Raw genomic sequence first — 70,008 nt, 5'->3', positions numbered from 1 at the left:
GGTCTACAAACATGGACTATATATTCAGGTATTTATAAACTTGCCTGCAAAGGAGACTCTCATCTGGAGAGACATTTTAAAATGGCTGCCTTTGACCTGCAGGTAGTAAGAGAGGGAACGTTGGGATATTCAGTTTGTTTTTACTCTTTATTTTCAACCTGGGAAAAAAATCCTCCAGGCACCTTTCCCACAGATGAGGGAGTTGAGTAGGTCACTTGGAGCAAGCAGTGGGCTAGTGGGAGGAGGTCAGGACCGCTAATTTGACAGCAAGCAAAAGGGGAGACTGTTGGCTTCCCCCGTGAAAAGGGCTTTAGATGTTTCCACTCAGCACGGCCTGAGGCATATGCTGACAGACTGGAGAAGGAACACACAGGTGAAATATGTGTGTGTTGATGAATGAGTGCTCCGTGCTCTCTGTAGTTTTTTAAGGCCACCTCCTCAGCTGATGAGTTGGCTAAACCTGCAATCCTGTGTCTGGCAGCGCGCACACTCACACACACACACACACACACACACACACACACACACACACACACACACACACACACACACACACACACACACACACACACACACACACACACACACACACACACACACACACACACCCTCACAGGAGGGATGAGCACACCTTGCCTTCATCTCTGTGCCACAGGAGCTGTTACTATGGCAACAGCCTCCTAGGATCCACCAGAGTTGGCTTCCGTAAGCGTCACTCTTTCTATCTCTCTCTCTCTTCTGTCTTGTTCCCGTTTCCTCTCTTTTGAATCCTTTTGAATCCCTTTGTCTTTGTCTCCCTCCCACTCTCGTCCTCCCATGCCTCTTTGTTAGTGTCTTGACTCCTACAAATATGAAATCAGGATGGGTTTGAGTGACTGGCCCAGAGATCCACGAGGCACATGAAAGGAGTTGGCCGTGACCGAGCTAAGGTCCTGCTCTGACTGCTGCTGCGGCGGCGCCGAGGGAGCCCAGAGAGGATAAAGCCCTGACAGGCACCACAGGTTGGGCTGCTGCGTCTGCTGCCACTGCTGCCCAGAGAGGATCAGCCACAGCTCCCTCTGATTCAGCCGCTTCACAGAGACTCCTGCACCACCCACCACCCACCTCCCATCGTATTTGCATATTTTCAGAGGAGCCATGAAGATATCAAATGTCAGATAAATGTCAAAATGCTATGAAATATTTACACGTTAAATCATTTATTTGACACTGAATAACAGGCTGCAATGTCTCGTGCTGTACTACTGCTATGTAATGGCATCAGACATTATATTTCCATGATTACTTTTAACTGGTAAATATGTAAACAGTGGTTCATATTGACACAGGAGAGCTAAGGGTAAGATTGAGAGAATTGTTGTGGTAATTGGAATCCACAAAAGACAGACATCCCAACCTGGACCTAGACAAATTTAACAATATTTTCACTGTTTACTCTCGTAACTGCTCTTTGCATAAGATTTCTCAGTTAAGAGAGCATATGTGTGTGGCCACATTTCTTGAGTCAAGCTTTCTTTTTTTTCTTCAAAGAATCACTCTTGAAATCTCAAGACTTTAAATACCACTGTGGTTTATTTAACTGTATGCGTGTGAATTAACGTGTGAATTTCTGCAGATCGGTGTTGTGTTATTATGAATGATAGCTATCACTGCAGCAAACCGCAACATCAAATCCTCATGGCTTCGATTTCTCACTTTGCCATTTCACACAAGGACTGACATTGTTCTTCACACATTTCTCGAAAAACCCTACAGTGCTCAGCGGTAGTTAAGATCTCTGTCACTCCTCATAAAACACTGTCTAAAACTGAATAATTAAATGATGAGGGGCTTAAGAAGTAATCAAATATAGCATGGTGTGATGCAAGGTTCATCATTCTTTCTTGCATTGTGCTCTCAAAAGGTTTTACTGAGTTCAGTCACTGAGCTTTTAAAAACAGCATTGATTTGAAGAGAGATACTCTATCTGCATAGAGCTTTAATAAATACTAGCACAAGATAAAATGGAGAGTGTCTCCATGGGATTCTGCATTTTAGTCCTTTTAGTCAACCCAAATCAATGCTAATACAACAACTAAGTCACTTATGAACTTCCAATACACTCCATTCGAAATGTTCACACAGCACAAATGAAGTGATCTATGCTCACAGACCACCTCAGCTGCGCCCCCGTGCCGTTGGTTAACATTGGAAAGCTGTGTTTGGACCATATGCCTGCTGATGTTACAGGATGGAGGCGACAGAGCCCTTGACACCGCGTGTGAGGTCATCTTCTCCCCCCCGCTCTGCCCCTTCCCCAGCGCTCTCATTAGGCCGGCTCCAGAGACACCACACAGCCAGACCTGTCCAGCAGAGCTGCGAGCTGCTCCAGTCCACATGTGTGCACACACACACACACACACACACACACACACACACACACACACACACACACACACACACACACACACACACACACACACACACACACACACACACTAACACATGAGCACGATGCAATTATCTTTTCCTTGGAATTGACACTCATCCAAGGCTGAATGTGGGTTGAGAAGAAACGTGGCTTACATTTTGAGCAACAGGTGTTCATCTTCCATTCTAATTGACAGAGGCTTTTGTATCTGTTTCTCTCCTCTTTGCCTCGTGTTCTAAACATGGACACTCATCATTACCTGCTGTCCTGAGGGGTGGGGTGGGTACCCTGAGGCGGGGTCGTCAGGGGTAGAATCGCCCGAGCCAACAGTGGACATGATGTGAGGATGGTCACCATAAGGCATGGGCACAGAGAGACAGGTGAATGCATGATGCTCCACTGGATGACAGGTGAGGCGACTCTAACAAGCCCTCATTAGAGGGTCCAGCCTGTCTCTCCTCTCCCCTCCTCTCCTCTCCTCTCCTCTCCTCTCCTCTCCTCTCCTCTCCTCTCCTCTCCTCTCCTTTCCTCTCCTCTCCTCTCCTCTCCTCTCCTCTCTTCTCCTGAGCTTCCGTCATGCTGCTCGTCTGCATGAGGAGAAGCTCCGGCGGCTCGATCACGCCTCCCAGGCTGCTCCCTCCCTCCCTGCCTGCCTTCCCTCCAGCCCTCATTCCACTGCCTCAGGCTCACCCACACCCTGAGCTTAGCCCAGGGACCTTGCCTTTGGACTTGTGGGGGATTATGCGGTGGCTTTAGGCAGCTTTACTTTTCAAGATCATAGCACTTGGAAGTCCAGGCCAAATCAGGAAATGAGATCATGCCGGACCACATTTCCCACAATGCCAAGCATCAAAGGTGGTGGGGGGGAAATGGAGTCAGAGTTAAACACGGCCCCACTCTGCTGGTGTGGGATGAAAGTGGGGGCTTCAAAGGAGCCAGAGCACAGCAGGCTGAGCGGACTTCTGGAGGAGGCGGGGACAAAAGAAAAAGATAACACCGTCACCATGGCAACAAGCCAAAGATGATGACATTTTGAAATTGAAACATGAAACTGAGTAGACAAACAGCACTTGTGATTATTTTGATGGTGAACATGGCAAAGGGAGATAGTAAAGCCCAGAAAGGCAATTTAGTGTACTGAGACACGCTATGGTGTTCATGGTATGTAGTATTTGGAGGAGGCTCTTTTTCAGCTGTGCAGCTGATGTTGGCCTCCATCTTTGCCTTTTAGGGGACCTTGAAGAGAAGCTGGCCTCCTGGGGCTTCATTCAATCAAAGGGAAGCGCTCGCTGGCATCCTCTTGGAATGTCAGTGGGAATCACCAACTGCTCTGAGATGGAGTGAAAGCTGGATAAGAAACATCCAATCCCAGCCTTCTCCTCCATCCCCAACAGGCTGCTGCCTCATTCATACATTCATCTTCCTCGTCACGAGCGTACTCAGTGGTGGTTTGCTTCATCAAATAATCACACCATTTTGAGAGCAACAATGGTCCCCCCTCATGACCAACCCACCGTGCATCAGCCAGGATGCACACATACTCAGTGCTTCTGGTCATCTCACTGAAATGTCATCCATTTAGCTTTGGCACAAATACAAAGCATCACATTTTTGGCTCATCATGAATTCATAAGGTATTATAAACCCCACTCTTCTGCAAAAATGTACAGAATATTTAGATAGCTTCATGAATAATCAGAATATAAATATTTTAACATGTATACCATCCAATTCAAAGCCCATTTAATGCATAATAGAAAATCTTACTTTTAAAATAGCAAACATGAATCATTAGAGTTTGGATACATTGGGAGACACAAGGATAAGCAAACTGAAAAACAACAGGGAGCTAGATCTCATAATAGCTACATGAATATGTACCCACCTTAGAAAGATTTACGGAGAAAAGAAGGCATCATTGTGCCCACTTCTCTGGGCAAGGAGAGTGACAGGTGTGGGTGATAGGAAGAGTGGGTGGAGTGGGTGTATACCCCAATGGATCAACACAGAGAGTGAGTACTATCGTCTACTAGAGCAAAATGTGGGGTGTTTCATTGGTTGGGTGGGGAGCAGTGCATGAAGGATGGGTGATTATGCTGTGACATCTAGAGCTTGTGGAATGATTGATGACCTGTCATTCTGAAATGTATGTGTTTGTTTTGTTTGAGAAAGTGAGTTTCTCTAGTGTGTATGTGCGCTTGTGTATGTGGGAGGGAGTGTTCTAAAATGGGATGGCATGACCGACACACTAATCACAAGGCGTCACACCCTTTCATTTTGGGTGAGGAACGTCAGTTCTGTCAATCCTGCGTCAGTGGAACGGATCTTCTGATTTACAAGGACCACACCGCATGCCTCATTGTCAGTCAGGTCAACCTCAGTTCTGCTGGCAGGCCAATCAAAGCACAACAGATGAATCACAATGCTGGTATTGATGGAAGACCTTCAACCAATTATAGTATAGACACCATATAACTTTAATCAATGCCAATATCAATAGAATAGCTTTAATCTATATACATTTCAATAGAGATGTAATGAAATGCATCCGTGACTGAAATGTTGGATCCTGGAGGCATTTGTCGCTGGCATATCGTTGATGTGGAGACCAGTTCACCCTTACAGGTGACTCCAGAATGAATGTAAATGTCAAGCCTTCGCTTCCACACCCACTGAATTTACGAGTGTTATTTGTGGTGGCTTATTTTCGCCACGACTCGAGGAAGGGACATGCATCAGCATGTTCCTTGAGGGGACACATTTCAATTGATGTTTTCTTGTTATCCTGCAGAGAGATGTATGTGAAAGGACGCAGAGTCGAAAACCATGAGGACATTCAGCTGGAGGCTTTCAGGAAGAAAGAAAAAAATCTCTTTTGGAATGCCTGTAAAGGGAAAAAAACTAATACATTTTGTGTGTAGTATTAGAATTTCCATGTAATATATAGAGTGGCATCCCAGCATAACCTAACAACAGGTATCTGCACTTAACACAACCACAACCTGCATGAAATCCTAGGAGAAATAATGCATTTAAGTGAGAAAGGCAGTATTTCCACAATCAGCTTCAACCTTGAAGCCTTCACTTACAACCCTCAGAAACTATAATTGTGTCATGTAAAATGCCAAGGGTAAGTGTGTGCACAAGAGTAAATATCTAGCGCGTAGAAAATGCCATATAGTATTTCATGATTACCTAAGAGCCTTATCTGCTAGTGGGTGGATGAGTGCGGCAAGAAATAGCACGGTGAAACGGAATGCTGCAACTGCTCCTGCAGTTCTATTCCGCCCCTTGTTACTAAGGAAAGGACACAGACTCCCAAAGGAACGTTCCTCTTCAAGATGTTATTTTTGCCCCTTTCTCTGAGACTCGCACTTAAAGTTTATGAGGGATTGAGAATGGATAATTAGCATTTAAACGACCTGACACATTCCTTTTTTTAAACCGGAGCTGCCCCTGCAGTTGCAGTCACCTTCCCCTTCATCAGATCATCAGTGTCAAAGCGATCGCTCTGTTCTGAAGCTTCAAACGTCTTGTGGAGTCCCTCAGAGCGAGGCGCGTCCTGCAGCCATCGTCACGCAGGTGCTCTGATGTCAGACAGAAATGTTGAAAAGCAAAAGGGGCTTCAGATATGGGGTCAGGCTGGGCCCTGTGGTGCCTTATCCCTGATTGTCCTCTGAAGGAACAGCAGGAGAAGACTCCCATACCCGCTCTGTGAGCTCCGAGGCTGTGTGAGTCCTATGGGGGGGCGTCTTCTCTGGGGAGGTGCTCCTCCAGGCGAGAGCTCCTGCAATGGGAGAACGGGAGCAGACAGATTGCCTTGAGGTCCCTCTCGGCTCCTCTGATCCTTTAAGTAAGACCAAATTGAGAAGCAGCACTGATAGTCACAGCATGTTTCTCTGGTACATCACTAAGGCAAACGCACAAAAACCTCACAGAACTTTAGTCAAATTGCCATCTCCTTTTATGCTTCCCCTGTGAATGTGATCGCTCAGCAATTAAGGGAGTTCCTCACATGGCCATTTCACTGGTGCGGGGGGAGCTTCTTTATTACTTTAACTTAGTACTGCTTAATTCCCTATTATACACTGTTGTTGTTTCTCTAGATCAGCGACAGCTGTAATTCTTGCATGGGCCTTGGAGAGGATCAGCCTGTAACAGAACTCATTAGTCAGAGTGGCCTTGCTTTAATAAAAGGTTAATTAGGGATTTTGTTATGGTCTCATGGGAGAGAAGGCGTAACAACACTGGACGAGACTTTCTGTGACTCTCAAACAAATGACACACACACACGCACATCCAAATACGATCCACAACTTCACTGCAATGGCTGTGTATGGCATCATGGAGGAGCAGGAGGCCCCACCCCACACATGCCCCTGTCCCCCCCGCTGCTCTCACCTCCTCACGGCCTCAGCCTGCTGGGTCTTGCTCCATCTCCTCCCTCCCTGATGAACTGTTGTCATTAGCTGGAGGTGAGATTACTGCGCTTAGAGTCAGGTGTGGCTCAGTCTTCTCCACTCAGCAGATTCACCTCACACTCAGCAAGAAGTCTGGAAGTGAAGGCCCAGGGGAGGTGAACCCTTACCACATCCAATTACTACAGATCATCAACTGTGCTTCATGCATTGTGGGGTAAGCATAGGGATAGAGCTTGTTCTAGCCTGGCTAACTAAGCAGAAATACATGAGAAATCTTTCCTGGTTTGCAGAAAGAAGTTGTTCATCATACACCACAGAATCCTGATGCACAAGAAGTCCCTGCTGTCTCTCTCTTTTGGAGGAAACTGTTCATTGGTAAGTCAGCTGTAACCCCCCCTTTTCCAAGTACTCTTACCATCCAATAAAACTCTGACATTCCATTTGTGGTTTCTCTTGGCAGGAGGGTTTGGCTCGACGGATAAGGCAAGCTCTCCACAGCCAAACACCTGGGACAGAACATCCTACGCATCCATGCAGCTGCCCTCAGAGGCATGACTGAAACACAGGAAAGGCAGCTGGGGTCTGGGCTGCCTCCAACCCATCCATCCTCCCATACATCATTTCCCATATTCAAATATTTGGTTCAATTGACTCTTGACTAAAAGACTGCAGGAAACAAAACCATGCTGTACAAATGCCCCCAATGCCATTGCATCTGTATTCTTTGTCAGGAAAGTACAAGTGTAGGTGCCAAAGAAGGAAGGAAAAATGTGGCACAGGCATGGCATGGTTCATGCCAATCAAATGACATGAACAGCTGTAATTAAATCCCCCGGAGTCCATACAAACACAACAGGTTGATCCAGAGTTCTCCTGGGCTACTGCCATTCTAGTCAGGGGGTATAACAACCCACAGCTGCCTGCATTTATAGTTTTATGTGTCAGGGTTACTGTAGAGGCAGAGTGACATATAAACATTCAAGTGTGCTTGCAAAGAAACAGCTTGCACCTTGTAATGGGCGAGGGCCAATCGCATGCTCCTCCAGAGACCCTCAATTGATGTAGCGAGGTAGTCTCCTCTCAAGGCCATGTGGCACTGGATGGGGTTGGCCCCGAGCCCAGTTGAGCCAAGTCACAGGCAGTCTGCACCGAGGTAAGAGAGGCTCGTTCTGCTTCATATTGGGGCCTTATTTGTGGTACTGGTGTGAAGTGAAATGAGCCACTCTACACAGAGCAGGAAATGGGAGGAGCTGTCCGTGGTGCTGATATATCTTTGGACTGCATACTCCACTGGAAAGCACCTCCAGTGTAGCCTGGATACCAGCCCAAACCCCGCCCACAACATTTTTTGTCAGGGAGATTTGGTCTGGCTCTGGGTTAATTGGGAGAGAGTTTCATCGGTAGGATCAAACCGGACCAATCAAATTGGCAGGGCGGGCTTTATACGTTGATGGACAGATACCAACGCTTGAGTTGAATTAACCGGTAGATTCGAACTCCGACCAAGATGGCCGCGTCTCGGGTGCTTAGTGGGGAATATTTTATGTGAATGAAGCTATCTACACGACTTTTTAATGTCTACATTGACTCGGTTAGTTGTGCATGTGCAACACGAATGTTACAGAGTATTGTTTGTCTTAACTCAAGTTCTCTAGACCATTATTGTTATATCATTGCTAACGTGTACACAAAAAACCCATCGAAATAAACTGTAGCTTGTAGCCTTAATGCTAATTAATTAACGTGAGCAGGCATATCTCAACAGACATTGACAGCGCATTCATTTTGAAAGAGGAACAGAGAAACGCGATTAAGGCATTTGTCATTGAAAAGATGTTTTTGCCGTCCTTCCTAGGGATCAGGTAAAAGTTTAATCTATCAGATGGTAATAGGCTACTACGTTGCTCTGATTGGTTCTAGGTATCCAATTCAGCGAATAGGCATTTTCTTTCCTGGTTCGTTGAAACACGCCCCATAATCACAGCCCAAAGGTCCGGTATCAGACTCATATTCTGACTAGAATCATGAGTATGACATCGTCAGGCTACCTCCAGTGCACAACTGAAACACGTTCTGCTCCTGAATAACACGGCTCAAAAGAACCTATGATTCATTCATAATGAAAAATAACATGACTGCACACTGGTTTGTGAATTTTAAATGCGCTCCAACCCATTCCACAATCCAGACACCCCAATGAAAATGAAATGAAATGCAGTAGTTGGAACGGTCGGATCTGTCCTTCGCATGATACCAGTGCAAGTTGCCAATAACATTATGCTTCAAAATGTGGCAAATTGATGCATACGGTCTCTCTAACCTGCATAGATATTATAATCACACAATGTTAGAGTATTACCCAGTTTGTAAGTTGGCAATTCTTATACCGTTTCCTGGCTAATGTGGGCGTGTTGACAGGGTCTAAATCTGGGCTTGTTCTACAGCCCCAGCCATATGAGAGATTATCACTATGGAGAACAAAGTCTCATTTATCTGCTGAGAAGGAACAATTTCCTGGATATATTTTTAGGAATTCCATCCATCACCCCTGACGCTCTCAAGTCCACTTGGCTCCCCCCAACCTCGCTCTTCCCGTTTCCCTTTGACAGAGTGCTACCATCACAGGGTCGCCTGGCAACCACGTTTTAATGATCCAATCCCAAGGAGAGCTTTGAGCAATAACCACAGACAAGCATCAGCGAGTGTGGCACACGCTCCACATGAGAGCAAACCCACTCCGTCACAGTGATGAGGGTTTGACAGTGTGATGAAATCGGCACGCACACGCACGCACACACACACTCACACAGGCACACACACACACACACACACACACACACACACACACACACACATTCACACACACATACATACACACACACAGGCACACACACACACACACACACACACACACTCTTCCACACAAACCCGCACATACATTCACAGTCATGCGGAGCCACTTCTCAGATAGTGAGATGAAAATGGCTCTTTGGAGTCTGCCTCCACACCCTCAGACACCACAAAGAAACACAGGACATTCAGCATACATACTAGCACAGATAAAACACGCCACCTGTGAGTCTTTCCACTGCATATCCACAGTTGGTCAGGTGTGTTCACAGCAATATTACTAAAACATAATCATGAACTGGAAGTAGAACAGCTGAGCCTTCTGAGACGTCTGCCAGGGACTTCTCAATCAGTGGAAAATGCTCTCAAATATGCATTAATATTCAATAATCATGACTGATTCTGCTCTCTCTCATATTGTGCAAGGATCTTCTAGACCATTCTAGACCCTCTGCACCACAACAGATGCCCCCACTTCTTGATACCATTTGCCAGTTCAAAGTCCACAGTTCCCACTAAGCTCACATCGCCTCAGCCAAAGAAAACAGCAGGTTTGCAGCAGCAGCATCGTGTGCGTTTGAAAGCACCTCTCATTATTCAACAAAGGGAAGGTATTTGAGGGAGGATACATCTTGCATTGTGCTGCATTAATGATGTGGTCGCACTCTGTCCTGATTTGGCTCGCCGTGAGATGTATTATAAATGGCCCATCTGCCAGGCAAGGAGCCACGCCATCAAAAGCACCAGGTGAGCTTCAAACACTTCCCATACAGATCAGGGAATCTCCGGAGACATCCCAAAATCACGTTACACAACAGGTGAAACCAAGACAGAAACTCAGACAGAGAACAGACGGCCTTGGTAAATATCTCAGACCAGCTAAGTTCAGAAGATGTTTGAAGATACATGGAGCTTTTCAAAACAACTGGGCCTGACCTGATAAATGATTGAAACACAATGAGGTGAGGAGCTGCATATGGAAGACGGTTGCCTTGTGTTTCTTCAGAGACCACCTCCTTTCCTAACGTGCACTTTGACTAGTTCTTTACCTTGCACTACAGCAGTTACTTTCCTGCACTTCTTTTTTCTATTTCCTATGTAAAGTAGTATTTATTGTTACACTAGGTCTCTAATGCTCGTAGCTCGAGTGTTCTCTCCCTTGAACGTCGCTTTGGATAAAAGCGTCTGCTAAATGACTAAATGTAAATGTTTCAGTGGATCTAAGAAACAGGAAGGACAAAGGACAACTATATGAAGGTGATGAGGGGAAGGCGAGTCTGGAACTGAGGTGGTGGGCGAGAGACAGCTGTGACGACTGGCAGATTCAACCTCTCTGGTGATTCTGAAGCCCTGATTGCCAATCAGAGACATAGCCGAGGGCCTGGGCACACCGGAAACACAAGGGCACCTTAATGCCTGTGATTGCGGTGAGCTCCAGCCCCTTGGGGCCCTACGGGAGGCGGCTGATTGGCTGGAGCTTGGTCCCTTTGGGGCGGTGGGGGAATGACTCAGGGCTCCAGTGTCCACAAACACAGCTCCTTACTCCCCACAGCAGCGGTATGAAATGGCTGCCGTCCTCGCAGCAGCAGCACCAACTCTCTCCTCATTCCTCTCCACTCTCCTGTCAGTGCTTGGGTGCTTTCTCCCCCTGCTGGTGAAAGGTGGATTCGCAGCCAGATCCCCCATTTCATAGAGTCGAACATTTGACTGTCCATAGAATGTTTTAGTATATATATACTGTATATGCAGGAATTTACACTGCTGGTATCATGACTGAAAATAGGTCTTATTTCTATACAGTTCTATACAGTACACTGCCATTAAGGCAGTACACTCCAAAAGAATATGGTGCAAAATGAATCACACTTTTATATATTTTTTATATATAATTAATAATGTTCTGAATGAGTATTACAGTTGCCAATGGCTGATTTTAAATGGAATACTAACACATGACAGGCCCTTTTTCTGCCACCATCTGTGTTTAAATGGAACATTCAGTAAGCCAATCCTACATTGTCATATTAAAAAGGATAATCAATCCTATATCATCATGTAATCAATCCTACATTATCATGTTAAAAAGGATAATTTATCGTTAGAGAACCCTTTTGTGAAGTTTGTGTGGACGGAGATGGTTGTGCAGTTGAAGGAAGCAATAAAACCATCCTTCTAGAGTATCTGGAGCATCAGAACTTCCTTCAGACACACATCAGTCTATTATTGTTCTAAGAAATGAAGGCTATTCAATGCAAGAAATGGGCCAAGAACCTGAAGATATCTTTAATAAGGTTTGCACCACATCCTTTACAGAACAGTGCATACTGGCTTTAACCACAAACAGAAGTTAGAGTGGATAAGAACATCATAATCTCTAGTTTGATCAACAGCTTACAGGTCCTAAGCTGGCAGCTTCATTCAATAGTACCCCTAAAACACCTGTTGTCAGCAGTGAAGTGGTGAAGGCAGAGCTGGTGGAAAAAGCCAGTGATCGGGGTTAGGTGCCTTACCCAAGGGCACTTCAGCCGTGGATGTGGGCATGGGAGAGCAGTGGTCTACCACTTCCCCCACCCACATTTTTCCTACTGGTCGGGGATCGAACTGGCCACCCTACGGTTTCCGGCCTGAAACCCTAACCAGCAGGCCACGGCTGCCTCAAGGAAAACACTAAAATAGGCAAAAGGAAACAGATATGGGGTGGAAGATTGAAAACATGTTATAGACAGACATGCCTAAGTTGAGGTGAGTCTGGACCGCAGAGAAGCACATAACATCTGAATAGCTGCTGGAGAAGTGCTTGACTCCATCTCTTAAGCACTGCAGTGGAACTGTGGTGGTCTGGGGGTGCCATGTATGTTCTAATTATGTGATGTACAGAGTAACAGAATCTTTCACAAGGAAGGCTAGAACTCAGTGGACATGCCACCCCCTGTAGACGGCATCTGATTGGAGCCCATTGAACCCTATAAGAAGACAAAGACCAACAGCAGAGCTACAAATGATGACAGACCTGTTTAGTGAAGGAGCAGTCAAGCTGTAATACTGCAAAGTTTGTAATTGCTGCAAATGGCGGAATCTTTAATGAAAGTAGATTTTCAAGGTTGTTGTTACAGATTATATTTCCAGCTGAAATCATTACTTCTAACTTTGACAAGGTCTTGATTTTTTTCTGATTATTTTTGCAACTTTGATATATACAAATAAGACTATTCCAAACTTGAACTAACTGTGGTGTATCTAGTCATTAAGAGGAGACCCTGAGACTGACGTGAAGGATGAAACCAGAGACTAGGAGCACAACAGCCTGTCATGTCGGTACATCAGTCGATTGACTCCTATTTGCAATTCTAATTCAGGGGTGAGTCAAGTGACTTTATGCCCTTGACACTGGTGGGGAAAGCAGAGGATAACAGACATGGGTGACAGGCAGAGAAAGACAAGGAAATAGAAACAACAAAGAGACAGAGACAAAAGCTAACGCTGGAAACCAAAACCTAACCAAAATGACTCCCTTATATTGACATAAATTCAGCCTCAATTTTCCCAGACCCAAAAATACCTGGATATCTGGGTTCCTCTCAGGGGACATACTTTACCAGCGGTGCAATGGAAATGGCAACAAGACAGCTGCGCTAAACAGTCTCTGCCTCTGTGAAAAATAACAGTGAGTACTTCTGTGAAAAATTGCCCCCATACATATGGCCACTAGAGAGTAACTTTTCACCTGGCTAGAGCTCTGCTCCAGGTTCTGCTTGTGAACTTGTGAAGAACGACATACATATGCCACTGCTCACGGGTGACCAGTGTGAAGAACGACATACATATGCCACTGCTCATGGGTGACCAGTGTGAAGAACGACACACATATGCCACTGCTCATGGGTGACCAGTGTGAAGAACGACACACATATGCCACTGCTCATGGGTGACCGATGGAAGTACATGTGTGAGAAACACATCCAGACCTTTACATTTACAGCTGATGGTAGTGATTTTCTTACAGAGAGACCATTTGTCCTTGTTTCTAATCGAGAGGGGCGGTGGAGGACAGAAGGAAAGGGATGCAAATAAAAACACATGAATCGGGGTTGAGGAGAGTCCATCAGCTCTTCAGCTTACAATCAGCACTCACGCACATTCACCATCTCTAACCCCCTAATTGTAGAAAAATATCATAATAATTCTGCTTTCAAAAAGGATTTTATTTAACATATTTACAATTGTGTGTGTGTGTGTTGTTCCCCGCGCTAGGACACTGACAGGATGCCAATTGAGTTGCAGTGTTTTCTGAAGACGTCGCTGAACTGCACATAGTCATGGAGGAGAGAGGGCAGGGGCAGCCTCTGGACGTAGGAGCGCTCGGCCAAGCGCTGGCTGCCCACACACTCCCGCAGCTGCAGCCTGCACAGGTGTGCCAACGGAGGGATCCCCTCTGCAAGAGAAGATGCCAGCACAAGGTCAGTGCCCTGGACTCCAAACACTCAAGTGGGGGACCAAAGCACTAAGCACACATAGGGGTTCCCTTTGTGAAGGTTTTTCCCCCCCGAGGAATGAGAAGTGCTGTTCTGATCTGCCTGAGAGGTGCAGAATGAGGAGGTTGTTGTGAAGCATGATGTGTCTTTGAAGAAAACAATGAGACGAAGGGTTGGTTTTGGATGCATGTTTCACAGCAGCAACTCTGACTCCAACAGACAGCACTATGTACAAGAGGGGATAGCATCTATGGGACTGACATTCACATTACATTTCCCTGTGATTTAAAGCCCCTTTATACCAGAATTGGTATTTCTTTAGCCACTGAGCTTCCCCTAAAGTTGCAGAGTGTAGTTCCCTTTTATACTACAGTCGTAAATTCAAATCACGCTTTGAAACCCTACAACTACCAGTGGGGTAAAGTGTATTTGTTAACAAGCTGAAGGATATGGGACCGGCAGAGACAACGGCAGAAGCCAAAGAATCATGTGGACTGGCAAGGTAGAGTAATATTACAAGATTTTACACAAATATGACTCTGCATAGATTTATGTATTTATTGTGAGATTTGGAGATGAGCGCTAACCTAACCGAAAGAATACAAAAGAAGAATGACTTCTACTAAATACTGCTCACAGAGCCCATGTACATTGTTTTCTAAACGTTTGAATGTGGTGTATGTGTTATCTAATTAAATGTTGATGGCGTAATGTCAAAGGCATATATTGTGCATAATACAAGCTAGCTGAGGCTTATTTGGTATGCGATTGACGAAGACTGATCCAGCTTTTTGGCCTGACATGAATTTTATTTGGATGCTTGCCAGTAGACGGGACTGAGGTCGATGACTTTGCGTATCTGGAAAAACTACAAATTTCCATAAGACAGGGATGACGCCGCTAAGGTTATAGCCTACGTTGCATTCTTTCATAAATAACATTGGCAGGGGTGTTTATAATGAAAAACTAGTGAGTGCAGAGGATGCAAAATGAATCATAAATAAAACCAAGGTGAGTGTGACACCTCCAAACAAAATAGTAATTTCCTTACAGTCTGGTTTCAATCTCATGTCCTAAATTCCAATTACTGTCCACTGATCCACCATCTTAAGTTGAAAACCTCGCTGGTTTCTCGTCAGTACAAAGTGTACTCTACAAGAGGAGCCGGTGAACAGAAGGAACACACACACACAAGGGAGCCATGCTGGATCTATTACAGTTGCTCAAGACTTTCATCATCTGAACAAGCTGAACTGGCACACCTCATTACGGCTATATGCGTAGTATTGGACACACACATTATTAGACATTAATGTCCTTTCCTAACTAGGAGGGGAAAATTAGGTCTTTCCGTCCCATAGTTGACAATGGCTGTGGATGTGCCAAACAAGCCTTGTGGGCACGCCGCATCAACCCACACTATTCATTTAATAGTAAACACTACCTCATGCATTTTAATTTCTTCTCTTCTTGAATGTGTAATGCAGGATGTGAGTAAGTACCCCCTGCTGTGCAGAAGCCCACTACTGAACCATCTGATGTGTCCATGATTATTCACAACACGCCCCCACCCAGACGGAAACAATCATTTCACTTTACACACTTCCTTTCACCAGCAAAGTGCCTCAGATGGCGTCCCGTTTCCTGCACTGCGATCAGAAGGTGAGTGTGTGTGTGTGTGTGTGTGTGACCACACAGGGCTTCTTTCATCTCTCTATTGGCTTGGGAAGACCAAAAAAAAAAAGAATTACAGCAATTTTGGACTGCCCGCTTGGCTGGGCAACTTCCATGAGCCAGGCCTGATGGACTCATATAAAACTCAACTTCCATGAGCCAGGCCGGATGGACACTTACAAAACTCAACTTTTTCAATTTTCATGAGCCAGGCTGGCTAAACACAAAAAAAACTCAACTTCCATGAGCCAGGCTGGGAAGACACATATAAAGTTCAACTTCCATGAGCCAGGCTGGCCTGATATAAAACTTAACTTCTGACTGCTCAAATCAACCCTAAACCTGACGTTTGTTATTCAGGCTCCATGGCTGGCAGGTGGGTAGCAAACATGCTTACAGAGTGTTACATCATCAGGCTGGATTAGCAGGGCCTCTGGACACTGGTCACTGATGCAAGAAGAACTCAGTGAATGCACCAGGGGCTCAGGACCCGAGGAGGTGAACAATTCTATTTTGTTGAAAACTTGGCCAACTTCCCTCATTTTGAAGAATTACATCATGCAGTACCTGAACATGTTGACATCATGACTGAAGAAACACAGAACGTTCTTTAGTTTAATAAGCGCAGGTAAAGGTATGTCTCTGTGTGTGTGTGTGTGTGTGTGTGTGTGTGTGTGTGTGTGTGTGTGTGTGTGTGTGTGTGTGTGCGCGTGTGTGTGCGCGTGTGTGTGCCTGTGCTAGTGCGTGTGCGTGTGCGTTTGTGTGTGTGTGTGTGTGTGTGTCTCTTATTTACCCAGAGGTTTCATCGTGGTCACAGAGGAAACAGCCTGGCGACCAGACAGGATATTCTCTATCTCCTGAGGCAGATCCCTCCAGTTGAGGAACTCCAGAAAGAAAGAGAGCACTTCTTCCCCCGCTTCCTCAAAGCTGAAAGAAACAACAGAGAGAGCCTAAACACTGGGATCACACGCTGATGTAAAACACCCAAAGCAATCCTTTAAGCACTGCTCCCGAGTCTATTTTACACATTGTTGAGTTTCTGAAGCGCAGTTAAAGCCCCCACTCGTGTCAGTGTGAGCGCCTCAGTGACTTCTCTGAATGAGTGTGAGCTCCCTGGCTCAGCCTTGGCACTGGCGGCAGGCTGGCACAGCGAGCTGGTGGGTGGGTGATCTCATTTCAGCGCGGCACGTGTTGGTGTGGTGCTGCCCTCACAGGCTGGGGTGCAGGAGGAGGGCCGGCTCCATTCCGGCTCGGAGCAGCAGGGGGAGCCAGCAGTAGGCGCTGTCCACTTCGGCCAGGGCCAGCCCAGCAAGAGCCTCGCGCTCCGGGCCCGAGGAGGGGAGGCCTCGGCAGGAGAGCACCAGCTGCAGCAGCTCAAAGCTCCTCAGGGCCAGGGAGTGCCCCTGGTCGCTGATGCTCGCTCCGGCAACTAGGAACAGCCGCACTATCTCCACTCCTTCATCACTTTGAGTATACGAACTGAGGAAGAGGGGATTGAGAGAGAGAGAGAGAGAAATACAGTTTGAGGAACTTATCATTGAAGTGTACAATAAACAACTAATAAATGCTGTGAAGATTATTATCGTACAATATAACTACTGTTCCCTTACAATAAATGGCTTCGACAACAATGCCAAGAAGTACTTTTGGTAATATATATAGAAAGATAAATCATATTAATATCAAACCACTGAAACTGAATATGAAGGGCTAAAAGCCATATGAAGACAGGAGTGTAAACCCCATCCTGACCAGATCCACAGGCACTGAAGTAACTTGTGTCAGCAGACACATTGAGTCAACATCAGTCCAGAACCTAAATATCCCTGGTGTTGTAAACATTTTGTTTATGCACCTAAACTTCTTGCTGCTTTTAGTGATTATTTAGTTCTGACAAATAGGGAAGGGCAGCTACTGGGCTAACCTTAATGGCAGGAACAGATGGCTGGGAGTATCTGGGGGAATTTCACAAGCTAGTTTGTTTCCAGAGAAACATATTACACGCTATCTCTGTAAACATGTGGCTGTTCCCTGACTTCACCCTGACCTTATCATTACTATGAGTGATAAAACTAATCAGCACTGAGGTAGGTGTATGTGTCTGAGTGTCAGAACCTCTCCATAGCCAGTTCCAGGGGGCATGTGTATCCAAAGCAGGGCTGTGCGTCTGGGTTGTAGCCTGCGCGGAGAAGGGGGGCCAGGCTGGCTGGTCTCTCACTCAGCACCGCCTGGTACAATGGGCTCACCTTCCCCTTGCTGCACTCGCACTCCCTCTCTGTCACCTCCAGGAGGCGCTCCAAAACCCTAAACACCAGATGACCAGACCATCAGCTCCACAGAAGAGAACACATTTGTTAAATTAACACTATGGAACAATTTGACACTTTTTCAGGTATGGTTTAATAGGCAACTAGTTCTGGTACCATCCTCAAATATATTTTGATTGCAAATGGTCATGTGAAGGACCGTGAAAGACCAACTGGCCGGTTTTTGCATGCCTTTTAGGTAGTTAGCTTGCTAGTTTTGGAACAGAACTCCGTATTGCTGGTTTAAGAATCAACCTGATCCAACTGATGTTTTAAGGGCAACTGGAGGAATGCTACTTTAGTTTGGATAATGTTACGTACCAAGCTACTCTCCAAGCTCATTAAACATACGATGCTCTCAAAAGGATGGAAAGTAGGGCAGTAACTAAGGTGTGTGTATGTATATGTGTGTAACAAAACAAAACAAACGGTGGTCTGGCACCTGACTGACCCCCACAGAGATGAGGCTTTCCTTTCCCCCACCGAAGGATGGCTTTCTCCAGCGTCCCCTGTCAGTCTTGCCATGCACAGAAAGCCTGCACGCTTTTATTCCTTTGTTCAGTTTAGTCTTTTTCGGTATTTGCATCTTTTTTCATAAAATACTGGCTGGTGCTTCCGACTCCCAGTACCCCCGTGTGGTTTGTGCAAATATGCTATGGCATGCAAGTCACTACTCCTGGTGTTGCTACAGGGGGATTAGCTGGCTTAAAACAAAAGAGAAAATGAACACAAAAAACCCACTTGCTGTGAAGCCAAGCTAATCCACCTCCCTCTAGGCTGATCAGGTCTGAGAAAAACCCTCCCTTGCGGAGCACCCCAACACTGTACTGACTCGTCCGTACAAAGCAACAAACTCCTGCTGCAGCAACTCTATCCATACCCCACACAGTCTCTACGCCACTGCCATGTTATTGTTCAGCACAGGTTCTAAATCATAGCAGTTAAAGGGACAGCCCCACCCCTACTGAGGGACCGTCAGCTGCACCCGTAAGAATGTAGCAGGGGCCAGTAATGAATCGAACAAACAGATAAACTAAATACAATTGCATGTAAATGTGCGTGTGTGTCACACTGAGTGTTCTCCTGGCTGAACTGCCCTGTTCTGTCCTGATCCACTCCACCCATTCATCTGTTCACTCTGAACAGCAGGGATCAGCTCCGCACCGGAGCACTCTATGGGTCTCACCCAGTGACGTGCAGTCAGGGTAGGCAAGGTAGGCACTGCCTACCCTGACAAAATTCAAACGTAAAAATGTTTATTAAATCATTTTATTTAATAAACTTGTATTTGTATTTGTACTGAGTATTCTTGTGATTTATATATGCAATACATACGTTATTCCAATTGTTTAGACGTTACGATGACAATTGTATCAGTTACGCATAAACAAATACAAAAAACCGGTAGAATAAGCAGTGCCTTTACTGTCCATTCATTGTGAACGGCAACGAAAAAGTCATGTCGCGCATGCGCACTTCGATTCTGTATTCTTTAATATGTACGTCGAAAGGCACAACTGTCCTGTGCCTCTGCACGTAAATATGTTATGCCAGTAATCATCTACGTTACGTATCAAACATGGACCAATTAAAATCGAGATATTACTGGACATTTGCGCAGCTGACGTCATTACACCAGCTAAGCGTAATCCCCACGAAAATCAAAGTAAAAATGACAACAGTGGTATCTACCGATATTGTGGAACTTAGACATTTCTCTAAACTCGACTTTAATAGAAAAAAGGAGTAACTGGCAAGAGGGAGGCCTAGTCAAACACTAAATGAACTTCTGCAGAAAAAGGGACCAAAAATTGTTGTTTCAAACGGACTGGTATGACAAAAAAGATTGGCATTGTGGCTGTGCTAGTCAGGTGAGTTAGAAGTGTGGGGTTGAATTAATGCCGACTGCAAGCCATTTGCTTTCATATTCAATTGAGCAGTGTGTGTTCTCATTGCTGCTGACTGACATACATAATTGGCCGCTGTGCAATAATTAAGGATAAAGATGGTTGCATTCTGATGATGGACATTAACTGGTGTGTGCGTGCGTGTGCGAGACTGAGAGTAGTAGGCCACACGATATGTTATCGTGATTGGATTTTTTAAAAATATATCGATCGACTGTGCCTGTGTGCCGCACTTGTACCTACTGTTGTGACGTAGCCTATTAGCCTAAACAATAAAGTAATCTGGCTTTCATAACTCAGTGCCTACCCTCGTACTGACTTCACCGCACGTCACTGGTCTCACCTGACATGTGAGAACTGTGCCGCGGCGTGGATGGGCAGCTGCCACTGGTCGCGGTTGCAGTAGAGGTTGGGGTTGGCACCGTGGGCAAGCAGCGCCTCCACACAGGCCAGGTGGCCCTCCTGAGCCGCGATGAGCAGCGGAGTGGCCAGGTCTGTGGCCTGGCAGTTCACAATGGCACCTGGACACAGTCAGACAGACAGACACGGATCAGGGCAAACACACATGACATGCGTACACACTAGTGGGAGTCGGTGTTCAGTATTGATTCGGCTACACCAGGTCATTCATGCCTACTCAGACATTATTCATTACACAGGTGGTAGAAATGTCCACTGGAACCACTCCCATTGTAACAGCGCTTTGACATATCCACTGGAACCACTCCCATTGTAACAGTGCTTTGACATATCCACATAGCATCTCCTGCATTACCCAAAGGTCCCCTCATTTCAAACCCAGGTGTCAGTTCAAGTTTGTGGTTAATATCTACAAAGGTATTACTATTACTACATACTTGATGCGTCAATATGTAGCACATTTCGGAGGTTTGAAAAGGACTGTACAAAAAAGGCATTACTAGTGTAACTTGGATGTGCTTGTATGCGTGTGGTTTACACCAATTCTGCAGCCTGCATTTTTATTAATTTTGTTTATTTGTAGCATCATATAATGTGATGACTCTGTCCTGTATATGTAAATGAATGATGAACAGATGAGTGTAAAAGCCTGAGAGTGTGAGAGATCTGTGTGTTGTGCGAAGAGACCAAACCGAGTACCTGCCCCGGCGAGCATTTCCACACACTGGCTGTGTCCATACTGAGCGGCCAGGAACAGAGGAGTGATGCTGTAGTCATCCAGCGCCTCCAGGCTCGCAACCCCAGCCAGCATCCGCACAATATCTGCAAGACCCTGAGACACAAGGAGGAACTTTAACACAATATCTGCATAGCCCTGAGGAAGACACAAGGAGGAACTTTAACACAATATCTACATGACCCTGAGACACAAGGAGGAACTTTAGCACAATATCTGCATAGCCCTGAGGAAGACACAAGGAGGAACTTTAACACAATATCTGCATAGCCCTGAGGAAGACACAAGGAGGAACTTTAACACAATATCTGCATAGCCCTGAGGAAGACACAAGGAGGAACTTTAACACAATATCTGCATGACCCTGAGACACAAGGAGGAACTTTAACACAATATCTGCATAGCCCTGAGGAAGACACAAGGAGGAACTTAAGGGAATGTAAAGAGCACAATAAATCAATAAATCCGTCCTTCCTTGTGCTATTTTAATGGGAATTTACAGAACAGCTCTTCTTATTATGACAACATGGCAAACTTCATATATCTGTAGAGACCTAGCATTATCAACAGCATTATTTGGGCCCGCAATAGAAATAAATGTATGCTTATTTACAAATATCAGTGCCAAAGGTTGCATTTGGTGTTGAGTGTCAATCCAGAAATGTAATACAAAATGGTATTCCTGTGGTAGGATGCCCTAGAGTTGAAAGATCTCACAAACAAAAAACTAAATAATTGGTCTTCTTAGAATATAAAACACACTTTACAAAGTGTTCTAGAAAGAAAACTTTACAAAGTAAACTTCGGGGCCGAGGAAAAAAGACAAGACACTTCTCTTTTAAGACAAGGAGTGACCTTTTGAGAAATGAAGTTATGCATGCCCCAGTCTTTCTTGTCGGTCTAGGTTGTGTGTGTGTGTGTGTCCTATAGGTTAAAGTCAGGGAGCTGTGTACATGTACACCTAAATGTGTATGATGGAAGCTCACCCTGTATGCAGCCTGGTGTAGGCAGGACCAGCCGGACACCGAGCGCTGGCCGTTCACCTCAGCCCCATGTCGGATCAGTACTTTCACCGTCTCCTGGTGACCCCCGTCCACTGCTACAGAAACAGAGAGCATCTATCATCATCAAAGCAACTAAGTCTCATCATAGAATGGATGTCAAAGACATGTGGACCTACCTGCAAAGAGGGGACAGGACAGGTCATGGGTTTTCAGGTTGACGTCAGCGGCGACTTTAAGGAGCAGCTTGACTGAGCGAACGTGACCATTTTTGGCAGCAAAATAAAGGGGCGTTTCGGAGTTGTGTGTCAAGGAGTTGACATAGTCACGGGAATCCATGGACTCTGCAGGTGAGATGAAATGATAGAAATTCAGTATGGATCTTCTGATTAGAAAGCTGTGCATGATGGCTGAAGTCAAAAGCAAGTTATATCTGTCTGTGTCAAGCTTTCTGCACTCTGTAGTGGGCCCAACCCTAGAGGACATACAGCGTATTACACCGATGAGCCTAAACACAACAAACACTCACAGATGAAGCAAATTACGTTGATTATCTTGTAACAATGGTACGCATCAAGGTCTGGGATATATTAGGCAACAAGGGAGCAGTACGTTCTCATACAAGTCGACATGCTGAGTACCAGAGAAATGGGCAGTTGAACTGAGCAACAAGCATCTCCAAACCAGTAAGGCTTGTGGGTGATCCTGGCCTGCAGTGGGGATGAGAATCTACCAAGAGAGGTCCAGGGAGGGACAACTCATGATACTGAGACAGGGTGTTGGGCACCCAAAGCTACTCGATGTGCGAAGGTGAGCAAAGGGTACCCTGTCTGGTCCCAACCAACAGAAGGGCTACTGTGGCACAAGTTGCTGAAAATGTTAATGAGGGTTATTTATTAGAGTAATGCGTCACAACACACAGTGCATAACACCCTGGCTATGGGGCTGGCCTGCTGCCATAGAAGCATGCAAGCTTTGGATTTAGACCTTAAAGCAATTGAAGAGAGCTGCCTGGTTCGATGAGTACAGTTTTCTTTGATAACATCAGGGGGACAGCCAGGTGCATAATGATGCACAGTTGACCAGGGGTAATGATAACACCAGGTTGCACTGTGGGAAGAAGGCAAGCCGATGGCTGTGGACTCTTTCAGTAGCACAACATATTGCCCTGGATGTGCTGGAACAACTTATGGCTGGACCAACAATGGCGGCTCTACCTTGCAACTAACAGGACTTGCTCCCCACGATCTGTTGCTAATGTTCAGGCACCAGAAACCACAGGGCATCCTCAGAGGTCTTGTAGAGCCCAGGCCAGAGGGTCAACAGAGTATTAGGCAGGTATGTTTGTAACAATACTTTGGCTCATCTGTGTTGGTTATATGACAAGGGTGCATTCTACTCCGCTAAGATATAGAAGCACACATATTGCATTCTTCACTGAAATACATGTCATCTGAAATTGCAAATGTATTTCCAGGGCAAAGACATATTTCGACCAAGCACTAAAACTGGCATCAAACAAACTTACTGGGTGTAGTGAGAAGACGCACGCATTCCGTTGACCCAGAGGCAGCAGCTTCGTGCAGCGGATTCCATCCTCTATTATCTTTTACGTCAGCGCTGTAGCCCCTCTTCAGCAACCGCTGAACCCGTCTAGCATCCCCTGCTCTGGCAGCAAGACCCACGGCGGAACAAGTGTCCTGATAACATTCTGTGAAGTCCATACCAGTCTTCGGTACAGTCAGTACAGCTTCGGTACATCAGTCTGAGGTTGATTTATTGAACTTGCTTCTACAGTAAGAGCTACGTGAAAAGTAGATACATTACTTTTTCAAACTTCTGATTTTAATATTCTATTAATTTGCTCTGTAAGGGAAATCGATTTTGGAGCCTTCAGTGTTGCAGTCAGGATTGTTTGCTAGCTGGATAGCTAGCTAACTTTGCTAGCACATCCTAGTATACTCATCAGTACTAGAGTTCGACTTTACCACAAAAATAGAACTGTGTTTTATTTGGGTAAGCAATTGAAGGCTAGCGCAATTATTCTCTCAATAGCTATTTACATTTCCTCCTTTCATGGTGGTACGGTACGTCGGCATTTGTGTCCTAACAGGGTGGTGGAATGCGCTTGTTGTTACCTTCTCCCTCAAGGATGTGTTGTGATCATATATTAAGGTTGAGATAGTCCGGTTTTGGCCTTTTCATTGGCCTGTGCTATGTCGTAAGCGCCAAGTCATTGGACTGCGTAGGGACACGAAAACGTGCGCATGTGCAACGTGTCGGTGTACGGAGATATCAGACTCTAAACGTCTTGTAACTGTCTTTAACACTAAAATATTTATTATTATTGGCCTGCCAGGTTAGTATATTCCATTACATGTAATGTCAGTAATACAACGCATGTGTCATCGTTGCCTATTGACGTACAGCTAATGTTACTGAGAGTTAATCGCAAGAAAGTGTAACGTGACCTCGAAATGTGGGTATTCGGATATGGGTCTTTGATTTGGAAAGTTGACTTTCCTTTCGAAGAGAAACGTATTGGTTTCATCAGAGGATTTAGTCGCAGGTTTTGGCAAGGGAGCACCGATCATCGAGGTGTCCCAGGGAAGGTAAGGACTTATTATATAATGTTTAAACGCAAGATTAAACTGCACATATTTAACTGATTGAAGTGTTAACTTGTCTGGTCGTTTTTCAGCCAGGCCGGGTGGTGACACTAATAGAAGACCCTGAGGTGAGTGAGCTCAGCCAAAAAGGGCATATATCAAGAAATGCTGTCAGTATCCTTGACCGTTCCCTCCCAGTGCAAGTTATGTGTAACTGTTTCTCTTTTTGGTATGACTCAGGGCTGTGTCTGGGGTGTTGCTTACAAACTTCCCTCAGGCAAGGAGCAGGAGGTTAAGGAGTACCTAGACTACAGGGAGAAAGGAGGGTACCGAGTGATACCCGTGACGTTCCATCCCAAAGAACTGGGCAAGGAGCCCATGCAGGAGACGCTACTGTACATCGGCTCCTGCGACAACCCGGACTACCTGGGTCCTGCCCCTCTTGAAATGATCGCGAGGCAAATAACGACCTCCGTTGGGCCCAGCGGTCGAAATACCGAATACCTGTTCGAGCTGGCCGACGCTCTTCGACACCTAGTACCGGAGGACCCGGACGAGCACTTGTTCTCCCTGGAGCGACGTGTTCGAGAGTTGCTGGACGAGACCAATTAAGGGACATTAGCACAATTAGCAAAGCCGTCTCATTATATGAACCCTCAGGACACAAAAGTGATGCATGTCTACAAGCTGTAGGTTCTACAGCTGCCCGCGTCACTTGTTTTTTCTTAGAGTAGTACGTTTTAAGTTATATTTTAACTCCATATTCTGTATCAGGGACGCCAAACCCTTCTCCTGGAGATCTATCTTATCAGCAACAAACCTCACACATCTGGTTGTTTCAGAGGCAACTGGAGGGCTTGAGTTGCTGCATCAACTTTAGGCAATTCCAAGAAACTGTTCAATATATGTTTATGAAATTCATAACTTGAATATATTGGCATGTTACATTTATGTTTAATAAACATATCGAATTGTGCCATGGGGAGAATGCAGACCCATGTGCCAAAATTTGTCAAAGTATACATTTGTATGGAATCCTGAATTGAAATTGTGGTAAATCATAAACAAATGGCTTAATCCCCTTTTTCTAAACAGGTTTATTTGAAACCAGACACAAATCTTCAGTATACAGGAGACAGGGTGCATATTAGGTCTCGCTGCTATAACCTCAAAGCAGTGTCGAGAGATGTTAAGACATCACCGAAAAAGACGAAATGCAAAGATTTGCATTTGATTTAGCAATGGCCATAAATACCAGACAGAACTGTAAGTATAGGACCTACGGGTATGACTTCTGGAGCAATCATTGACGGCAGAAACAGGTCCAAATTCAACCCTTTGAGTTAGGCTTCAAGAACTTATATAATATCTATAAAAACTGTATTTTCTGAATGGTAAAAAGAGTAAGCAGGGGTCAAAATCTAGTGTCATATTTTTCGCAAGCTTGCAGAGACCTCTGTTAGAGCATACATTTATGCCGTTGATTTACATACAGCACTTGGATGCCATTTTAGAGGAGCTACTTAATATCCCTGTGCAATGCAGCAAATCAGTTCTATAATTGTATGGATTCTGTCATGGATAGGTCTAGTGTTATTTACCCCCAATACCTGTGATTTCTATTTGTGATTTTTTTTTTCCAACTATAAAAATGTAAAAGTTATACTTTTCATCTGTGAGATGAGGCACTTTTCTACTCAGGTCATTCTAATGTCCAAAACACGTCCACATTGAACAAGCCATCATTTCCCCAACCAAGCTGCTTTTACAGATGTTCTGCTTGTCAACCACTTTGTGTATGTTCAGCCTGAACCTCAATACCATGATTCATGTCACTACATTCATTGTTACACTGCTGTATCCCCTCAATAATAGCAAGTCCAGTTTCACTCTGAATACCCCTTGTGTCTAGTGTGGTTCTTTGTGTGGACAATGCACTTATTCACATAAAGCTTTTTATAGTCCTCCACCTATTAAACAGCAATGTTTCTTAAAAGGACAAGTCAATCTGTATGTTTGGTATAAACGATTCATTGACTTTATTTGCTGCAGCTTAAAACAAGCAGACAGACCATCTAAAAAAATGAAATGAGTGCAGTTTTGGCACTAAGCTACACAGTGGTTCAGTGAATGAGGTTCTCCAGTTTAGAACATGACTAACCAGCTCTTTGCCCTCTGCTGAGGCGTAGCCACAGAGGACTGGAAAAATGCCTATGGGAAACTTCAACGAGAGGTTTGTGTGTACCTATGTATGTGTGACAGAACAACTCAGCACAGTGTTCGTCCATGACTTGATTACATTTCAAAAGGTGCACACAGAATCATGCACATGCACATCATTCACAAACACACACACACACACATGATTGACTGACCAGAACAGTGCCTAGTTTGAAATCATAGAATAAATCTCTTAAAATGTTTAAATTAAAAGCCTTCATAAATGTGTGTAATATGTTAATGCGTGGTTAAGTGCATGTACAGTCTCCAGTCCATACATACAGATACATACACAGAACACAAAAAACAACACTCCGGATCTAAGACGTATGAACCATGAGAGGTTCAACAACTTTAATACCACACAACTGGTGACGTCCATCTTCCATCTCCAACCAGCCACACATGTTCACACATCCACACGTATACACATACAAACACACGCAGACAGACGCAGACTCAGACGCAGGCCCAGCATTTGTCCCTGTGTATGAGGGAACCTGAGCTCCAATTCTCCACCACTAACTGGGTGAACGCCCACCCATAGCCAACCAATCAGAGAGCCCACGAGTGCATCATTCCAGCAGACACGACCGAGCAGCACGCGAGGGACTGGGACCACTTCTCTGCCTGAGTGACAGATCGGGGCGAAAGAGAGGAAGAGACAGCCGAGGGAGGGAGGGAGATCAAATCCACAAAACCCTTTTTTTCTTTCTTTCCTCTGTCACTCACACACAGTAGCTTGAAATAAAAATAACCTAACTGTACAGTAATATTACAGACTGCAGGGTGTTCATTGCCTGCGCTGGTTAACCTTAAATATTAAGTATAGTAAAAATGGCAAAAAAAAACTTTAAATATACATACATCACAGTACGTACAGGGTGTGTGTCTTTTCCCTTCCTTCCTCCCTCCCTCCTCTCCACTGTCCCGTCTCTGCTTGTGCCCGCTGGATCTAGCTGGTTTCCGAGGGTCTGACTGGCTTCTGTAGTGTGTGCAGAGCTGGGGACTGACCCCCGCGCGAGGAGAGTCACCACAGGAGAGCTACGGTCTCCTTTTACTCCCCCTACCTTCATCTGCATAATAGCTTTAATTACCATTTATATAGAAAATAAAAAAATTGATTTTAAATAAAAATAGAAGACTACAACTTGCAGCATTACAGAGCCTGATGTGCCCCCTAGAGGAGAGAAGAGACATGACAAGCTGCATGAGTAACCATGTTGGACTGGCGGCAGCTTCAGGTGTGCTAGGGTGCTAGCAGGGCTCTTCACCTGTCTAGGCGTAGTAGCAAGGTGAGACCAACAGGTCAGTGAGCACCACCAACTGGTCATCGGTGAACTGTTGTTTATGCTCCAGCCAGTTGTCATGGTGAGTGCGGCGGAAGTTGGACAGCGTCTTCTTTACGGTCATCTAGAGGAGGCGTGAGACAGAAACAACCTTGAAATCGGATTTGCCTACCGTCTGCAGCTCTCACCTACTTGCATACCCATTACTGCATTAAAAAAAAAGTACAGTTGTTTTAATTCTAGGCTCATTCCCACAAATGAAGGTCATTTGAAGGGAAGAATTCAAATGCTCATTGTCAGGTTCAAGTAAAGCCAAATAGTTTGTTGTTCTTTTCAGACCTACATCTTCACCGCGGGACCATTTGCCTGCCACCTCAGTGAGCTCTGTATAGTTAGGGTGTGGGTTAGATTAAGGTGTGCGGGACTGCATTTTAATTTAAGGTGTGTTTGTGGCTACGCCATAAGTACACCTGTAGCTCCAGTGGTTCACTGTGACCACAGCACTGGAGGCAGCAGCCTCATTGGGCCAGATGTACATTATAATACCTCTCTGGGGGCAATTGGAGTAATCGGTCTTGACGTGGGAGATTAGATCAGAGCCTTCATTTTCAGCATCTCTAACTGCAGTATTCCATTACGCTCAAGTGCACTCCCACACAAACTGTATCGTTTGCATGCATACTTACAGCAGCGTAATACACAATTTGGCAGATGAGCTCTAGCTGGTAAATAGGGCATATCCATACAACAATGGCAGATGGAGGGCCTATTGGCAGTGGTGCTGGGTTACAGATTGTGACAGTTTTGTTGGAGAAATACAAAATATACTGGATGTACTGTCACCAAAACCCAACCCAAATGATTCTTCACTATTAAACTCCCTGGACTGAAAGCAACACAATAAATGATTCTTCACTATGAGACCCCCTAGACTGGAAAGCAACACAATAAATGCCAACATATGGGCCTAATATCCTTTTTGTTTGTGGGACTCAATAGGCTGTGTGTCATTGAGATGGGCACTCAGGTGTGTGTATATGTGAGTATGTTACCTCAATAGGCTGTGTGTCATTGAGATGGGCACTCAGGTGTGTGTATATGTGAGTATGTTACCTCAATAGGCTGTGTGTCATTGAGATGGGCACTCAGGTGTGTGTATATGTGAGTATGTTACCTCAATAGGCTGTGTGTCATTGAGATGGGCACTCAGGTGTGTGTATATGTGAGTATGTTACCTCAATAGGCTGTGTGTCATTGAGATGGGCACTCAGGTGTGTGTATATGTGAGTATGTTACCTCAATAGGCTGTGTGTCATTGAGATGGGCACTCAGGTGTGTGTATATGTGAGTATGTTACCTCAATAGGCTGTGTGTCATTGAGATGGGCACTCAGGTCCATGAGGAGCTGTGGCATCCAGGTGGGCACGTCATAGGGGCTGGAGAGGATGCAGGCGCTGAGCCCCAACACCCCTGCATGGCGCCGCACCAGATCTGTACACACACGCACACACACACACACACACACAGCGGACACACACACAGACAGGTGCAGACAGGCGCAGACAGGCAGGCACACACACACACACACACACACACACACACACACACACAGTACAAAGTCAGTATCAAACGATTGAAATTCCCTGCACAGCAAATTCAACTGCAAATCAAGTTCCACAATGAAAAACAATCAATTTCTCCTCCCTGTTCAATGTGCATGATTTATCTGATGTATGTATGAATAGATGTATTTTAAAATCACAGGCCTAGTATTCTAAAGAGTTGAAACAGGATGGATGACCAAGCGTACTTGTTCTGATGAGGTGAAATAATGCTAATTTGCTAGTCTGTTTGTATAAGACATATGGATTCTCACCAACTGAGGGGATGGTGTCCACCACAGAGCCCCGCTCACGCTTCCTCTTCTTGGGCAGGCGGGTCTTACACAGGGCCTCAAAGTGGCTCTGCATGTTGGCATCCATACAGAAGAAACCACACTGCAGGAACCCGCTCAGAGTGGTGGCGGCCATCTCTCTCACCTGACGAGGCAGAGGTGGAGAGCAGCGGGTGAGGGGGACAGAGAGGAATGCTCATGTTGACAGGAGGATGGGACAAGACACAACTAAGCAAAAAAGGATCGGCAGTAACGTGTTGTTTTCCGTGTACAAGTGTGTGTGTGAGTGGATACCTCCAGCTGCTCGTCCTCCAGCAGTCTAACCACCAGACTTCTGACATCCCTGATGGAGTCGGGGCTATCCAGTAGGGTGAAGAGGTTGTAGAAGACCATGATCTGCAGGTAGGTCAGCACTGAGAAGCGTGCATGCCACGAGCTGATGCCTGCAATCTACACACACACACACACACACACACACACACACACACACACATCACAACGATACTGGAGAATGAGTCGTCAAACTATTTAGCAACATAACCATTTGGGTTCTCTGCTTCTCATTCCTGAATGACCTTCTCCAGTAAGTTTGTTTGAACCTCGTTTTAGCTCAACAAAGAAGCTTCCTCTGCCTTTCAATCTCATAATTGCATGATTTTGAGATTATCTGTTTTTGATACCACATTCTTTGATACCACATGTGTCAAAATGCTGCAAGTGCAATGACATGCTGCTGACAGTGCAATCGTTTTGGAGAATGTTCTGAAAGATAAGGAATGAGAAGGAGTGGGGAAAGAAATGTGGCCTATGCTTATCAGACAAATACACAGAACAACAGAATCTCAGCCATATGATTGGCTGTGGTCTTTAACAGAATAAATGTGCTCTGTCAGAATAAATTCAACACAACATGCTAACAGACTTTATTCAGTTATGCAGTAGACTGCTGAACACTGTGTTGGAGAGTGGTATGAGTCATCACACAATCCAAAATAACAGTACTGCCTGCATAGAACGCAGTCAGTACATGTAACTTTAATGTTGACCAGCAGGTGGCGACACCGTCACCGTATTCATCAGGGTTCTCTTCATTGAGACACATTTAGAGGCTTACTTTCAAACACCTAGTGTAAGAATGAATGGGGTTATGACTTCTAAAATCCATCTGGCACATAATAGAAGAAAGAAGTGCTTTCAACTTTTCTGGACTGTCTCTTCATCATGTATACACTGACTTCACTGGGAGAGATGGAGTAGGTACTAAATCCAACACTGTCAACTCTCATGAGACTACCCTGAGACTGCAGTGACCTATGTGGTACAACAGAACGCTGAACAGCTTCTTCCAATGTGTCAATGATATTTTGTGCCCTTTAACCTTTATTGCACAATTTTGATAGTCACTTCAACTGCGCTCTATATATCATTATTTATGTTATGACGCTCAAATTCCATGCCACCAACATCCATTCAAGCAAGGAAAAAAAGTCTTCCGCACCATACATACACCATTGGAGAAGACTTTGATCCTAAGAATCTAAAAAGTGTTCAGATTACCTCTTTCTTTGATGAAGTCTAAGCCAGCACTAGCAAACCAAAATGTCTGTCTTTGCCTCATGGATATATCATTCATCTGCATTCAATTTCTTAATAAACAGCCCACTACCACCAGGCCAGGAAAGTGGATATTTATAACTACACTGATGCTCAGAGAGATTTGGTATCGGCTGCATCTATTTTATAAGCTCTGAAGCAAGCTTAGCTAGGCAAGTATGTATAGAGGGTGAATAGCCTACTCAGATCTTGTGGCTGCAGCAATGAAATACATTATTTTTCTTTCCCAGTGTTGCAAACACTGGTGTGTAGCTCACCTCTTTGAGCACTGCCAACACCAGAGGGATCTGCTCAGGGTAGAGTAGGCCTTGAGACATCAGGGACAGGCAAGTCTTAGCATCCCTCTTCAGCTCGTCATAGCTCTCGTCATTCTCCACAGGGGCAATCTGGCATTAGAGGATGATGGAGAAGAGTCAGAAAACATAATAACATCATAAAAACTTCAGGGAGTACAAAATCATGAGATATACAAGATGCAGACATTAAGAACTTCAGGGAGTCCAAAATCATGAGATTTACACGATGGAGACATTAAGAACTCCAGGGAGTCCAAAATCAAGAGCTTTCTAGATGGAGACATTAAGAACTTCAGGGAGTCCAAAATCATGAGATATACACGATGGAGACATTAAGAAGTTCCACATGGTTCAAGAGAGGATGTGCACCTTGAAGAGCAGGGGTAGAAACTGCAGCTGCTGAGGCACTGGTGTGGAGAAGGTGCGTCCAGCACTGGCCATCTGCCACTTCAACACTGCAACACAACACACACCAGTCAATGACCACGATCCCTTTCAGAGCACACACACCAGTGTTTAACTTTTCAATGACCACAATCCCTTTCAGAGCACACACGACACACACCAGTGTTTAACCATTCAATGACCATTATTCCTTTCAAAGCACACACCCTTCTGCCCCAGATATAACACTCTGTGTAGAGAAAACACACTCCTGTGGAAATTGCATTAATACATCAGAGACAACTTCTCACGTTGAGTACACAAGTGTGTGACTCGTTTCATTTTACAAGCATAAATCCGATAAACAAGATGGCATTGAACCGTGACTTAACAAGCAACGTCATAATCAACAATGGATATTTAAAGGGACAACGATCCCGTAACAGTCAGTCATACAGTATGCATTATACATTCATATGTAGGTCTGACAACGGTGTGTAGAACCACACTATAACACAGGTGAATTATGTAAGTCACATTCACTACACTCCAACCTTTAACGGACATTCACTAATAAAATCTTCAAATATATCTTGATTGTAACCCATGCATTATGTGTGTGTGTGTGTGTGTGTGTGTGTGTGTGTGTGTGTGTGTGTGTGTGTGTGTGTGTGCGTGTGCGTGTGCGTGTGTCCTCACCCGTCTTCAGCAGCTTGATGGCCTGGGTCCTCTCGTCCTGCTCGCCGACTCCGTTCTCCTCCATCACGTGGTTCTGGATCTCCTCGTCGCCCTCCAGCAGGGGCTTGAGCCGCAGCAGCACGCGCTCAGTGAAGTCGTTGATGTGTGGGGACTTGGTGGGCTGCGTGTACGGCAGCTTCACATCGATCATGAAGATGTACGTCAGAACACTGCCAAAGGGACGCATACACATGTTAGACACCTCATCATCTTCCTCATCATCGTCATCATCATCACCTCCTCTCATAGCCCTCCTTCTGGTTCCATTTTTCATTTTTCTCTTTGTATGGCTCACCTGCCAATGCGTTCCCGCACGTTCTTGTACACATGCGTGAGCTTGGGCTCCAGATACTCCAGCAGCCGGTGCAGAAGCTCAGGAACCCTCCACTCCTGCTGAGCGAGACCTCCCTGAAGCACGTACAGATGACTAGAGAGAGAGAGAGAGAGAGAGAGAGAGAGACAGAGAGAGAGAGAGAGGGAGAGAGAAAGATAGAGGGAGGGTCAGCACACCTTTTAACATTTATTAAACAGACTACACAGTCTTTTATTACAGATCCCATTAGAGACAAGCAGAGAAACCGACCAGGCGTCTACGAAAGAGCCTCCTTCTCCGCTCAGGGGGGATTCCATCAGCATCTCAAGGAGCCAGTGGAGCTTACGGGGGTCTCTGCTCTCCTGCAATACAACACAGACCATTACATGCACAAGAAGACCCGCAAACATAGTATTAAATCATAATATACTGCACGCACACACACACACACACACACACACACACACACACACACACACACACACACACACACACACACACAAGTGGGTGTACTTTCACAAGCAGACCTGCAAACATCATATTAAATCATAATATAATGCACACACACACAGACACAGACACAGACACAGACACAGACACACACACAGACACACACACAGACACACACACACTGGGTGTACTTACACATGCAGTGGCCACACAGGTGCCCCAGTCTGTGTAGGTTTCCACTGTGATGCGGGACAGAGCTGTGCGCATGAGAGGCATGAGGAACTGCCAGAGGGCCTCCACCTGAAACACACACACACCCAACCCCCACATCTGATCAACAGGCGCCCGACACAGAGATGCCACTTGACTATGTGTGTGAGGGGAATGTGTCCAGTAAGTGAGCAAGTGTGTATTATTCATGTGTGTGTGTGAGGAGAATGTGCCCTACCTTGCATGTTGTGCAGTGAGTGTGTGAGTAGGTGAGGTGTGTGTGTGAGGTGTGAGTGAGTGTTTATTTTTGCAGGTATTACCTTCTGGAATTTCCAGTGCTTGCTGCCTCTGGCCAGGCCAGCGATGATCTCAGCCACACAGCGCTGTGTGCTCTCATGAGAGTCGGCAGCCAGGCGCTCCATGTGTGGCTGCAGCACCGGCAGAAAGGCATCACTGAAGTTACGGAACAGACCCTGCAGTGGAGAGGAGAGGAGAGGAGAGGAGAGGAGAGGAGAGGAGAGGAGAGGAGAGGAGAGGAGAGGAGAGGAGAGGAGAGGAGAGGAGAGCATCACACTAGACCATCAGAGCCGAGTCTGTGACAGGATGAGTGTGAAACTATAAAGCTCTGGGGCAATGTGTGTGTACAGTTGAGAGATCAGCTGTGTGTGTGTTGGGTTGAATTGGAGATTTGAATGTCTGAGTATCTGTACAATAATATTGTGAGCAGCACACTCTTTCACACCTTGAAGAGGCAGAACCGCCGTGGGTTGAACTTGTCTTTGCCTTTGCGATCCTCCAAGGACAGGAATTTGACAAGCTGGTCCACAAACTCCGTGTTGGAGAAGTGATCATAGATGATGCGTTCTCTCTGAGTATATGAACACACACACACACACACACACACACACACACACACACACACACACACACACACACACACACACACACACAGACACACAGACACACAGACACAGACACACACACAGACAAACAGACAGAGAAAAGATGTTTTTTCAAGTGAAGTTGAAATTCCAAATGTTCTGTCGGCTTGTGAGGCTTGCACGATATAGATGTGAGCTCCTACCTCATTCATGACATCTGGAGTTAGGTCCTCTGGCTGTTCTGTTGCAGGGGCATAGACGGCCAGCTTCCTGCAAGAGACAGACAAACAGGCAGTGCAGCCCAGTTGAAGAGGACAGTAGCAGTAAGAGAGACAGACAGCAGTAAGAGAGACAGACAGACAAACAGGCAGTGCAGCCCAGTTGAAGAGGACAGCAGCAGTAAGAGAGACAGACAGCAGTAAGAGAGACAGACAGACAAACAGGCAGTGCAGCCCAGTTGAAGAGGACAGCAGCAGTAAGAGAGACAGACAGCAGTAAGAGAGACAGACAGACAAACAGGCAGTGCAGCCCAGTTGAAGAGGACAGCAGCAGTAAGAGAGACAGACAGCAGTAAGAGAGACAGACAGACAAACAGGCAGTGCAGCCCAGTTGAAGAGGACAGCAGCAGTAAGAGAGACAGACAGCAGTAAGAGAGACAGACAGTCAGTCAGCCCCAGCAGTAAGAGAGAGAGACAGACAGCAGTAAGAGAGACAGACAGCAGTAAGAGAGAGAGACAGCAATAAGAGACACAGACAGCAGTAAGAGAGACAGACAGCAGTAAGAGAGACAGGCACGTGATCAGCCCCAGACAGGCGATCAGCCCCAGCAGTAAGAGAGAGACAGCAGTATGAGAGACAGACAGCAGTAAGAGAGAGACAGCAGTATGAGAGACAGACAGCAGTAAGAGAGACCGACAGCAGTATGAGAGACAGACAGCAGTAAGAGAGAGAGACAGGCGATCAGCCCCAGCAGTAACAGAGAGAGACAGCAGTATGAGAGACCGACAGGAGTAAGAGAGACAGACAGGAGTAAGAGAGACAGACAGGCGATCAGCCCCAGCAGCAGTAACTCACTTAGGCCAGCTGTAGTAGCCCCAGTGGGTCTTCTCCACGAAGGTTGTGCGGTTCCACTTGTCCTCTGAGCGCGGCAGATGGTCGCCCTGGTACTGCACCCAGCTGTTCCCTGGCCTGTCTCCAGCCACCAGGCCCTCTGGGTCCTCCACACCACCTACACACACACACACACACAAGGATCTGAATACAGCTGTTCACCCATACACATCCACACATTCAGATAGGTCGCTGCTGTCACATTGAGAGCAACCACATTTTAGCATATGTGCAGGTTTGAAGAGGCTTTGCACAGGTCCAGGTCCGTGTGTGTGTGTGTGTGTGTGTGTGTGTGTGTGTGTGTGTGTGTGTGTGTGTGTGTGTGTGTGTGTGTGTGTAGGGAAGTGCTAAGAACACTTACTGATTTCACTTGGAATGATGTCCTGTTTCACGCGTGGTCTCTTGAGTTGCTTCAGTATGCCACCGACCGCTGATATTGCCACCTAGTGCAGAGAGAGGAAGAGGGGAGCCGTCACTGTTGGGGTCCAATTTGACCCAGTGCTGGATCAGAGCTTCGAGAGATCATCTGAAGGTCCTTTGACGCACACCCCCACACACACACACACACACACACACACACACACACACACACACCTTGCGCACTATGAGGGCGTCGTGGTTGAGGCACTGGGTGAAGAAGAGGACAGCGCGTGGGGGGAGGGGGTAGTCGTCTCTCAGCAGCAGGGACAGGAAGCCGATGGCCATATGCTCAAACTTCCAAGGCCTGCGGACACAACCAGACAACACCTTAGACACCTCACACACACTCACACACTCACAACACACAACCAGACAACACCTTAAATACTCACACACACTCACACACACATAATACACAACCAGCCAACACCTTAGATACTCACACACACTCACACACTCATAACACACAACCAGCCAACCCCTTAGATACTCACACACACACACACACTCATAACACCCAACCAGCCAACACCTTAGATACTCACACACACTCACACACAGACACACTCATAACACACAACCAGCCAACCCCTTAGATACTCACACACTCAAAAACTGATAACACACAGGCACACACAGACACATATGCACACACATTGGGCATGGACACACACACAGATGACATATGACAACTTGTGACACATAGGCACTCACAGGTCCCGCTCTTCAAGACATTCCAGGAGGTGGTTCACGAGGGTTTCATACTTCCTGAGAAGGACAGAACACAGGCCAGCGCTCCTTACACATCTGTGACCTAAGCTGAGTATGTCTGAAAGTGTGAGTGTTGGTGTTTGTTTGGGAAGGGCACGTTTATGTAACCCCAAGTGAGAAAAGTGTGTGTGTGTGTGGAGAGGATCCATGTACTCACTCCACCGCATCAGCGTTCCTGTTCTTCTGCATGAGCAGCCCCTGCTCTAGCTCTGTGACAGTGGGCGGAGGCAGACTGGGGGTGGGGCCCTGGGAGTCTGTCAGTTTCCGACCAATCAGCACCAAGCTGTCGGGCACCTGCGGTAGGATCAGAGGTCAACACAGGATCAGCCAGGGTCACAAGTATCTTTCCCATACAGCAGTGATACGCCTGGAAACCACTTCAACACAGAGCACTGTGTTCTGCTGGACTGCTGATGGCTGGAGAACAGTTTGAGAAGGAGCACCTCTTTCACAGCCAATCACTCCAGTGACATGGCGTGTTCAAGTCACTTTGGTACAGCACTTTAACCATTACACACCCTGTCACCAAAGACAATTAGGCTTTCTTTTTCAGAATATAGAATTTATGAACATGTAATATTCATGTGAAGTTATACTGTTGGTCTCAAATAAATACATTTATATTGAAATGAGATCTTGATTTTTTTTTCTTATGTAGTACTTATTTGTTTATTGTCTGCACCAATATGCCAAAGCAAATTCCTTGTAGGCGTAAAACATTTCATTATTGCCAAGGAGTTATCACAGGTAAACTACTAAGAGACTTAAGATCACTTTGAAACACATGGAGAAGGGCGAATCTAGTGCAGTTTGGAGAGAGACAGAGAGAGAGAGCGAGTGAGTGAGAGAGGAAGGAGTGTGTGTCTCTTACAGTGAAGTCGATGCCGATGGTCTCGTACTGCCGCTGCACCTTGTCTGCGAGGTCATCAAAGAGGCGCACGATGGAGGGCTTCTCCAGAGACATGGCCTGGCTGAGCCCAGTGCGCACCATAGCAGGCCAGGACATCACCACACAGTCCCAGTCATGCAGGTTGGCCAGGCACACACCAGTGTGGTTCCCAAGCAGGCAGTACAGTGCCCCCTGCGCACACACACACACACACGCATTACTACCAGACACACACACATTACTACCAGACACACACCAGTGTGGATCCCAAGCAGGCAGTACAGTGCCCCCTGCGCGCACGCGCACGCGCACACGCACACGCACACGCACACGCACACGCACACGCACACGCACACGCGCACACACACACACACACACACACACACACACACACACACACACACACACAAGTGTGGTTCCCAGGCAGGCAGTACAGTGCCCCCTGCACACACACACACACACACATTACTACCAGGTACTATAAACACATAGAGGTTTCAACTCTAGAGTTTATCCATGTGAACTGATGTTGTGGTAAAACAAACAAACACATATCTATCTTGGTGTTGTCTTGTTGCACTGATGGGGCTGAGGAGCAGATAGACAGACAGACACACTGAGGGGAGTGGGAGGGGCTGATAGACAGATAGACTGAGGGGAGTGGGAGGAGCTGATAGACAGATAGACACACTGAGGGGAGTGGGAGGAGCTGTAGACAGACAGACACACTGAGGGGAGTGGGAGGAGCTGATAGACAGATAGACACACTGAGGGGAGTGGGAGGAGCTGATAGACAGACAGACACACTGAGGGGAGTGGGAGGAGCTGATAGACAGATAGACACACTGAGGGGAGTGGGAGGAGCTGATAGACAGATAGACACACTGAGGGGAGTGGGAGGAGCTGATAGACAGATAGACACACTGAGGGGAGTGGGAGGAGCTGATAGACAGACAGACACACTGAGGGGAGTGGGAGGAGCTGATAGACAGACAGACACACTGAGGGGAGTGGGAGGAGCAGATAGACAGACACACTGAGGGGAGTGGGAGGAGCTGATAGACAGACACACTGAGGGGAGTGGGAGGAGCTGATAGACAGACAGACACACTGAGGGGAGTGGGAGGAGCAGATAGACAGACACACTGAGGGGAGTGGGAGGAGCTGATAGACAGATAGACACACTGAGGGGAGTGGGAGGAGCTGATAGACAGATAGACACACTGAGGGGAGTGGGAGGAGCTGATAGACAGATAGACACACTGAGGGGAGTGGGAGGAGCAGATAGACAGACACACTGAGGGGAGTGGGAGGAGCTGATAGACAGATAGACACACTGAGGGGAGTGGGAGGAGCTGATAGACAGATAGACACACTGAGGGGAGTGGGAGGAGCTGTAGACAGATAGACACACTGAGGGGAGTGGGAGGAGCTGATAGACAGACAGACACACTGAGGGGAGTGGGAGGAGCTGATAGACAGATAGACACACTGAGGGGAGTGGGAGGAGCTGATAGACAGACACACTGAGGGGAGTGGGAGGAGCTGATAGACAGACAGACTGAGGGGAGTGGGAGGAGCTGATTTAGACAGACACACTACTGAGGGGAGTGGGAGGGGCTGACCTTGAACTGTTGCTGGGTGATGTCACTGCGGTTGGGCTCCAGAAGCTCCAGCACACGGGGGGTGATGTCTCTGCAGCAGAAGTTATACGTGCCTAGCGACGCGAAGAACACACTCTGGGCCTTAGTCCGCACCTACACACACACACACACACACACACACAGACACACACACACACACACACACACACTTTATTAGGGACACTAAAGACAGAACCATCATCTGCTCACGGTAGGTAGACAGATCCCAATGAGAATGAGCATGCGGTTAGAAGCACATCCCAGTAGAGTGCAGTGGGCTCTAAGTGTGTGTGTGTGTGTGTGTGTGTGTGTGTGTGTGTGTGTGTGTGTTACCTGGCTGTATGCGCTGGTGGACAGGCACAGCAGGTCCATTAACAGGTCCTTGTGGATGGTCTTGTATTCACTTCCCTCAACAAGCAGTTTACGCATCTGAGAAACATTTCATACACATTACAGATAAGAGGACACCCTTACACACATTTAATACCCAATCCAGACAAAGACGTACATGTGCAATGGCCCACCCCCCCCCTGGCTACTCACTTCATGCTGGAGGAGGACCCGGTCGATGAGCAGGGCTCTGATATGCTGCTTCCTTCCATGGAGCTGCACACACAGAGACACAAAGACATGTGGAGACAGTGGTACTCTCACACACACACACACACACACACACACACACACACACACACACACACACACACGTGACTCTAGACAGTGACAGTGTTACTCACTCTGTTCTCCATTGACTTCTTGACCAGAGTGAAGCTCTTCCAGCGTGAGTCAAACTCGTGCTTCTGGGAGCCTCTGAAGTGCATCAAGTCACTGATGATCTGAGAAACAAACTCATACCATCAGTCAAGGAACTTCTGAAGCGCAATGTCTCTGTTTAGCTGTCTGAATACACACACACACACACACACACACAGAGTATCAAACGATTGAAATTCCCTGCACGGCAAATTTAACTGCACAGCAAGTTCCATAATGAATAGCCTAAACTATAACAATCAATTTCTTCTCCCTGTTCAATGTGCATGATGTATTGGATGGATCATGGGTCGGGAACCTATGGCTCGCGAGCCACCACTGGCTCTTTTGCTGACGGCCGGGGCTCTCGGAAGAAATGGGTTGGAGAAAAATACGGAGAAAAAAAAACGTGGAATCAAGGCATCAGCCTAGGCCTAGTAGAAGGCTTAAATAACAGTCAATACTAGTTATATAAAATGACAATGCTTCGTGTCAAATACGTAGGTCTATCTGAGTTATTTAATTTAACCTTCCACCTCACTTGACTCCGTAACCATAGCCTGCAAAATAATGTTACAGTCACGGCTGGTTGCCATGCCAATATCTAACAAAATCATAGATTTCTCTACATTTCCGTCAACGAGAAAACATTGTTAAAGTTGATAGGCTTGAGAAAAATATCGAAAAGGAAAAAAACGTATTGTGCATCCCTGGTGTTTCTATCGGCGATTTCGAAATAGACTCGTCTGGCATCTGGGTGGGCAAGTTCAAATCACTGAACGATCAGCTGGAATGAATCGCACGTCAGCGAGCACAGCTTGCGAGCGAACACAAGTGGACTGACATGGGAAAGCTTCCATCTCAAGACGAACTGCTTCTAAAAACTTGGAATGAACTGCCCATATATCGCACATTGTAATATGATAGTATTGCTGTGTTACCCATGTTCGGTTCCACTTATGCATGCGATAAATCTTTCTCACATATAAAAAATATAAAGACGAACCTGCGCTCGCTTATAAACAACGAAAGCCTAAATGCTTGCATGAAGCTTCACCTCACTGAATATGAGCCAGACTACAAGGCCATCAGCAAGTCTATGCAGCACCAGAAGTCGCATTAATCTCTGGTAGGCCTAATGTTCAATTTCGAGTGTTGTGTTGTCAACGTTGTTAACTTCATGTCGTTGTTACGCTCGTTGTTAACTTCTGTCATTTCCCATTGCCATTTACATTTCAAGTTATAGGCTACAATAACTTTTAAAACTGGTAGAAAATGTATTAAAAAAACTCTGTTGAATAAAAGTAACTGTTAGTTAAATATCCAAAACATTTCTTGTAACTGTCTTTTTGTGGCTCTTCTGAGAAAACAAAAATTAAAAATTGGTAAAAGTGGCTCTCCAGGCAAAAAAGGTTCCCGACCCCTGGGATGGATGTATGAATAGATGTATTTTAAAATCACAGGCCTAGTATTATAAAGAGTTGAAACAGGATGGACACACACACACACACACACACACACACACACACACACACACACACACAGACACACAGACACACACAGACACACATGCACACCTTGATGATTGCAAACAGAGACTTGGTGTCATCCTCAGATTGCTCCAGAATGTGACCTGTTGGCATAAAAGAGTGGAAATGAATAGAGAAGTCAGACTGCATTTGTAAGTAGAGTGGTGAGAAGGGATATGATGAGAGGAGAGATGTATTAGAATGCTATGACAGTGTACTCACGTAACAAGAGTCTCATGACTTTACAAATGGCCTCTCTGTAGTTCTCCCTGGACCTGTCTGTTGGAAACAAACAAACACACAAACAAACATGAGTAACCTGGGCCCTGTTCGGTGTACAACTGAAGCTAAGATAATTTATTTAGCTCGCGACATGAGATAATATAGCTCGCTAAATGAGAACAGGCCAAGCCAGTCTGGCGACGTGCGCTAAAAGATAAAAAAAATCGTCAAGTAAAGTTGTCCCAGGCTGAACTCGTCAGCTAAATTGCGCGTGCAGTTCCTGCTTCAAAAGGCAGGAAAGGTCGATCACCAAAACCACGATTTTTCTTAACGGTACAATAGTCTAAACTCAAAGAAAAAGACTTTCTCCGCTAAGGCAGGATATGACCATGAACGCCTTATGAAGAATTCAAGACCATAATCATGTCAAAATTCAACACTGCCACGGCTGCGACAGCAATATAAGAAACTGTCTATAGGCTGTCGATAGACGTGATATCTTTTCCGATGTCGAATATGTGACTTTGGTGCAGAGGTCAAAGCCCATGGATTGCATGCAACAGATCGCTGGTTTGACCCCCTTCGCCTCCATAGTACTCCGTGTAGTTTTACATCTCCTTGTAAATCGCTTTAAATAAAACCGTCTGCGAAATGACTAAATGTATGTATTAATAAGAAATTCAATAAATTGAAGCAATGAAAATATATTGTGTGTATTTCTCTCTTCTTATCATGCATCCACCTTTTCTACAAAAATGATATGCTGTGAAGTAGACTGAGGTAGACTTTATTCACTACTGCACAAAAACTAGACACGTTTGCAAAACTATACGTTTGCAATGATGTAAGTTGCATTTGTTGATGACGTATGGTTAATAACATCGTGATTGTAGAAGGGACATAAAATCAAGATCTTAAACAACTTTCGCCAATATCTCCGTAAGGGAGATGGGTTACTGTCAATATAACACTGTCATATAATTATGAGTGCTTTGTTCTCCGCATCGCCGACATTACAAAAACGTAGGCTACCACTCACAAAAAAGGGAAAATGGATCTTGGCGGATCGCGAAGAACTCTCTCCCTACGCTAATCAAACTATCTAATATGACTCCTTTTAGTCCTTGGTCAATGGGATCCCTCCTTTCGCCAGGGGTGTGGCAAGTTTAGCCAGCTAAACTTATAATAGCCTTCCCTGGAGCAGGTTAGTGCTAAGTGATATGTTACTAGGGTGAGTGTGGTCTGGGGATGGATCTGGCAGTGATGAGGCAAGAAGGTGTAGTCTGGGGATGGATCTGACAGTGATTAGGCAAGAAGGTGTAGTCTGGGGATGGATCTGACAGTGATTAGGCAAGAAGGTGTAGTCTGGGGATGGATCTGACAGTGATTAGGCAAGAAGGACAGGAGGACAAGAGCTCACCATAATCCACCCCGATGTGAAGGCGCGACTCCTCTAGACTCACCAGACTGGGCACCCTGAGGAGAGAACAAGATGGCTGCCTGTGATAAGAGTGTGTGCTTGTTTTTGCATTTGGATTGGTCATAGATCAGTATCTACAGGTCTGTGACTGTAAACGTGTTCATGTACATTTGTCCTGTGTTTGTAGATGATACACACGTCTCAGCCTAAGGGAAGGTTGTGTGTACTAGTTACGTGTGTTGCTGGTATTACTGGTACTGTATGATGTAAATCTATTCCAGAGTATTTCTCCATTTGATTGTGTGATTGTGTGTTTTTGTTGAACTCACATGTGAGGAATAGGGGGTCCGTCCAGCGGGGGCAGCATGCTCCCTGCTCCCAGAAGACAGTTCTGAACGATGGAGAGGCTTTGCAGGACTTCATCTCTGGAGGCAGAGGGGGAGAAAGTTACAATCAATGCCAGAACCTCATTTGTTTTACAACTGGGCAGAGCCTGAGGATTCCAGTGTGGATCTGTGAGCCCGGCAGTGTGTTCATCTCGACAGGAGTGAGTGTGAGTGTGAGTGTGAGTGTGAGTGTGAGTGTGAGTGTGAGTGTGAGTGTGAGTGTGAGTGTGAGTGTGAGTGTGAGTGTGAGTGTGAGTGTGAGTGTGTGATGACACTGACCGGCTCATGTCCAGCTCCCCCTGTGCACACTTCTGCAGGCGCTGCAGCTCCGGCTGGAGGAAGAGGTCGAGCACGTAGAAGACGAAGGCCGTCTCCTCAGCACTGGGCACGTGCCACTCGATCTGAAGGTCACTCAGGTCACCGGCTCGACCCCAGTCCTGCCCACACAACAACAGAGCTCAGAGTTACACAAACACTCATTACACAGTTTATGTGTAACCTCAACAGTTTTTTTCCCCCAAGCAATAGCCCTCCTAAATAGTTCTTACACATGAACTTTATGGCACTTTATTTAACATTACTATTGTTGCACTACCTCCATTCTTATTTATTATTTTGCTCATAATGGTACTCTCTGTCCTTGTATTGTTGTTCTGTTTTGTCTTGTTGTTCTATTTGTGATGCTATAGCCTGCATGGAGAATACCATATGAAATTCCTCGTATCTGTATACAAGGCTAAATAAAATTGGATTGGATTGGATTGGATTGGATTGGATCAGATCGAATCGAATGCATGTCAGGGCCCGGAAATGCTGGTGCAAGTCTTTGTGTAAATGAGAACCTGTGATGGTGTGATTAAGGACCAGGGCCTTGAGTGAATGTGGATTAATGAGGTGGGTGAGTGTTGGAGGTGGAACCACACCTTGATGGGCAGGTATTCTCCGAGCGGGCGGTAGAAGCCCCCCGGCACGCTGCAGTAGTCCGTGGGGTAGATGAGGGCGGTGGAGCGCAGCAGGTGGTGCAGCAAGTTGCAGGCCAGGCTGTAGCCCTGCTTACTGCGCAGACGAAGCGTCACCTGCAGGATCTGCACCAGCTGCGGCCCGTACACCAGCAGCTTCTCACCGTCCACACGCGTCACCTGAGGGACAGACCGAAAGAGAGAGAGAGAGAGAGGGAATACTGACTTCAGGTGCTTTTTAATCACTGATAAAGAGAGGGATTGTATTCACTGCCAAGGTCTGGGTTTGAAGGTACAGTCTGTGATGGAGGCACAGAAGATTGTTGACATTTGAGCTCAAGAGCCATCTAAATGACACCCCTCCCTCCCATGCTCCTGAGGCAAAGTGTTGACTGGCTGCAATAGTATAAATAGTAGTCGGAGGCCATTTTGTCTGTTCCCCATTTACAGAACCAGGACTGTCTATGAACCCCAGAGTTTGTCTGAGCACATACACAGAACAGACAGCTACAGAACCTGGAGGTGCAATTTGCTGATATGGACAAAAACTGATTTGGATTCGAATCCCAGACGTTTTGCCAAAAGTCAGTGTCCAAGAGGAAGAATGAGACGGTAGGAGTGTGTAAAGGTAAAGTGGCCGCCTGCTTTGAGGTGTGCTGTGACCATGTGGCCTGAAGTGAGCAGCTGACATGTTGGGTTGACTTCCTCACCTCAGACAACATCTGCAGGTTCCACAGCAGCTCTTTGTCCAGCTCCTCGTCTTTCAGCACGTCCTCATCTGTGGAACAGAGGCCAAGGCCATCAGTGACACACGACACCAGACTCACTCACTCACTCACTCACTCATTCACTCATGGCGTTCTCACTGCTGCGGTGTGCTGTGTGCTGGGTACGTACTGGCAGTGAGGTGGGTGATGGTGTTGCAGCAGTGTGGCACGAAGAGCTTGAGAGACTCAGCAGGGTGACACTGAGAGAAGAAGAAGAAGAAGAATGGAGAGTCAAGAATGGGGAAAGAAAGGAGAAGTTAGGGGCATGAGAAGAAAAAGAACCAGAATGAAGGGGAGAGATGGAGAACATTTCTCAGTAAACACAAACAGTCTGTCTTTGGCAGTACGGAGGGAGATGGGTACAGTCTGTCAGTACGGGGGGAGATGGGTACAGTCTGTCAGTACGGGGGGAGATGGGTACAGTCTCTGTCTACGGGGGAGATGGGTACAGTCTCTGTCTATGGGAGAGATGGGTACAGTCTCTGTCTACGGGGGAGATGGGTACAGTCTGTCAGTACGGGGGGAGATGGGTACAGTCTGTCAGTACGGGGGGAGATGGGTACAGTCGCTGTCTATGGGGGAGATGGGTACAGTCTGTCAGTACGGGGGGAGATGGGTACAGTCTGTCAGTACGGGGGGAGATGGGTACAGTCGCTGTCTATGGGGGAGATGGGTACAGTCTCTGTCTATGGGGGAGATGGGTACAGTCTCTGTCTATGGGGGAGATGGGTACCTTGGAAGCGGCTCTGCACATGTCTGCCACCATCCTGCCAGACACTCGCGTTTCAAAGATGTTAGAGATGGCAAAGTTGAACACCTTCTGTAGGGCCACCTGTCACACACACACACACACACACACACACAAACAACAGTTAGATAACAGAACACTGGAGTGGTTTACGTTTTGCGTATCTAAGTGAGCTTTTAACATGCATATGCAGACGTGTGTGTCTGTGTGTGTCTGTGTGTGTCTGTGTGTGTCTGTGTGTGTCTGTGTGTGTCTGTGTGTGTCTGTGTGTGTCTGTGTGTGTCTGTGTGTGTCTGTGTGTGTCTGTGTGTGTCTGTGTGTGTCTGTGTGTGTCTGTGTGTGAGACCTTGAAGATGTCCATGGAGCACTGTGTGAGGATGGTGCTGAAGGTGGAGGAAAGGCCCAGCTCCACCAGACTCTCCAGGTGGGTCATCTTCTCCGTCTCCGTCTCCTCTCTCGTCTGCTCTAGTGTGCTGCTCTCAATCAGAGCAAAGCACCTACACACACACACACACACACACACACACACACACACACACACACACACGCACACACACGCACACACACACACACACACACACACCACACAGGCACACACCACACAGGCACACAGGCGCACACCACACACATCATCAGCTAAGATACTGTCTTCATTCCACCCATAATGTCCATGAATGTGACATATTCACCAGGCCATTTGGATAATGAACTAACCCTTCAATAAACTGCGATCCCCACTAATACATACACACATCTAAGAGCACAAACAGCTAGCACGTACCGGTCCATGAACTGCAGCACGAAGTCTTCAAACTCAGCAGAGGCAGAGCACAACTCTCTCTCCCTCTGTCAAAGAGTGATAAAGATGCAAATAGAGAAATATTAGACAACACTCAGACATTAACATCAACAATTAACATGTGTGGACCTGTGTGTGTGTGTGTGTGTGTGTGTGTGTGTGTGTGTGTGTGTGTGTGTGTGTGTGAAGCCAACTCACCTCTGTTAGGTCATTTCTCTCATGCAGAAAAGACGAGCAGTCCACCAGAGGCACCAGGGTGGTGAAGGTAGCAATGAACTGAAATGTAATCTGTACAAACGAGAGGAGTGGAGGGAGGAAAAGTTAGGAGGTGCAGTTTTGAATTATTCCTGTGATTGATTAGCATTTATTTACATGATTGACAGATGTTCAGAAATACTATGGAAATAGTGGAGAAGCTACTCCGTATTTTATGAAATCCTGGTCTGATGCTGACGAGCTAGTTCAACTTTTTTTAGTACCACACGAACAATTAACTTAACAAAAATCTTTCTTCAAAAAGTATCGTTAGTGTAGATAACTAAAAAACATTACGCTTGTTAAACATAATTGGCTGAATGCTGAATGTTACCCACCATGCACTTGCTGAAGTCATTGGGGTCGACCCCGGGCAGCGCGCGCATGAGCAGGGGCAGCACGTGTGCCGGGCCCTCTGGGTAATGGCGTCCGGCACAGAGAAGGCTGCGTGCCATGCCGATCATGCAGCTGAGAGTGGCGGTCAGCTGGTGAGGCTCGGTCAGAGTCTCCATGGCTGGGTACGTCCTACAAGGGGCCACATTTATTTACGATCAGGAAAATAATCACAAGATGGCAAGCAATTCACATGGTCAATTAGATGCAGTTGTGAATCATTACACTGATGTGGCTTAGCCCAAAAGACCTGGGAGTGATATGCCTAAAGATGTTTGTGGCGTTTCACGCTTGTGATGGCAGTGCCGGCTGGTTGGGGGTTTCCAGAGCAATAAACACCCCGTGTCACTGATGTTGGTGCTGTAACACCTGACTCACAGTTGGGCTTTCTCTACACTTAACTAACGCCAACGTCTAGCTTTTCTCAGCTTGTCCTGAGGAAGTGAAAAGGCACACCAAATGTACTGAAGAGCCGATAGATGGGATCATCTGTGGTTGTCTAAACCTCCAGGCGGAAGTACTGAAATAAACCATACAAGACCTCGGGAGAGATCATACACATAATTCATAACTCTCCCAGCTAGTTCAAGATAATTAGTGCATGTCCAGGTATTTATAAAAAAAAACATCGTTTCCACCTTTCCCTTTCACTTCTTTCACATGAAAGTTCCACTCATACAAACATGTGCTCACACCACTGATCTCTTACAAATGACACTATTATAGATCAGAGGCACACATACACACAGACAACCACACATATAGGCACACATACATATAGACAACCAAACACAGAGGCACACATACACACAGACAACCCACACAGAGGTGTACACATACACACACACACACACACGCGCTCACTTCTCCAGCACCGGGGGGATAACCAGCTCGGGCCTCATGAGGGCGAGGTTCTGCAGGGCCTGTGCAGCGTCCATGCTGCCCGTCTTGCTGAACATGGCCAGCAGCACCGGCTGCTTCATGCTCTCCACGAAGGCAGTGATGTCCTCCTCTGTGAGCCGGTGCGTGGGTGGCACCTCGGCGATCCAGCAGGGCTTCTTGTAGCGCTCGCGGTGAAGTCGCCGCACCACGCTGGCCGGCAGACGCTGGAGCAGCTTCATGAGCTTCATCTGGAGGGGTGCAGGGGGAGGAAGGTGGGGATGAGACACGCATGAAGTAGGAGCCAAGACACTCAATCACTCCTTCATGTTCAAACACAAAAGCCTAGATCACAAATGTCAATATTATAGGGTTGAACACACACACACACACACACACACACACACACACACACACACACACACACACACACACACACACAGACACACACACACACACACACACACACACAACAATGGCTAACACTGACACATGCATTCTTTACCTTCACTGCCATAAAACTACCCCTTCTGGCAAGATTATCCAATAGCTCACTGTTGACTAGTTCTAGACGCATGGATGTGTTAGCATGCACAGTGTGTGTGTGTGTGTGTGTGTGTGTGTGTTCATGCACAAGTGCATGTGCATGTGTGCATGTGTGCATGTGCACGTGTGTGTGTGCGAGTGCGTGTGTGTGTGCGTGTGTGTGTGTGTGTGTGTGTGTGTGTGTGTGTGTGTGCATGCACAAGTGCATGTGCATGCGCATGTGTGCAGGTGCGTGTGTTTGTGTGTGAGTGCATGTGTGTGTGTGTGTGTGTGTGTGTGTGTGAGAGACAGTGACAGTGACAGTGTGAGACAGAGAGAGAAAGAAGCAGAAGAGTGCCTAGGGGAAGGATTCTGAGTAGGTATGTGCTTTATGTAAGTGTTGGCCCTGTCACTGGAACATCTGCTCTGTGTGAGCATCCTGTGTGAGCACACACACACACACACACACACACACACACACACACACACACACACACACAGCAACTGGGACCCTTTGGAGAGAGCAAATAGACACTGACAAAACAGAACCTGCAGGAGGGGAGGGGAGGGAGGTTCACTTCAAAAGCCACTTTTGGCCTCATTTCAATCCTGTTTACTTTTACAGGGCCCCCCTCTTATCTTCAGCGTCGGAGACCAGATAACTGCTTTGCTGTGAAGGGAGGGTCCATTTTGGAGGAAATGTTTGGGGAGCACCTACCAGCCAGCGGCCATTGTTGGAGGGGTGGTAGAAAGAGGCAATGCTGTTGAACAGTCCGTTCAGCTGCTTCTGAGCCGGGTTGCCGGGTCCACCCTGCACACATGGAAAGTCAAATGTAGCACAACACATCCTGCCAGCCTGACTCGCACAAACAGAGCACTGGGACCTGTCTATTAGCACATTAGCTCATAATGCATTCTCTGAGACAAATATGGACACTGGCATTTGCTGAGAAAAACATGGACGCCTGAAGCCTCATCATTTTTTATATTATGTAGCCAAAACATCAACTCTTTCACTAGTGGATCCATATAATGCCAAACACCAAATATGTACTACTGTATGAGTTAGCGGTCACATTCTTCCCAGTTTCAATTTGTGTGGAATGTAGTGTTGACAGTTGACAGGAGCAAAAACAATACAGGCCTGATCTGAAAGTGTTGCTACATGTACTAGCAAGAGCAATGAAGTATAATACTGATATAATACAATACAATGAAATCATTTCCATAGCTAAACCATCAATGAAATATTCTCCAAAGCTAAACCATCTCTGCTGGCCATCCTGTACCCTACACACAAGAGAGAGAACCAGCAGCTCTAAATGAGGGAAGCAGGTGTTCACCAGCAGGGAGGAGATCCAGAGCACCACGTGCCCCACGTCATAAGAGTTGGACAGGTACCGCGGCACCACCATCTGACTGGTCCCCACCGGCAGATTGAAGCTGCGCAGGATGCGTGTGAAAATCTGCAGAAAGAGGACACCCCAGGTCTGAGAACACAGCCCAACACCAAACCAACTAACTCTGGTCCACACAAACAGACACTAAACTCACCTTAGGAATATATGGATCCCAGTAGACATAGCCTATGTTGTCATTCCCCAGACGGGCAAACAGATTGATCAGGCTCTGAAAGAGAAGAGGACGGTTAGAGGTTAGGGGGATCTCACAAAAGGATGCATTTTTGAACACGCTTTTGGGGTATAGCATGTGGATAATCAAGAATGCAAAAGATCCATATTGAATGCATAGATCAAATCTACTACCTCACAGAAAAAGACCAAATGACCTTCATGACGACAAATAACTACAGGATACAAGTAAATGAGCGGAAGAAAAGACATGCTCAGTGGATGGAATAAGTGACCGTTTGAAGGAGAAATGGAGGAGGTCTGAATGGCGATGTGGAGGATACTCACCCCCTCCCAGCAGGGCAGGTTCTGCACGGCCACCCACAGACTCATCATCTCATCAAACCACAACCTGAAGGACCAAAAACACACACAAGTGCCTTAGAACAGTGTGTGTGTGTGTGTGTGTGTGTGTGTGTGTGTGTGTTTTGTAATCCTTATATTGCCACTTAGATGTAATTTGACAGGGATATATGAAATTTGTCTACATTCAAAATATACAAAGATCACAATTTTATAATGACAGGGGCAAGTGTCTAGAGGAGGGAATTGCCAAAAAGGCAACGATGCAATACAATCACAGCATCTGGGTCACGATAGGATATTTCTGTGATTTTTTAATTTATTTTAGAAAACAGCAAGCATTGCAATTAGATTCTGCGCTACATTGTGATTTATTTCTCCCATGTATTACGTGTCGTATACTGGGAGTCTCTGGAGCCATCTTGCCATATTGTGGACTTCAGAAGCAATGATGTCAGAATAGACGTGTATACCAAAGTAAAATTTGAATCATAATATAAAATGAATCAATAAATATTGCAATACTGTCTGTTTTGTAGTGTGTGCACTGCTGTAACTCAACAGGGCTGTTTCAGATGGAGGGGCCTGTGGGGGTCCACCTGCGGAGGGGACAGAGCAGCTCACCTGAAGCCCTGCTCCTGCTCCTAGGGGTCATGATGGTGGGTTAGGGTTAGGAGGGGACAGAGCAGCTCACCTGAAGCCCTGGTCCTGCTCCTCAGGGGTCATGATGGTGGGCAGAAAGAGCTCAAAGTAGCTGATAGCCTTCTGCATGGACACATCCAGCGGGCACATCAGCGGGCGCCACTCGTCCAGCATCTCCTGGGTGGCAGACACAGGGAAATACCTGCCAGAAGCAGCCGCACATGCCCAGTCATTAGAGAAAGAAATAGAACTTAATCATAGTCCAGACATATCAGGGCTTGTGACTGCGACTGATCTGGTCGGATATGCGACTGGAATTTTGGCGGGGCGACTTGAAATACCCTGTCGCGCTATGCAGGGTCGCTGTTATGGTTTTCTGGGTTGACATTGGATATGGACGGTGATTCAGTGAGGTAAAGTTAGCTTCAGCCTTAATGCATTCATCATACTGTGGTTTGCGGTGAAATCTCAGGTGGTTGAACAAGTTAGTTGTATTGCTATGCGGTGCAGACACAACTCTAACGCACTCTGTGCATTTGATTTGTTCTCCGTTAACATCTCTTGCCCTAACTCTTAAAAGTAAGATAACCGTCTCACTACCTTGATGTCTAGCTAAGAAGATGTCTGACACTAGATATTTTTACGGGTGAATTTGAGCGGTCTTTTAAGATAGCATGTATGTACTATAAAATGTGACGTTGGTAAGCTGAAAGAACGTTAGGCTAATGTGCTAGTGTTAGAAAGTTGGCTGACTGACGCCTCAAAAATCACATCAACCATTATTGCTGGTTACAATAACGGTGTTATCGGATAGTACAGTGCCTATTTCTCTGCAACTTAAAAAAAAAAAAAAAACACGACACATCGGTAAACGGAGTGTGTTCATCTTTGTTTACAATTTGCAGTTGCCGGAGGGAGCTGGCGCACATATTTTAAGGTAATAGGCAGCTTCAAGGCTGCAATCTGCTACCTTGAAAAATTACTGTCACTCTGAGGACTTTAAGGTATTTTATAAACCCAGACGTGACAGAATAACGGTTTTCCAGCACGACTTTTACAATGGTGCGCCTAGACATTTGCTGGTGCTCCCAACTTTTCTTGGTTAGGAGCACAGTGCTCCTAAGCCAAAAAGTTTGTCTCGAGCCCTAACATATATACGGATCAGTGTGCTTTCACAAAGAAGCTAAATCAGGGCCAGTTTAAAAAAATAAAGTTGTTGAATATGTTCTGAGAAATGAATGTCACATACTAATGCTGACACATTTGGTAAGCTAACAAACTAGCGGTGAAACATTATCTCTTACTTTCCTCTATTTTCACTTGTTACCAAAGCTCTTCGGACTTTTGTCTTTATTCTTGTTAAGTAAGAACCACCTGGGGAGTTTTCTTCCACAAGAGCCATTTAACAACATATCACACTACAGCCTCTCCATAGTCTTTCCTTTCCCACAACAAAAGACAGTCTTATAGTTAGAGCAGCTTAATCCTCTCACAGCGGAAGCCTCCACGACCTGCTGCCCAACAATGGCCTGATTACGCTGCCAATACGATTAGCCAGTGTGGGAACCTTTTCTTTAAAGGGGTCAAATATATACAGTGCCGTAACTGCATCAAGGGGATGAGGGTTTGGCTCTGGGTTGATCTGACGTCTACATGTGTAAAGAGACAAGACTATACTTACAGCCGACAGCTCTTCACCAGGGTCTTCAAAACATTCTCTACCGAGCTAGGGGAGAAAGAGAGAGAGACGGAGAGAAGAGGGAGGGAGGGAGAAAGAGAAAGGGATGAGGTAACAGTGGCAATGGGTGTATAGTGCCTGTGTGTTTGTCTGTAGAGTGAGAGAAATGCTGAGGTGGTCAGTGGGATGAGGTAGACGAAGGATGCGATTAGACCACGTGCAAAGCCAAATTAAAAGGCCCACCCCCCGCATGAAACAGCCCTCTGAGGTGCATCCAGCACCACGGCAGGAAGGGGAGGGACGCAGCATGCCAGCTCACATACCCTGCACTAACCACCCCTGACCTGACGTCAGTCCCTTCACCCAATCACCAACCCCCAGAATGATGTATGTGACTGACCCTGGATTCAATAACAGTGCTTTACTTCCAAAGCCCCAATACTCTCATTAAGGCTGGGAGCTGGAGAGGCGATATAGATTTGCTTCACAGGGAGCAGACTTTGGACACTGAAGGAGGGCAGCAGCACACAGTGTGAGACTTAATAGTTCTTAATAGTTCAAATTGCTTTCGGGGCTAAACGTCTGACAGAATCCACCTAGGGCTTAAAGTGCCAGTCAGGGCAAGGTATTTATGAATGAGCATTGTGGGAACTTCTGCCAGCAGACAGAGATCTGAGCTCCTGATCTGAATGAGTCAGCAAACATGACGTTTCATAAAGGAAATACCCCTCACCCACCCCCCTTACGTTATCCCTTCTTTCTCTTTTTCTTTCTCTCCAATAGGGAGCAGCTGTATTTTCAACCCTAACCCCCGTCCCTCACCACACACACTCACACATACACACACATGTCTGCTGCTCACACCAGCACACACTGCATGTATACAGTAATGCCAGCATGTTTTGAAAAGGAGGGAGGATGGGGGAGGTAGTTTTTAAATAGTCTGCCCGACACCAGACACCAGAGGGGGAAAAACAGGCACAGACGCGTGACCTTTAGTTTAGAGAGGCAGAGGCAGGCCAGGGTGGCCCACATGTCTGCAGGCAGGCAGGCCACAGCACGGGCTGCTGCTCTGACCACCTCAGCACAGCAGGCATGGTGCGCCCCGCTCCCACTGACTGTCTGTCTGAGAGCCATGAGGAGCCCTGACCCTTTCCCACAGCACAGCAGAGAGATAAAGAGAAAGAGAGAAAGACATTAGCAAAAAGGGATCAGTTTAGAAGGCGTCAAAATCCCATTCCTGGCGGAGATGTATTGGAGGTCAGGCCGTCAGCCCGATATCTAAAAGATTGAAACCTGACCCTGATTCTTTTTCTGTTGTTGTTGTTGTTTCAAAAGGAATCAAATGATTTGTTTTTCGTCTTCATTGCATTCCAGGTACAAGACTTGATTGGCTATGCCGTGCAGGAAAGAGCTTTGGTAGAGGGAAGAGTGTGAGGGAATATACAACTGACCCACCAGGAATCGTGTTTGACAGACAAGGACAAGATGGAACTACTTAACAGCATAAAGAAAAGCACCATCTCTCCTGTGAGAGGGAAGCCGTGAACTGGTTATTGGGCTAAGCTCTGTTGAACAAGACAGCCATCAGGAGGACTGACGAGAGCATTTCTTAAGTGATTTTTTCCTTTTTATTTTGGTAGCATGCAATTAACACCAGTAGAAGTTGCCCATGAAGAGGTACAGCACAACATGTATTAAGAGAAGAAACCACTTGCTGAGCTTACCGCTTGCGAATAAAATTTAGCACTTTTTGTTTACCGCCTCCACTGCGAGAACTGAATGTGGGAGAAGGAGAGACGCATAAGCCAACACTACAACAGTCCACACACTGCCAAGTTTTACGCAAACATTAGTCTTTTACGCTGAAGACTTCACCAGTGTGAGGACGAGACACCTCGGTTCACAAGGAGAATACACAGAGCAGTAGGAAGCGGCAGACTTTGAACTTGAAGACGAAGACCTACTGTTTTCCACTACACATGCAATGGTGGTGTTGACTTTATTCCATGACTCCCTCTTGGACTGCACCCACCGTCCTACTTAAACTATGCCAGAGAGTGAGGGAGTTGTCATGAGATGCCGTGGCAAATAGGTCTAAAGAGGCATTTGATGTTCCGCTGAAAGAAAAAGGGGGCCTGAGGGCAGGCCTGTGAGGCAGAAGGGGGTATCTAGGGTGGTGGGTGGGAGGACAACAGTGTCCATGGTGGAAGAGGGGTGAATTGATTAGAACAGACGGACTTACTTGGGGAACCAGTTGAGGCCCAGGTGCTCAGTTTTAGAGTAAAGAATCTTCTCATAAAGGTCATAGAGGGGTCGCCAGGGCAACTCCAGGTCATCCCTAGACAGAAGCTCTTTCTTCCTGTAAACAGAAGCATCACTCAGAACAATGAGGGATTTAGCATGTATGCATCTGTGTTTAAAGTGTGATTATGTGCATCTTAATGTGTCTGTACCAAGTTCAGCAAGAGATATGGCTTGCTTACTTCAGGAGGCTGATGAGAGGCCTGGCGAAGCTCAGCATCATGCTAACCTCCAGGTGTGGCAGGTTGACCAGCTCGTAAAGTAGCTGGATGAACAGCACATGATCCTCCTTGCTGAACCTCCGGCCATAAAGCCGCAAGTAACTGAAGGAGCAAGAAGAACAGTCATAACACAACAGAACAGATAACCAGTCATGGGTTTGTGCTGACAGCTGAATCAAACAGCTTGTTTCACTTCCTCATCCGCTTCCACATGTTGTTTTTCTCCTGAAATAAGGCAACTGTGTAAGATCATCAGGGAGATGAACAGTCAGCAGCTGTCCAGCGCTTTAGAGGTACACAAAAATAAAAGATCATGTGGCTGGGGCCAATGAATTAAGCAGCATTATAATCGAGTTGGTTACACTTCAGAAGAAATGCAACAGAGAGAAGAGGAGCAGTCAATGATCTAAGAGGAACTTGTGTTCTGAAGGCACCAGTGATGATGAATTTGGGAATTCCGAAAGGTCGACCCCTGCTAAATTGGTTTCATGTGTCAGGCACAGATTACACAAACAATAGATTTAGCTTAAAAAAAAGGAAGTGTACACAGTTTGAGTGAAGCGCGACCAGGATATATTTTTGTGGAAGGTAATATGCTTCACAAAAAGGCAGATATATGTAATTCATTTGAGTGCACACAAAAGAAACAGGCACTTCATGACTTACACACAAGCAACAGACACAAGTGAGTCTGTACAGGCTTAATCACTAAAGACAAACTGTGACTTAACAAGTAGGCCAAGTGTCTCCCTATTAGACCTTGCTCAGGACATGCCAATTGGCAGCACAGAACAGGCCAGCAGTTGCGCACACCTAATGATATAATAGAAATGTGTCACACATTAGTCCATATACTTGCACAACAGTCCTGGCCAGTTATTAAGCTGTCCAGGGTAGACATTTAAGTTAGCTATAGATATAGGTCAACCTCACAACAACCCTTAACAATAATAGTGTAGCGTAATTTTTCAAGTATTATTTATCCATCCCATTCTCAAACTCTATGGTCAGACTTAATTTAACTATATCCCCATGTTTAATTTAGCTGACTTAAGGTCTAATTTAATGTAACAACATCCAAGAACGATGACATACAGCACTCTGCAAACTCTTTGTTCTAAATATGCTAACTTTATCAATTAGGTAGGGATCTGCATGTAACAAAATTATTCTTAAATTTTACTTATTTATTTTCTTTATTACACTCATTGTTTGCCACCGCCTCTGCTCATAGCACTTTTGAGATATCAACTCCGCTCCAACTCCTACACGTCCATCTTCTTGTAAAGATGGTTGCAATGGCTAGCGACATTGGCCACTAAAGTTCATTTTTACAGCTTACATTGCATCTAACATTTCAACCAACCTCATTTTTTAACTAAATGAAGAAACAACCAATGCGCTCTGGATACTTTACAGCCTACATTCCAGCTGATGTTTTGCTTGTGTAAATTCAGGGTGATAGGGTATGTTGCTAACTAGCTAGCATAGATAGTAGGCCTAAGCCGTGTCGGCCAACAGCAAAAAGTTACCTAACTTTGCCGGAAGTATCCAAGACAGGGTACTAACCTTAATTTGTGCCTTTTACCCACTGCAGCACAAGTCAGTTAACAACTTAAACCTATCTGTCACTTTCATTTTCATTGGTAATAAATAGACAGCTCATAAATGTTCACATAGCAAGTGACAGATCTGCCAAGATAATTAGCATAACCAGTGGCCTTGCTCAGAACATGCCAATTGGCATAATGCTAAACCATGTTGGATGTCAGCATTAGGTTTACACTGCGTATTAGCCCAGCGTAAGGGGCGACTACTACCTAATTGTAGGTAAGGAGGATCTACTGGGGTTCATTTGAACTGCGAACAACTCTTTACAGCACTGCATTACATTACAGCCAATTTGTTCTTCTGAGGCGTTGCATCACATATTAACAAACTTGTACATTTTCCCATTTGTCGAATCAATGTCACATCTACTGTCAAAGAAGGTTAAAGTACGTTTATTGTGGTCATGTGTCCACACTCATCCCCATTTAAAATAAACCCCAGTAGATCCTCCCTACCTCCAATCCGTAAGAGGATTTCATACAATGTATTTGAAAGAGTAGTCAACATACTCATATTTCATATATTAAAAAGATTGTATCTAAACAGACAAACTTTGGGGGGGGGGCGTACATACCTCTTGGGGGGGAATTAATGTCAAAACAAACAAGTATACAGAGCATAGGCTAGGGCCAATACCATAAAGTATACTGCATCACAAAGCAACAGACTTAATCTCTAAGACGTGGGTTTCTTGGGTTGCTCTGTGAATTATATGGTAAATGTCCTACAGCTTATAAAATGTTCAGATATTTCAATGGGGACACGACACCCTTTGTCTTGCCTTTATTTACATATTACTAGCAAAGTCAGTGATATTAAACGTTGAGGATTTCAAGTAACATTCTTTACACTTAAAGCATAGAGGATGGGTAGTATTTCTTAACATTTGTCTTTCAACGCTTTAAACCTTGAACTAAATGCTTAATGACGATCAATGTTTTTCCTTGATCATGGTAGGTTATGTAGCTTATTGCACACAACAAATGAGGACTGTCAACTCATTTTGTTGTATTAATTATAATGCCTATGTTTTATAAATACAATATTCAGCAATACATCAGTTAGGGATGTATAATCTGTAATTTGCTGGGCAAGGTAATCGATCCTCTGCTACTGTTGAGAAATCACACTAAGCATTTTCTTGCGGAAATGCATCTTTAGTAGTTAACTAACTAACTAATAGATAAATCCCCAATCCAGTAAGAAGCCGAGTAGTTGCACACAGCTTCTTAAAGCCTATGCCTGCGACCCTAGATAGCTACCAAGAACATAATATCCCCATCCACAATAACAATGTGATAGCAAGTCAACAAAGCAACGAATGATGTGCATTAGCTAGCTAGTACTTACAACAATACCCTTTTAACCAGGGCAGTTTGTCAAGGTGCCGCTACCTGGTCAGATAAGTCAAATACTATCCTGTCCTTTTACAGGTTACTGTCCTTACAACTCCAGATAGCTAGTTACTTAGCTGTATAGTTAGTTCAAACATTTTTACTGTCTATGGCTCATACTATTTGGCATGAAGCTAGCTTTGCTCGCTAGCTCACTGGATATGGCCTGTGTGAATTTATCAAACCCCTGGACAAACATTTTTTTTTAAATAGGTAGCTTGAACGGCAGTTAACTATCTAAGTAGCTAGCGTATCCAATCACATTGCTGCGCAGTTTTTAGCTGTTAAGATATTATGTTAGTCTGTCAATGAAACATCAACTAGCATAGCTAGTTAAGCTAGTTACACTTGCTAAGTCTTCACTGCCACCGGATAACGTTATGCTAAAGTACCTATAGGCATCGGGCCCTGACGCTACTGTGGACGTCTAAGTTAACGTACGCTACTTCGACCTCAACCACACTAACGTTATATGCTACCATAAAACGGTGTCAAATTAAAATGCCATTAAACAATAGGGAAGGGGGCTATCGTCACCTCACCACACGATACTTACTTTGCGAGTTTTCTCGTCCAAAACAGTGCTCCAGGCCATAACTCCCTGAGCTGAACCGCTCGCCCCAAGTTAGCTTTAATTTTCGCCAAGATTTCTTTGGATTCATTATCCAATTTGTCAGCATAAGGCAGCAGTTTATTGTAGACAATATCCTTTTGAGGAATAAAGCCCAATGTCTCAATCTGTTCTTTTTTCATAGTATTAATATTGAGAAAAAACGACAGTCTTCTCTTCTGTCAACGGTTACTTGTACTTTCCTCAAAGTTCTCCAGGAAAATCTAATTTCTGTTTCTAGTGGACAACTCCACGACGACGACGTTAAACGTAGTTCCCAGCAAATCGGTTATTTCCTTCGTCGTTTCTCGTTTTCTCTTTGAATTAAAATCCGGTGTCATAAACATGCCAATTCATTTGCCAGCATAGCTCCAGCTATGACCCTCGCACGTAGTCATACGGATACAAACTGAGCCTTCAACTTCAGGACTAGAGTGCAATGCGCCCCCAGTGGATCTTTCCTACTACAACGGACACAATCGAACCAGTAGAATCCACAATGCAACTGTAGAATCAACTTCATAAGAGGCCAAGAGGGTAAAATGACTTTCATAGGCATACTTGACATTGACCATCCTTCATACAATATATATGTATTGTTTAGCATTAGTATGATGAAGGATAGTTATCTTTTTTGACTAATCTGCCATTTCCTTTAGGGTGATGCATTCCATAATAATTAGAATTAGAGAATTAGTGCCTTTTCTCAATATAATGTGTGCAATGTCTAAGATGCCCTTCACTCTTAAAACAAGGGGACATACAACTGACGTAAGTCTTGTTTGCATATATGGCTGCCTTACTTTGTTTAAAAGGTTTATCACTGGTGATGATACTAATTGGATAACATAAAGCTGCTTTAGTTCCTTCTCTGATCTGACCTAGTGCGCTACTCTTTCTCAGACCTAGTGCATCCTGGACATGGAAAGAGAGAAAATACCCCTTGTAGTTTGCAGGCTAAGATTCTATGCTTGGCAGCAAAGCTCAAAACTAACTTTCTTCCAGGCTGTAGATAAACATAAAGTCATTCTTTGCCATACTTCCTATTTTGTTTTCTTTAGGCAGTCAGAAAATTTACCAATAACCACTTTGTCCTCTGATTCTCTACATCTGATCCTCCAACTTTGACCCATGAAACCTTTAGTGTGACTGAAAGGCATCAGTTTTACCCTGCCTGGTTACAAATATGACTAAAATGATAACATAGTCTTCGCTCTTTATTTCAGACTCTTTAACCTTGACATTTGTATAGATATGCACCATATAAACCTAACAGGAACATTTTCCGAAAAAAAAAAAGCACAAGCACTCTCCATGACTGCTTGATCCATAGAGTTGAGTCCACAGATCAGCTACCCTTGAACTTTTCTTAGGGCTTCTCTAAAGCTGGTTGACCTCAGCCTCAGGTTAGGGTAGAGCAGTGGCCTGTCTATCACACTAGGATTTTGAGCTGTGATTTTTTTTCTCAGTCGTGTATAGATCCCCATCAGCTCTGTTTCACTATCAGAAGCCTTCTGGTAAAGCCTGGTAAATACACATCCTGAGCAGGAGGAACAAGTGTGTTAGCCAAGTGCCAATACTTAAGCTAATCAGAGAGCACAGGGACAGAGAACACATCAACACACATCCCCACAGTTCCTGGCAGATACACTCATCCGATCAACCATACGGGCCAACCAGATAGACAGGTGTGTGCCTGTGAACCAATCAAAAGGTTTGACCTGTTTCATTTCTGCCAGTCAGACTCACACAAGGGAAGTACTTGTATTTATAGATAAAGGAGCTTGAGAATGCTGGATCAGAGGTATTTTTACTCGTCATTTCTGAGTAAAACTCACCACCTTCTTGCCGACGAGGAACAGAGGTCCCAAATGTGCCAGAGAAGTGTGAGGGACAGATTTCCCCCCCAAAAAACCTTATCCCCATGTCTCATACACATGCACACCAGGGGTACCCAACACACCTGTTCTGTTATGATTAATTTGACTAATCAGTAGTCTTTTTACATATGTATAATTTGGTACCACAATTGTAGAAGGTCTGTGTCTAACCACAGCTTGTATGTAATTGCACTAGTTATTTGGTGCCATTTTCTATTTTGTTGCCATTATTTACAGTTCATTAAAACTATTAAACTGATGTAAATGAAGTGTGAAGCCTCAATCCTTCTAGAAGGACAGGAAACAGACACACCCTCACACTGACACTAAAGACCATAAAGTTCTCAATCAAATTACAGAACACCTTAAGCACGTCCTTGACTGGGTCATGTGACATGCTTATCTCTTTTGACCCTGCCGCGTCAGTCATATTAGCCAGGGTCAGCGGTATAGATTGCCATCTAGTGGATGGCTTCATCTCTTTACCTGTGCTTTGTACACAAAAGAAGTACTTCTCACCAACACTTCGAACAATTTGCCAGAAAATCTGACGGTATACATATATGATATGTCTACGCAGTCAGCAGGTAATGCGTTGCTTATATCAATCTTGCTTGGCCTTCAATACGAATTTATTTGGTGTACGATTTGGGGAAGGGGCACCACTGCATGTGCCTTGGATGAACAACGCAATATTAAATCTGTGAAACTGAAAGTTGTCTTTGCTTATTGTTTACAGGTGCTTCTTGGGCATCAACCCAGAGCAAGGCTCGAAGAAGAGGCGTGTGGACTGTGGAGGTATAAATGCAAATGTGAGCACACTCCAGAGAAAGCTTGTGGACTTTGAGTGGTCTTTGTAAATTTGTAATTGTTTTTGCATTTTTGTTTTGTTTATATTTTATATGCCCTGAAAACAGACCAGAGTTACAATACCCTGTAGATTTAGGAGAGACTACGTTCTGGAGTGATGTGTGTAAATTGATGTGTTGTAAACTTTTAGTCGTTGTTATTTGGATATTGAGTAAAGAATATGACGTGTTTTTAACCTTTATTAATTGTTATGTATTTGGGTATTGAGTAATGAATTTGATGTGATTTTAACCTTTATTCATTGTTATGTATTTGGGTATTGAGTAATCAATTTGACGTGTTTTAAACCTTCATTAATTGTTATGTATTTGGGTATTGAGTAATGAATTAAAAAAGATGAGTATTGTCTTTGTTCTTGCTTTGACTTTTAATTTAGCAAATCCAAAGAACGTTTGTGTGCTAACATCACAGTTAACAAGTCAAATGTGCAGTGTTACTTAAATTGTAATGTACAGTACATTTCTGGCTAGTTGCATTACTTTTACAGTAAAAATAAACAATTACTGTAATGTATATATAATGTATATTTTACTGTGAAATGTTTACAGTAAATTACTGTAAAATTACTGTGAAAGTAAAGCAACTAGTAGCCAGTAATTTACTGTAAAGTTACGGCGAAATATTTTACAGTGTAGGTATGATATGTCATGATATAAATGTAGATATATGATGTCTTCTCAAGTGCTTGACAGATCTTAGCTTTAAGTGCTAGTCCCACACAGTCTTTAGTATCATGTTCTGTTCCATTTTAAGGCAGTGTTGTATGTGCTTAATATACAGAGTACATTGCACACACTGTATTCATGATTCACTCAGAATTAGGGAAATCTGTTTAGTCAATTTCCCATCAGGAATCTGCCTCATCATCTATTCCTGGAGCATGATGGGAAAGACATCCAGAACCCCTCCAACGCTCCTGAAGGCCTCCTGTTGTGTCTAGGCCTTCAATGGGGCAAAGAGGTGGACAAAGATCGTTTAACATGAGTGAAGGGCTGAAAGAGGGAACCACAAGTCAGTTTGTGGTCGGAAAGGAGTTCTCATTGATTTATTTCAGCATAGTGTGTGAATGGAATGTAGATGTCTGACCTACTGGAAATGAGAGAACCACCCCACTTTACTGGAAAATGCCAGGAGAGTAGAACATATACAGCTTCAGGGCACGTGGATTTCTGGGAAAACATACCATGATCAAAGGGTGGATTTCCCTCTTCTCTACACAAGGTGGCAGTGTAAGTATACAGAGATATATGCCTTTAACTGGTTTGTTCACGTCAGGGGATAAGCAAATAGCTTCCCTCAGCTGGGCTTTTTGTCATTGGTATGTCCGTGTCTACATAAATGTGTGTGGTTCTTTCTTGTAACCTTGTAACATTATAAACATCAGTCATAACAGAATAAAACAAAGTTCAGGTTCATCGGTTGCACAGAGTGGGATTGATAGGGCAGAACACACACATGCTCTCTCATTGTGCTGTAAAATGGGGTGTCAAAACACAAGATCACAGGAATCCTGAAGTGTCCCTCAGAGTGAGTGTTTGACAGCTTTTAGTCTTTTTATAATAAATGTGCTAACTGCTCTTCCAACAGTAGGGGGTGACACTGAGCACACATCAGCACACACTGAGCTCTTTCAGAAGTCCTTTCCCTCTGTGTCTTGTCAAGGTCAACTTCAAGGCACACTTTTATGATCTTAAACTAGGAGTGTTCAGCAGCCCTTGTACACTACAGAAAGGGCATAATGGGAGTGCAGAAAACATGATGAGATCTTAGTACAATGCATCCCCTCCATAGATACATGGATATACTTAGACACAGCATTCTGCACATTATATTTATTGCAAATAGTTGCTTTAATAAATAATAGCTTTTTTGGCTATTGTGTAACCACTGTGTCTGTGTGTGCTACTTGCTTGGCAGTGATTCATTCAAATGTGTGAGTCCAAGTTAGTGTCTGGTTGTCTTTCCAGCCCATAAATCTATACTGTATTCATTGTGGGATTCTCCTGGGCTGACGTCGACATTGATAATGATGATTGGCATTGAAAAATGAACCTGTCAAATGTGTTGTCCCTGAAGAAAAGCAAAATTACCCTGAACTGGTTTTAATTTGCTTTTACTACTGTAATTATTCCACTATAGTGTATTCATATTTATATATACATATCTTGTCCATAGTGTATTCATCATACGTATATCATACATCCTCTTAACTTGTATATTACTACTACCATTTCATTTACTACCATTACTTTCATTTACTACCATCATTTGTACTTACACCTGCACTTATACTTATCTACGCTACCTACTTTTATTGCTGCTAGTCTTCTATCAATACTGTTCATACTCCATATCTATTCCTTATTTATTTACATATTACCACTTTACATATGCACATACTCAAGCTGCTTTTTTGCACTTCGCTGTATCAGTACTTGTACTCTGTGCCATTGCAATAAAGTTGAATCTAATCTAATCTAAATGGAAAATTAAAAACTATATAGATGAAAATATAGTCTTGTAAAATAAAGACATCCTTGTAGATTCAGTTCAATAACCAGTGTTTGTGTTGAAATAGCACTTGCTCTTCCTCATAACAATCATTGGTGGTAATCAAATGCATAAACCCTTTTCCTCAGTGTGTGTGTGTGTGTGTGTGTGTGTGTGTGTGTGTGTGTGAGAGAGAGAGAGAGAGTGTGTGTGTGAGTGTCCAGACGCTGACAATGTGATTTGAGCAAGGCGTGATGGTCAGTGCTTTCCCATTTCTGTACGATGACATCTGAAAGACTGCCACATGGCTCCACAGGAGTGGCAGAGCTAGTGAGATGTATTGCTCTAGAGTATTGCCTTTCATTACTCGCCTTTTCCACCAGGAAAAAAAAACATGCATTCCTGAGTCCACCGAGCCACAGAGCAAACTGTCAAAAATTAGGCTTGGAAGGAAAAAGACAAGGTTGACTCTCAGTTTGCTTTTCCTTCTTTCATCTTCTCTAAAAATACTCTTCCATGCAAGGCCTGGGAATTAGGTCATGTGTCTGTTTCCACCTGGGGGGATCACTTTTGAACCCCTGAGGGGGATATGCAGACCAGCTTCTCAATAGAGCTCGAACGCTAACACCTCCCATCTGAGTGGACTACACCACCTCAGTCTTTTGGGCGACGTCCTATTCACCTCAACTTCAAACAAAACTCTCATGTCCACCTTTTGACCATTTTTTAATTCTGACTTATGATTCCATGTGCAACAAGCCATTAAAAAAAAACTATTTGCTGCTCCACTAACCCCTATCCTAAGCCTGGCCAGAACCACTAAGACTCAGCTTGCTTGAGGAGTCAGAGGCCCATGAAGCACAGAGCACAGAGCAGGGTGACATAAGTGTTAGAAGTAAGAGAGAGACGGAGGAGAGACGGAGAGGGTTCGCTTCCCAGCAGCACAGGCCCTTGTCTCCAGTGAGTTTTTACTGGAACTGCCTCAGTTGGACCAGAGCATTTATAATGGCTGTTAATCATGCAAACACATTAAAAGGAACTCAGTGCGTTAACCGGCTGCATCTCGGCTCCATGGCGTGACATTTAGGGCTAATTTTGAAGACTGTCTGTCTGTTTTCACTTAAACTTCACTATGCGCATGGCCTGGCCAGAGAGAACCTCGGCTCTGCAGTCAGAAGACAGACACTTTAAAAGCACAAACCTTGGTGAAGAAAGACAGAGAAAGATGGGTCTAGAATTAAGAAAATGGATGCCTTTTTAGATGAGTGAAGGGCTGAAATGATTAAATAGAAGAGTTAACAATTGAGCTTTTTGAAAAGGAGCTCATTGTTAGCTTTTTCTGGAGCACCCTAATAATAGCTTTATAAAAGGGGGACTTTCATATGGTGCACATATGAACCTAGTACCTGGTACTTGACATTGTTATAGTCCTTAGGTAAGCCATTACCATTCTCTTCTTCAAATGTGGAGCCATCTGATGGGGTCATTTCCGACAAATAAACGCACAAATAAGTAACTGGCCGTAACTGGCCTCTCTGAGGCATTCCACTTGGTCTGATCTTATAAAGGTTCCAACCTGAAATTGCTCTCTTATAAATCAGCCGCAGCCAGGGGAGATAGTTTATAGTGATGCTTGGTGAGGTGTTCTCTCTCGTGAGTTAATGTGCAGCTTTGGCTGTAACTGCTGTGGAAAACGCATATCAGGTTCAGCTCAGTTTTTCCATGGCCGTCACAATGTTCAGGGGTCCACGTCGAAAAGTTACGCAACAGCGGGCAACTCTCCACAGAACCCTAAATCCAGCATGGACGTCAAACCTTTCCTGGAGTAATGACTGCAATGGTTTTGCAGAAGAAATATTAGAGGGTGCTGGTTGGTGTGATGTATGGGCCCCTGAAAATCTTTCAAACCACAGCTGTCTGTAGTGTAATGAGTATGGATATGGGGCAATTACGGCATACATAGATGACCTTTGTAAGGATAGCTGTGTAACTGGTGCTGTCTATCCCTGGTTAGGAAGACATAACCCTTATTGTTGTGTGCTCCTCAGGACTAAAGGCTTTTGGCTTGTATAGACACACATTAAATGAACATTAAATGAAACCTTGGATTATATGTTATAGGTATAGCTTAAGCTGAAATGTTTATGCACCGTATTATTAAATTGATACATGAACACATGACATGACACAACACATAACTTATAATTGCAGCCATGACCGATGAACATGACCTTTCATTTGAAGAAAAACATTTGTTATTAAAGCAATACATTTGTCAGTTATTAAACCAATAAGCCTGCAGTGTGATGGCAGCTGTGGTAACCTCACAGACGCTAGACTCATTGAAAGCCTTTTCTCCATCTTGCCCGGCATTGCACCTGTAACCAAAGCAATCTGCTCAGTTTAAACACTGATCCTTTCGTCCTCATAGTAAAACTTTATGTATTATGACGTTATGACTGGAAAGTGCTTCAATTCGGAAGGAGTTCAATTCAAAACAGTTGTTCCTCCGCAATTTCTTTTTTTATTCTGTCGATAAAAGTAAATTATTGTGCATTTGAGTGTAGGATTATACCAAAGGACATACAGTTTTCTTTTTTCGTATGACACAAAAGTTCAAGTTCAACTTATCTTGGTCGGATTTCCACTGCACAGCTGTAAAAATCATTTACTGCTCGGAGCAAATCACCCAAGGTGGGAAAACAACAGTATTCCAAAATTATTGAAAACCATTTTGCTGCTTTTAAAACAGAAGGGAGCTGAAATGCAAACGAAACTAAACCTGAGGGATGAGTTGCTATTTCAGAGAGACAGAAAGAGACAGTGAAAGATGACGTGAGAGAGAGAGAGAGAGAGAGTAATGTCATCAATGATTAATGATTTGGGAGAAAATGCCTAGCTTTAGTCAAATCCCTCTTGCCCAGCCATGTTGCTACAACACCAGCCATCGCCAATTCCAACACAACGTCATGGCCTAGATGGCTGCTGCACATGGGCACACCACTGCAGTCGTGTCCTCAGCTGAACCAAGCAGCCTGGGGCTACTTCTCACCTGCTCCTGCTGTAGGGAACACACAGTGTGCTAGTTCTTATGTTCTATTTTTATTATTCAGTTTTTTGAAGCCATGATTTCCCACAGGCCATGATATCCATTCCATTGGAGCACTTACAGGTCCATCCTAGTGCTTTGCAGTGTGCTTGTAGGCAGCTAATAGATAGATCCACTTTTTGTATTGCTTAATTTGCCATTGAATTGGGGAAGTTATGTCTCTAGTGGCACGTTTGAGAATCGTTTGCCCAGTGGCAGCTGGTTTTGCACAACCTGTAACGTTAAATCCCAACTCGTAACCAGAGTTGGATTAAGTTGTTTCCCTGCAGCAGCCATGCTCGCAAGGAGAGTTGAGTTATATTTGCAGACACTCGACAAAATGGCTGAAAGGTAGCCTACAGTGTGTAATGTGTAGTGGCATCTAGTCGAAAGGCTGCTCAATTGCAGCTGAATACCCTTCCATACCCTGGCCATCAAATCCCATAAAACACGAAAAGGCCTCTCTCGAGAAAGTGTTTTGGTTTGTCTTTTTGCTGGACTGCTGTAGAAACATGGTGGACTCCGAGGAGGAGGACCAGCTCGCTATGTAGATACAAGGCTATTTTTAAGCTCATGAAAACATGATTCGTAGTTACACGTAATTTATACACTAATGAAAACACACTATATTCCAATTCTACTCATACATTTATCTCAAAAGGCCTGTGGAATAATTAAAGCCTATATTTCAGCTGAGGTTTTCTTGTGTCTTTTCAAGTAACCTAGATATCGACGTAAACTGAACATCGAGGAGTTGGCGCCTTTGCACTCTATCCTAGATAGCTGCTCTGGCAAGCTGTCAAGCCAACATAAGTTATTTCAAACTAACCTGGAAAGACAACAGGGATCTGAAAAATCCAGTTTCTAAGTTATAGTTTAATTTATGTCGTGGTGATTCTAGATGACAGGGTAATTCGAAAAAGCAAATTGACTCACTTATTATTTAGCAGCTATACAAGCAGCTACTAGTTAGCTAGCAAGGCAAGCAAGCTGCTAGCCATTTACATTACCCGATTGAAAGCCATATCACTACCGTTACGTCTGTGTGTAAATATCTACTCATATGTAGCCTTTAATACACTACAAATCATTCACTGTCATTCTGTAAAATCAAATTCAAGTAGCTTGCCAGCTCTCGATAGTTTACGTCAGGATCATTCCAATGCTCCCCAGATTTATAGCAGATCATGGGAACATGACAATCAGGGTCCTATGTTAAACAGCTCTATGTTTTACAAAATCTCATATTCTCTTTGGGGGCTGCCCCCAGATGTTAGAGACAATCCGGTGTGTGCTATGAGACCTTTTTTCTTTTTAAATGTTTCCATCAACAGACCACCCATTTGATAAGTCCCTCAATTGTATTATATTGAAAGCCATACGTAGTTACGACGGACCCAGGTGCCCCACGCACATATTCAGTCTATAACTTGAAACTGTCATGAAGCTATTCTTGGCAGTGTTATTATTTAGCTGAATCTGGGTATACATCACTATTTTGGCAATGCGACTTGGCTATTCAGACTATATAGATTGACATAAATATGTCTATGCGCCCCGGCTACGGGCCCCCAAGACCCACGGGCCCAGGTACAACAGCACCTGCTGCACCCCCTATAGTTACGCCCCTGGTAAGCCCCTTGTGTCGACTCCTCCTTGCAACATTGCACTTTTGTTAGGCACATGTATTTATGTTTACACTGGCAAATCAGATCTTTATTGTGTG

The 70,008-nt window shown here is 45.1% G+C and overlaps 3 protein-coding genes across 5 annotated transcripts; 1 reads left to right on the top strand and 2 right to left on the bottom strand.

Annotated features, from left to right (window-relative positions):
* Nucleotides 1-13,928: 13,928 nt before the first annotated feature.
* On the bottom strand, nucleotides 13,929-23,993 carry asb3 (ankyrin repeat and SOCS box containing 3; the record flags this gene model as incomplete). Its single annotated transcript, XM_080851804.1, has 9 exons — nucleotides 23,726-23,993; nucleotides 22,377-22,541; nucleotides 22,183-22,295; nucleotides 21,160-21,292; nucleotides 20,384-20,561; nucleotides 17,943-18,131; nucleotides 17,040-17,306; nucleotides 16,621-16,754; nucleotides 13,929-14,113 (listed from the first exon to the last, which is right to left on the bottom strand). Exons 1-9 carry the CDS (start codon nucleotides 23,919-23,921, stop codon nucleotides 13,929-13,931), a joined length of 1,560 nt encoding a protein of 519 aa, XP_080707930.1. The 5' UTR covers nucleotides 23,922-23,993.
* Nucleotides 23,994-24,492: 499 nt separating this feature from the next.
* On the top strand, nucleotides 24,493-26,696 carry chac2 (ChaC, cation transport regulator homolog 2 (E. coli)). The gene is made up of 3 exons (XM_080851799.1): nucleotides 24,493-24,809; nucleotides 24,899-24,934; nucleotides 25,047-26,696. Exons 1-3 carry the CDS (start codon nucleotides 24,675-24,677, stop codon nucleotides 25,416-25,418), a joined length of 543 nt encoding a protein of 180 aa, XP_080707925.1. The 5' UTR covers nucleotides 24,493-24,674; the 3' UTR covers nucleotides 25,419-26,696.
* Nucleotides 26,697-27,347: 651 nt separating this feature from the next.
* psme4b (proteasome activator subunit 4b) lies at nucleotides 27,348-60,343 on the bottom strand. 3 transcript variants are annotated; one of them, XM_080851599.1, is made up of 47 exons: nucleotides 59,901-60,343; nucleotides 56,301-56,441; nucleotides 56,060-56,176; nucleotides 55,542-55,592; nucleotides 53,818-53,862; nucleotides 52,189-52,338; nucleotides 51,480-51,543; nucleotides 51,115-51,189; nucleotides 50,904-51,026; nucleotides 50,279-50,371; nucleotides 49,021-49,286; nucleotides 48,102-48,288; nucleotides 47,707-47,796; nucleotides 47,491-47,555; nucleotides 47,056-47,206; nucleotides 46,695-46,793; nucleotides 46,092-46,161; nucleotides 45,905-45,972; nucleotides 45,159-45,374; nucleotides 44,515-44,672; nucleotides 44,179-44,274; nucleotides 43,850-43,905; nucleotides 42,430-42,486; nucleotides 42,256-42,311; nucleotides 40,663-40,761; nucleotides 40,472-40,534; nucleotides 40,262-40,357; nucleotides 39,911-40,042; nucleotides 38,268-38,477; nucleotides 37,554-37,690; nucleotides 37,340-37,393; nucleotides 36,800-36,929; nucleotides 36,567-36,648; nucleotides 36,170-36,323; nucleotides 35,299-35,365; nucleotides 34,957-35,082; nucleotides 34,535-34,687; nucleotides 34,200-34,304; nucleotides 33,825-33,916; nucleotides 33,537-33,668; nucleotides 33,203-33,411; nucleotides 32,489-32,574; nucleotides 32,081-32,209; nucleotides 30,504-30,659; nucleotides 30,192-30,354; nucleotides 29,673-29,806; nucleotides 27,348-28,439 (listed from the first exon to the last, which is right to left on the bottom strand). In XM_080851599.1, the coding sequence occupies exons 1-47, from the start codon at nucleotides 60,095-60,097 to the stop codon at nucleotides 28,305-28,307; spliced, it is 5,535 nt and encodes a 1,844-aa protein (XP_080707725.1). In that variant the 5' UTR covers nucleotides 60,098-60,343; the 3' UTR covers nucleotides 27,348-28,304. The 3 variants fall into 3 exon arrangements, with proteins under 3 accessions (XP_080707725.1, XP_080707726.1, XP_080707727.1); XM_080851600.1 differs by lacking the exon at nucleotides 55,542-55,592; XM_080851601.1 differs by lacking the exons at nucleotides 55,542-55,592; nucleotides 56,060-56,176; nucleotides 56,301-56,441.
* Between the last annotated feature and the right edge of the window lie 9,665 nt (nucleotides 60,344-70,008).

The sequence above is a fragment of the Sprattus sprattus genome, assembly GCF_963457725.1.
Source record: "Sprattus sprattus genome assembly, chromosome: 14".
Lineage (NCBI taxonomy): Eukaryota > Metazoa > Chordata > Actinopteri > Clupeiformes > Clupeidae > Sprattus > Sprattus sprattus.
This window is presented reverse-complemented; position numbering and strand designations above follow the sequence as displayed.

Coding starts and splice junctions, on each gene's coding strand:
- chac2 (XM_080851799.1), top strand. CDS start 24,675: ATGTGGGTATTCGGATATGGGTCTTTGATTTGGAAAGTTGACTTTCCT. Junction 24,810..24,898: donor ATCGAGGTGTCCCAGGGAAG/GTAAGGACTTAT, acceptor GTCGTTTTTCAG/CCAGGCCGGGTGGTGACACT. Junction 24,935..25,046: donor CACTAATAGAAGACCCTGAG/GTGAGTGAGCTC, acceptor GGTATGACTCAG/GGCTGTGTCTGGGGTGTTGC.
- psme4b (XM_080851599.1), bottom strand. CDS start 60,097: ATGAAAAAAGAACAGATTGAGACATTGGGCTTTATTCCTCAAAAGGAT. Junction 56,442..59,900: donor TGGACGAGAAAACTCGCAAA/GTAAGTATCGTG, acceptor TTGCTCCTTCAG/TTACTTGCGGCTTTATGGCC. Junction 36,930..37,339: donor TGTCTTGAAGAGCGGGACCT/GTGAGTGCCTAT, acceptor TTGTGTCCGCAG/GCCTTGGAAGTTTGAGCATA.